At 36.7% G+C, this 72,089-nt stretch overlaps 8 protein-coding genes and 1 long non-coding RNA gene across 12 annotated transcripts; 5 read left to right on the forward strand and 4 right to left on the reverse strand.

The window, feature by feature from the left end:
• Positions 1-10,200: 10,200 nt before the first annotated feature.
• LOC121749406 lies at positions 10,201-10,950 on the reverse strand. The gene has a single exon (XM_042143977.1). It carries the CDS (start codon positions 10,948-10,950, stop codon positions 10,201-10,203), a length of 750 nt encoding a protein of 249 aa, XP_041999911.1.
• A 268-nt stretch (positions 10,951-11,218) lies between these two features.
• On the reverse strand, positions 11,219-12,133 carry LOC121749407. Its single transcript, XM_042143978.1, has one exon. The coding sequence runs from the start codon at positions 12,131-12,133 to the stop codon at positions 11,219-11,221; it is 915 nt and encodes a 304-aa protein (XP_041999912.1).
• A 7,012-nt stretch (positions 12,134-19,145) lies between these two features.
• LOC121747206 lies at positions 19,146-23,470 on the forward strand. 2 transcript variants are annotated; one of them, XR_006039158.1, is made up of 5 exons: positions 19,146-19,254; positions 19,385-19,484; positions 19,553-19,605; positions 21,061-21,088; positions 23,290-23,470. It is a non-coding gene; the product is annotated as an uncharacterized LOC121747206 (long non-coding RNA). The 2 variants fall into 2 exon arrangements; XR_006039157.1 differs by having other exon boundaries at positions 19,385-19,605.
• On the reverse strand, positions 22,433-24,502 carry LOC121747205 (histone-lysine N-methyltransferase TRX1-like). Of its 2 annotated transcripts, XM_042141205.1 has the most exons (5): positions 24,016-24,502; positions 23,716-23,808; positions 23,553-23,597; positions 22,826-22,894; positions 22,433-22,724 (listed from the first exon to the last, which is right to left on the reverse strand). In XM_042141205.1, the coding sequence occupies exons 1-5, from the start codon at positions 24,052-24,054 to the stop codon at positions 22,647-22,649; spliced, it is 324 nt and encodes a 107-aa protein (XP_041997139.1). In that variant the 5' UTR covers positions 24,055-24,502; the 3' UTR covers positions 22,433-22,646. The 2 variants fall into 2 exon arrangements, 1 of the variants encoding a protein (XP_041997139.1); XR_006039156.1 differs by having other exon boundaries at positions 23,712-24,502.
• A 7,734-nt stretch (positions 24,503-32,236) lies between these two features.
• Positions 32,237-33,568, forward strand: LOC121749408 (calcium-transporting ATPase 12, plasma membrane-type-like). The gene has a single exon (XM_042143980.1). The coding sequence runs from the start codon at positions 32,237-32,239 to the stop codon at positions 33,566-33,568; it is 1,332 nt and encodes a 443-aa protein (XP_041999914.1).
• Positions 33,569-33,593: 25 nt separating this feature from the next.
• LOC121749409 (calcium-transporting ATPase 12, plasma membrane-type-like) lies at positions 33,594-34,967 on the forward strand. Its single transcript, XM_042143981.1, has one exon. The coding sequence runs from the start codon at positions 33,594-33,596 to the stop codon at positions 34,965-34,967; it is 1,374 nt and encodes a 457-aa protein (XP_041999915.1).
• A 4,892-nt stretch (positions 34,968-39,859) lies between these two features.
• Positions 39,860-40,647, forward strand: LOC121746863. 2 transcript variants are annotated; one of them, XM_042140812.1, is made up of 3 exons: positions 39,860-40,101; positions 40,177-40,247; positions 40,407-40,647. In XM_042140812.1, exons 1-3 carry the CDS (start codon positions 39,921-39,923, stop codon positions 40,542-40,544), a joined length of 390 nt encoding a protein of 129 aa, XP_041996746.1. In that variant the 5' UTR covers positions 39,860-39,920; the 3' UTR covers positions 40,545-40,647. The 2 variants fall into 2 exon arrangements, with proteins under 2 accessions (XP_041996746.1, XP_041996747.1); XM_042140813.1 differs by having other exon boundaries at positions 39,865-40,101; positions 40,177-40,311.
• Positions 40,648-45,719: 5,072 nt separating this feature from the next.
• LOC121749410 lies at positions 45,720-47,227 on the forward strand. Its single transcript, XM_042143982.1, has 4 exons — positions 45,720-45,753; positions 45,828-45,915; positions 45,997-46,443; positions 46,529-47,227. Exons 3-4 carry the CDS (start codon positions 46,171-46,173, stop codon positions 47,225-47,227), a joined length of 972 nt encoding a protein of 323 aa, XP_041999916.1. The 5' UTR covers positions 45,720-45,753; positions 45,828-45,915; positions 45,997-46,170.
• A 725-nt stretch (positions 47,228-47,952) lies between these two features.
• On the reverse strand, positions 47,953-48,633 carry LOC121749411. The gene has a single exon (XM_042143983.1). It carries the CDS (start codon positions 48,631-48,633, stop codon positions 47,953-47,955), a length of 681 nt encoding a protein of 226 aa, XP_041999917.1.
• Positions 48,634-72,089: the final 23,456 nt, after the last annotated feature.

Below are 72,089 nucleotides of genomic sequence, written 5' to 3' on the forward strand. Positions count from 1 at the left end.
TCTGTGAAATTATCGTGAAATTGACTCAAATATTTGTGCTTCAAGAAACCCTCTTAAGGCTGCCGACGAGATCATTCTCGCGCTCAGCCGCCCTCCGCCGGAGCAATCGCCGACTCAACGCGTTGGGCGCTCGATACCTTCGGCACTCGTTTCTTGATTGTAACTGGAATTCGACGTTGAGGAATTAAAACCTTAACAACTGGTGCTTTCATCCAGAGCTCATCCTCCGTCTTCGTTCATCCATATCCCCCCAAATAAATCACAAATATAAAAAAAAATCAGCATACATCTCCTATCAGAACTACTTTCTCTCTGACGGAATATATACAAAATTGAAACAACGAGTTTCATCGTTTGGCAGATTTCTTACCGCGCTTGCAGCTAAGAGTGACAGCTGGCCTGGTAATACTGTATATCTCATCGATCAACCGAAACCGCTTTCTCTTCTGCGGCAGAGCGTCGAGATCTCTGCAACTACACCGGAGATATTGTATATCTCATCATGTCATGCAACCACATCGGAGTTGGACGGAGGGTTCAAATCTGCATGCCGCCGAGTACCGATTACATTCGAGATATAGTGATGCCTCCGCTAAGAGGCTCGACGCCACAGGAATTGATCGGCGATCCGTCGCGTCGCTTGTCGGCAATCAACCGCCGCGGCGATGACCAACCACGGCTGCCCCTGCGAGGGCAGCATTCCTCGGTGCAACTTTCCGGGGACGAGCGAGATTTCCTCCACTGGGCTGGAGAAGATCATGGCCTAGTTCAACATGTTGGAATCACATTGGGAAGCAATCGATCGACGTGTGACAAAATTACAAGCGTCAAGAGCAGCATATGGACAACAACATGATGCATTATTTATTAGCACTAAAAATACCTGCAAGTTTACAGGGTATATCTAGTATAGCTAAAGGTCAGTACCGGGATATCGAACACATGGAATAAGATTGCAACTGGCTATCATATACTAAGCGTCATATACTATTTAAAGACACGAATGTTTTTTTTGGGTTGATTTTATTAAACTAGACTGAAAAATAAATAAACAAATAAAAAGAAAGCATATAAACAATGATACAAAGCAGACATAGGAATGTAGAATATTAGGATCCAAAACACAATCGACTTTCTTGAATTACGGTCTCTAGAGTTATTAAGTCGGTCACTTAACTGGATTAAACCCTCTCCCGAGGTGAGAAATCCGTAGATTAGGTGTTGAAATCAAAGTCCCCTTTAAATCTCTAACATCTTACTCCTAAAAGATCGTTAAGACCAATGACCTCACGTGAAACCTCAACTCTCCCGAGTTCTATTGAATTAAAGTGTGAATTATCCATTTTTCAAGTCAACTATTTCATCTCCCGAGTACTCTAATAAACTCTAACATGTATTCAAGAGGTAGCTAATCAATTGAATATAGAAAGGGCAAGGATAAATCAAATAACTGCAAGAGCTAACAAGGAAAATCAATCGAATATCTTCACCAAAAATTCCACAATTGATGTTTAACTCAGAGACAAGTAAAAACTACAAATAAAGTACGAGACATGAAAGAAATTGATAAAACCCAAGGTTGAATCTTCAATCTTCAGTCTTCTCTTGCCTGGATTTGCAGAACTCCGCTCCAATGGAAGATGGATGAATTTAAGGTGGAATATGGAATGGAAGAAGTGTAGAAAGGGAGAAGGATTGGAGCCTCTGAGATAAAGATTATGAATTAGGTTCAGAGGTATTTATAGGCTGGAAAAAAGATTTATTTTTGATAAATTTCGTGCCCTACAAGAAATAGGAGAGATTTGGTTTCACAATATAATAATTTCTTTTCTTCCGTGAATTTCCACATAAATTCCCACCAGTTTTGACTACACTGCGCAATGTTCGTAGAATTGTCATAACTTTCTCCACAGAACTCCGATTGAGACATGCAAGATATCCACGCGAAGCTCTTTCGAAGACGAAGAGAATGGCATGTAGTAAGAACTGACTAGAATTCAAAATCGCTGGCAGAATGGGCTCGAACAGAGGCTGCTGCACTTTGGCCTTTTTTCACATTTTTCTATCTTTTTCTACCATTTATCAACAAACACGTTAAAAATACCAAATGTATAACATATGCAATTTAAGAACATAATTTGCATAATTGACATTTAAAACAAGTCAAATCTAGTCCTAAAAAACATGCAAAATCTGTGGTTGTCAACTCCCCCAAACTTAATTATTTGTTTGTCCTCAAACAAAACAAGAGAAAAACTACCAAAGAAACACGGATGCTAAGAACTATACTTTATAGTTGCCTCAAAAATTGTAACAAGAAATAAAGTGTGTGACAAGAATACAAATCAAATCAAGCAAAGCTTATGTAACATCCCAAAATTTTGTGACTTTTATTTAATAAGTTGATTTGGAATTTCAATTATGAAACTTTCGTTTCTATGTGATTAAGTGTTTTGCGTGAAATAAATTTTCGTGGTTAATGTGGAATGATGAGCTTGATGTTTTATATTTTCCAATGTGGGGAAATAATTAATAGGATCATGCATTTATATTTTTCGAGCCAATTCATTGGAATTTTCGGTCCTTCCTAATTATTGAAATAGTATTTCATTTCTTGGATTTAATTAATTGTTTTGGGATACTTATCCAAATTAAATCCAAACCAAATGACCCCTAAATGGTACTACATGGAATTCGAACTCCATTTTTATTTTCCTTGGGAGTTTTCGAAAATCTCCTATAGGAGAAAGAATTATTTTCATTTGATTTAATTGGTGCTTTATTGACTCTCTTCCTTTGAATTTAATCCAATTAAATCATGTTATAATTTATTTCTTCACCTAAAATAAATAGAGAGTTGGGACATTCCTTGGTTAGCAATTTTCGGCCCCTCCACTAAATTTTGGAGGATATTTTATTTGTTTCCTAATTTGTGGAATCCCTTTTTGTTCAAATAAATTCCTATGTCTAATTAATTGGGGATGTGAATATTTTTCTCCTACTTTTCTTCCATATCACACGCCCCCTATGCAATATTTTCCTTGTGGGAATTTAATTAATTGTTGCCTATTTTATGGGAGCCTTTTTCCTATAAATAAATTGCCTAATTTAAATCCTATTCTTTTAATTGGGGATTTAAATAATTTCCTTGTGCAATTCCTTATGGAAATTTTCGCCCCCCACCATTATTTTCATACTTGGAGATTTAATTTATTTTGTTCCCTTGTTTATGAAATATTCACTTTTATTTCCTAAGTTGTGAATATATTCTCTCCAAGTAAATACCAAATAAATTCCTTGCTATTCCTACATGGAATTTTCAAAAATTTCCTCCCCTTCCCACATGCTTATTTTATTCTTTTAATTGTGGGATTTATTTAATTGTATTTTTCCCCACAATTAATTAATTAATTGATTTTAAACCTAACCCTAATCCTATAAAAACACCTAAACTAAACCCTAGCCCCCACTCTCCCTCAATTTTCGTGCCTCCCTCCCCCCTCTCCACATTCTCTCCAAAAAACTTCTTCCACCATTGTTTCTTGCATCAATTGAAGTTTATTTTCAAGAATCTCCGACGAATCACCTCGTTTCTTGGTTCTACCGATTCGTTTTATCAAAGAAGGTATATTGGCTTCACTTTTCCTCATTCTTTTCATTTGAACCATGTTCTTGAATCCTACATGCATGTAGTGGGTGTAGGAATCGTAGATCGCAAGTTTAATCGGGGGGGGGGGGGAAAGTGAGTTTGCTTGAAAACCTTGATAAATATGCGTTTCAATTGAATTGTGTGAAGTTTGATTGGAATCTTTGGTGAATGATGTGAGTTTATGTGCAACATGTTTAAGAGAGTCTTATCAAGCATGATTGTGTGTTATAAGCATGAGAATTGGTGTTTGGATGATTGAGAAGGAAACCCTAATTTAGAAATTGTGTATCTGTTATCTGTGATGTTCGACCAGTAGCTTCTGATGAGAAATTTACCTATCAAACGGCCGAATTTGGATATGAAAATTTTAATGAGTAAACTTCAAGGTGTTACCTGTGTCCCGTGTGAATTTCAGCCCTTTTTATCAAAAAATGAATTTTTAATAAATTTTTGAAGTTGACTGCGCAAATCTGTCAGAAACTCGTGTTCTCGCCAAGAATGTTTCGTTTTCTGTTTGACTGACCAAATGACCTCCGATTGATGTGATTCTTGAATTAGATGAAAATTTGAAGTGTCTTCTGAGTCGTGTTAAATTTTCAGCCGTTTTGGGCATTGGATGAATTTATGGTAAATTTTTCAAATGAACTGCGCAGTGCTGTCAGAAATTGTATGTTCCGACTAGAGAGTTTAATACGTGATATGACTGACTAAATGACGTGATTTCGGTGTGAAAATTTTCATGGATGAACTTGAATGTGTCCTCTGTATTGTGACCAAAATTTAGCTTCATATAAGGTCGGGTGAATTTATAGTGATTTTTACAAAACGGTCGCGCAGTTCTGCCAGTTTTATGCCTTGATAAAATGACACTTATTTTCAAGTTTAAAAGTATTATATGATGCATGTATGTCCAAGGGTGTTTAATGATGTGATCACGTGAGATACGTTGAAATATATTATGGTGTGTTTTTCCATCTTTGTGACGAACCTTGGGTTGGGTAAATTGAGAAAAACGATGAGAGAGAAACGATAGGACATGCATGGTAATATGATTCTGTGGAAGGCTGACTTGTGTTGTCGTTGACAAGGGTGATTGTATTCGTGAACTCGAGGAACGAGAGTTGCCATAAGTTGGATTGTGAATTGTTAAGCGAACGAGGTAGGCTTTCTTTTCAAACCTCTTTATTTTTCCGAAAATATGATGTGGTGTTATAAGGGTGGTTTAAAGTGTTATGTCATGCCGTGATTGCTTTGATGTTGAGATTGTTACCTGATGCCTAGTTCGTTTGAGCTTGCTCCGTTAGGCTATAGGGCTATGTTGAGATTGTGCTTGATGCCTAGTTTGTGTGTTCGCTCCATTAGGCTATAGGGCTATGATAAACGAATTCGGGTCTGAGTAGGGCCGCAAACCCTATCAGGCTGTTTACACAGAGGGGATCGTGAGCCGTCCTTGCTAGTCGGCCGGTCTCGTGGGCGAATAGTGTCGCCACACTTTCGTCGCACTATGGTAAGAGGATGTGATTGATTGATTGATGTGGAAAATGAGGAGATAAATTGTCTGGCCAGACTATGAAAATGTTTTTGTGTTCTCGTGATATTTCTTACTATATAAAACTCGAGATCACTGGTATGGATGACATAACTTATTAAAATGTTTTCGGCATGAGCCCATTGAGTACAACAAGTACTCAGCCCTGCATATTATTTTCTTATGTGCAGGTTGAGCAGGATGTTGCGGAGGATGTTGAGCTAGCCTTAGGATGCGTCGTGTCTTCATACATATGCGTGATCCTTGACTCTCCCTTTGAACCTTATTTCCGCTGCTAGGTTTTGAATCATGTTTCAATACTTAAATCTTTTCGTACTATGTTGAGCATGTTTTGGTCACGTTAGGTTTTAAACGTCTATTTACATTATTGTCTGGAAATGATGTCTTTCACGTGAGTTAGACTACATGTTTTTCTTAGAAGTTGATTGGGTCTCAAATAACTATTTTTCTCCGTTGTTTCTTTTAAAAATGTTTATCATATGTTGTTTTATTTAATAGCAAAGTTATAATTTTAAGTTTCTTTAAAACAAAAAGAAAATTTTTCTTCATCCTTTAAGTTAATTAAGTTTTCAATAGAAATCTACCCTTTACATGTTGTATCACGATCGCCGCGTTTGTAGCAACCCTAGTATGGGCGGTCGTGACAGCTTATTAGTGCATTTTCATTACTAGCTCGTTGATCACATTAAAGTACATGCGCTCACAAGTGTTTAGAAGTGTGTTTATCACTCACTCTCAAAGTGTATAAGGTAAAGAATATATGCTCTCAGATCATGCAACATGCAAAGTTTACCATAGGCTTGCTCGATGTCTAATCCCTCCTCTACTTTATGTGATTAAAATAAAAAATCCGAAAGGTCTTTATTTTCGGTTATAATGTAGGCTCTTTGGTAAGGTGAGGAAATATGGCTAAAAAGTGACTAATCCCAAACATAGCAAAAGTGATCAATTTCTACTACATCAAACATAGCACCGCACCAACAATTCGAATCTCAGTAAATTCTAGACTTTGTCTAAATTTCTTCTCACTTCCCAAATTCCTTTGATTTTTTTTTCTTTTGTACATTTTTTTTTCTTTCTATGCACAACCAATTATCTCATTCAAACCACAGATGTCTATGCACTTTTCACAACTAAGCACACTACTTTTCTTTCTACCCTATCTCTCCAACTCTTTTCACAAAATATAAACTAAAATTCACCAAGAGTGTATGGATATTCCCTTTTATTTAGCATCAAAAGAAAAAGGCTTTAAAGGCTCAAAGTGGCTAGCTAGGGAAAAATATTTTGAATAAGGTCATAAATTTGGATATATAAAGTAGCTAAGAATGATGGCCTAACGTCCTCTTTTATAATTTAAACACTATGTAAACTTAGGCAGACTAGGAGCAAGTTCTAGAAACAAATACATGAATGCAGATAAATCACACAAGAAATAAATTTATGGCTCAAGTCTTACAAGGTATGAGCATGATTTAAGGCCAACAAGCAATTCATTATTTATGCACCTTTTCACTAAACCTTCAAATCAATGCATCAAGTCAACTCAACCAACACATAAACGAAATTTTTATCATAGGCAACTCGGTCTGATGTTCCTAAACATGAGTATTTCTAAATTTTCTATGTTATGCTCATGACAAGATTCACCTCGGGTTTATTTAAAAAAAACAAATAAAAACAAACAAAAACAACTAAACTCACGGTCCACCACTTCATCCCCCCAAACTTATTCAAAACTACGTTAAGAATAAGTTTGAAAAGTCGGTGGAGATGTGAGTAAACTAAGAAAACAAATCAAACTAAATAAAAAAGATACCAATGTTGGGTTGCCTCCCAACAAGCGCTTGGTTACCGACTTTAGCTTGACGTTCTTTGAGGCTCATAAAATATCCCCCATTCTCGGGATTTTCTTTGGGATGCCTTATGTACCTACAATTTCGCAATGTGAGCATAGAATAAAGAAAATTATAGTAGAGTACAATGCATAACATGTGGCAATCCCCTAAACTTTAATCATATCAAGGCATAAAATATGCAAATCAAATTATCTACCTTAACATGACCATTTTTCATCCTCCGTAATCTTCTCTATCCCCCAATTAACTGCAAAAATTTCAACAATAGACTAAGATCAAGCAAAAAATTTAAGCTCTAGAAATATACACAATTCATGCAAGATAAAATAGCCTCGCAATGCTATGAACATGAACTATGTGGCAATCCCCTAAACTTTAATCATATCAAGGCATAAAATATGCAAATCAAATTATCTACCTTAACATGACCATTTTTCATCCTCCGTAATCTTCTCTATCCCCCAATTAACTGCAAAAATTTCAACAATAGACTAAGATCAAGCAAAAAATTTAAGCTCTAGAAATATACACAATTCATGCAAGATAAAATAGCCTCGCAATGCTATGAACATGAACTATGTGTATCAACAATCAAATCAAAGTGATATTCAATTTTCATCCAACAAGATCAACATACTCATGCACACCCAACAATAATTAATTCCAAAAATCCAAGACTCACAAATTCATCATCCTCCATCGAACTGCAATCCAAACTTCCAATATATAAATTAACAACAAGGCCATTCAAGGAAAAAATTCAAAATCAAAGCTCAGAAATTAAAAGAAGAACATACCTTGGTTGGTTGAAAGTTGAGCATAAGAATGAGTGGAATCCAAAAAATGTGATTAAGTGGTGTGAATTTGGAGTATGTGTGTGTGAATTGTGTGGAGAAAATAAAATATAAAGAGGGGAAGGAGGTTTTTTTTTTAAGTTTTTTAGGAAAAAAAGAAAATCAGAAGTAAAAGAATAAAAAGCAAAAAAAAAAAGAAAAGTTAAAAGAAAGGATTTTTTAGACAAAAGACCCAAAATGGTCCCTAACATTTGGGGTTTTTTTGATTTTGGTCCAAAACATTATCTTTTGGATTATTCGGTCCCTCACATTTGAAATCGGACCACATTTAGTCCTAAATTGACGGAATGGTTAAAATTGATGGAATGTTCGAGTCAACGCGATTTTAATCAATTTTGACCAGATTAACATTTTAAAAAATTCAATTTTTTTTTTCAGACATTGAAATAAATGCAAATTTGGTTAAATTGATTTAATAAAATAAATATTAAGCTCTGTTCTCTCTAAATTCGCTTCTTCGTTTCCATTCTCTCTCTCATTTCCATTCATCTTCGTCGGATGCAGGCAATAAATGCGAGAAGCCCTAGTTCTCGGAAGAACATCAAGTAACCCCAATTCCCCAATCATGGACCGTTCGAACCACATCAGAGAGACCGGTGAGAGTGGCGGTGGACGTGACCTCCGATTCCGGTACGAATTTTGCCATTGCAAGAATCGGGCTTCGCTGAGAATCGTCAACACCCATGGAAAACCAACAAGGGGGAAGCTATACTTTGTTTGTGAGAGAAAAGATTGCCGTTTTTTCAAGTGGTGTGAGCCAATCGACGAAGACGACGCCGTGACATCTGCAATGCCGCTGCCGGAGACCGAAAGTGAGAGTTTCGGTTTTATTTTGTCATCAATCGAGGAGAATAATAGGGCAATAGAGAAATTACGTAGTGTTGTGATGTATGGATTTTGTTTATTTGTTGTTGTGTTTGTTTGTATATTAGGGTTCAAGTAATGAAATTCAGTTTCCAATGGTGAATCAAATCTGGAATCTTAACCAAATTTCATTTCTTGGTGTATGTTGTACTCCATAATGGTATGAATTGCACTCCAAAATTGCGTTTAATTGCGTTTCTTGGTGTTTGAAGGGTAAGAATATATGCAACTCTATGCATATGTTCTTGTTGGCTGTTACTGGAAGTTTAGTGGCATGGACTGATCTACACCTTCTTATCATGATTTTAGAGTTGCCATGAATTACATATACATTGTTTTCAAAATGTGAGTATAGCATAGTTTGGTGCTCTCGGGTAAGGAGTTGTATTTAGGGGCTTATAGGCTGGATTTGGTGCTCTCGGGTGAGGAGTTGTATGCTCTAAGAGTGCAAAAAATGTTAAGTACCAAATCTAAGCATTTTAGATGGACCAAAAAATGTTAAGGACTACATCTCGGGTGAGGAGTTGTATGATTGAAGAGTGAAAAAAAATGTATTCAAAATGTTAAGGACCAAATTGGCAATGTAATCTTATGTAAATATGCTGCATAAGATTGGGATATAATAAGTATATTCACAATGAATTAGCAATTCAGAATGAAATTTTAAGATTGGGTTATAACAAATATCAACATACAATTCATTTCCCTTGCAATCTGTCCATATTCAACATACATTACCCAAAATGAGAACCACCAAAAGCAACCACAAGTTTATAAAGTGAAACCACCATAACCTACAACAAGTAGGCACTAAACCTGTACAATGGGCACTGCCCAAACCAAAATCAACCAAATCAGCCAAAATCTAACTTTTTCAGGTGGTAACACAAGAGTTTTGAGGGGGTAATACAATTCTGGTTGTTACAAAAACACATTAGCATAGTTTCAGTTCTTCTTCACAATTGATGAAGCAGCATGGGTGTCACCCGCGGCCGCGGAGGGCTGATCCACAAACATATCGGCAACAGCAGTTGGCAGCGTAGCCTATTGTGACTGGGTTGATGACACAAAGTGCATTTTTGTACTGCTTCACCTCGCTGCCGCTTCTTCCCTACAAAACAGTGTGTTAACAACCAATATTAGTAAGGTTTATGTATTTTTAGGGTTTATAACATGGAAGACAATTATACCTTTTGCGCGTTTTGGGCTGTTCGGAGCAGCTGGCTCAAGTTGGGGACATTTTCTTTTGTTGTGACTGACAACTCCACAAAGCCGACATTTGTAATCCATCATCAACCCTTTCCGTGACATCTTTTGGCCTCCATTAATGTCATCTCTAACTTGCACTATACGGGCTGCCCGAGCCTTCTCTTTTGTCATTTCTCGAGCCTCTTGTACGCTCTTTTGTCTAGCTCCCTTCGGACGTCAGGGCAGCTTGGTCAGCTCGGGTGGAATAACATTCGGGTGGGCCGTCTTTGTCCATAGTTGCGGTCCTTGGACTGGATAGATGATGGCTCCATACACCATTTCGAAGGTTTCCTTGGAGTAGCACTTTGCGACAAAGTCGTCAACATTCTCCGAAGTCATCTCAATCGCTGCAATGGCATGTTGACACGGTAATCCAGTCAACATCCAGCGCCTGCAGCTACAAGTGCGGTCTCGTAGGTCGACAACAAATTGGTCATTCCACTTTGTATTGACTTGATAAATGCACTCCCCGGCCTCTTTCACCATGCATTCTCCAATCTCCTCCTTCGTCTTCTCAAGCTTCTTTCTGATTTTTGGGCCAAAAGCATCCTCCAACCTTGCCCCCATCTTCCTCCTTGTGGTAAACCTATCCATGAGATACATCCTAATATACTCGAGCATCCCATACAACGGCTTCTCCCGAGCAAATAGTAAGACCTTGTTGTAACATTCAGAAATGTTATTAACAAGGATGTCACATTTTGCTTCAAACCCAAAGAAGGCTCGACTCCAATTCTCCTTCGTTGTGTGATCTTCCAACCACTTGTATGCTTGCTCATTCTCTTCCTTCAATTCATTCATCGCCTTCTCGAAGCCATGAATATTAGTTGCTCGAGCTGCCTCCCAAATCAAGTCCTTCAAAATAATTGAAGGAAACGATTTCTTAAAATTGTTGTGCATAGGCCAAACACATTCTCCAAGTTCCATCCTTCTTGATGAATCATGTGCTTCGTCCTTTCATCGCTAGATGACGTTCCCGTTATTCTTGATGAATCATGTTTTTCTTAAAACATAATTTTAGAAAAACAATTAGAGCCACATAGATCCTCAAGCACGTCATCTAGCCTAGGTAGAGGGTGTCTATACTTGATAGTGATCTTATTGATGGCCCTACAATCCACACACATTCTCCAAGTTCCATCCTTCTTAGGCACCAAAATAACGGGAACGGCACAAGGTGAAAGAGATTCTCGGATCAAACCTTTGGTAACGAGTCCCTCGACTTGCCTTTGAAGCTCTTGAGTTCCTTTGGGTTTGCCTTGTATGTTTCCCGGTTGGGAAGAGAGGACACCGAAACGAAATCAATTTGGTGCTCAATCCCTCTCATGGGTGGGAGCTCGTTAGGAAGCTCATCCGGAAAGACATCCTTAAAACCATGCAAAACACTTTCAATCACCAAAGGACAAGGGTTAGTGTTAGCATTTAAACATAAATCATTCCGGACCATGAGGAGAATGGTTGAACGACTTTTTAGTGCCCACCCAAGGTCGGAAGACCTAGTTAACAAGAAACCTTTTCCCTCCCTTGCTTGTGGTTTTTCTCGTTTCGATACTTTATTTTTGCTCTCACCACCCCCACTCTCGCTTGGGTTTTTTAGCTCATCCTCTCTCACTAGCATTTTCTCTCTATCCCTTTCCCTTTCCCTTTGTAGATATTGGTGTGCCTCAAAAACATCCCTAGGCAAAAGGGGCTTCAACCTAACCTTCAAGCCATTCACCATGTAGAAATATTCATTAGTGAAACCATTCTTGTACACCCTTCTATCAAACTCGCAAGGCCTTCCCAACAACACATGACAAGCCGTCATTGGAATAATATCACACATCACCTCATTCTCAAAGACGTCATTCTTCAAGGGAAATAAGCATTGAGCCTTCACCTTTAGCTCCACGGACTCCCCTAGCCATTGAAGCTTGTAAGGATTGGGATGTTTGTTGACCTTCAACCCCAACTTGGCCACCAATTGTTCACTTACCACATTAGCACAACTACCCCCATCAATGATCACTAAACAAATTTTATTTCGTACCTTGCAATTCATATGGAAGATGTTGCACCTTTGATCATTATGCTCCTCAAGATCGGGTTGTACATTGAGCATCCTTAGCATCACTAGTGCCTTCAACCCCTCATCCTCTTCTTCTCCACTAGAATATCACACACGAGGCACACTCGCCTCCTTGCCTTCTATCACCCTTCCTTCTCATCCTCACTATGCACGCTACCATCTTGCCCAATAACCATCACTCTTTGGTTTGGGCCCTCACGCGCATAGTGACCATAACCCTTACACTTGAAACATTGAACCTTGCTAATTTCCGTTGAAGGAGGATTTTTGGTAGCTTGTGGACTTGGGTTCGGCGATGCCTTGTATGGTGCTTTGCCTTGAGTAATAGGCGAGCTCTCCATCTTCTTGGGAGGGGTACTCCACTTGTTTTCTCCCATCCCGGTTTGACTAGAGGCCACCCTTGCCTTGCTTTATCACACATCATAACCATGCTATAGTCATCTTGTTTCTTTGCTCTCCTTGCCTCTTCATCTTTTAGCATTGCACTCTCGATGTAGTAAGTTGACTTTCCTCCATGGTCACTTATTGTGATTTCTCCTCTACCTACACCAATAAGAGCTTTGCATGTGGCTAGAAAGTTTCTGCCTAAGAGTAGAGGAACTTGTTTATCAACTTTCATGTCTAGAACAAAGAAATCGGCAGGGAATATAAAATTTTCAACCTTTACCAATACGTCCTCGATCACCCATACCGCATTTGTTGCAGTATTGTCGGCTATCCTTAAGCAAACATATGTGGATTTGAGTGGCCCAATGTTGAGCTTCTCGTAGTATTCCAATGGCATTATGTTGACGCTAGCTCCAAGATCACAAAGAGCCTTGTCTACCTTACCATTCCCAATGGAACAACGAATGATGAATTGTCCAAGATCCCTCTACTTGACAGTCCTTTGCTTCTGGATGATTTCACTACAGTGAAGAGGTAGCTTTAGATCAGATTTCTGAAGCTTTTGCTTCTTCATCACCGCCTCTCTCAAGAGCTTGGCTTACCTAGGTATTTCCTGCAGTTCATCAACAAGAGGGAGGTTAGTATGACATTTACAGAACATATTAAAGAACTGTCGAAATTGCTCTTCAAGTGTGAACTTCTTTTTGGGTTGGAAGGGCAGGATGATTCTATTGTGTCGCACAAGTTGATCAGGCGTTGACTCTTTCTCAGCGGTCGACTAACTTTGCTCCAGCTGCCCGCTGGGCTGCGCACAACCATCGGATTTCGTGCCCGAGGTACTGGCTTCTGACAATGACTTCTTTGCATCCCAATTTTGGTTGATGTTGGCAGCCTTGGCAGCAACCTTAGCTTTCTCCTCCTCCGTCTTCTTCTGAACATGATCCATTTGCATCTTAATGGTAGACACAGTGGATGCAACAGTGTTTAACCCAATTTCGAGCTTATTCAATCTTTCCTCTACAAATCCAATCTTGGCCTCGTTGTTTTTCCATCCTCAAGCATTACCTCCAAGATCTTTTGGATGCCGACCTCAAATTTGTCTTCCTTGGTAAGTGGCTCCACTCCTTTCTCTTTGCTTACATTGAACCCGACGGAAGATTGGAAAAAATTATGATTATTAGCATGTGATACATTTGGATGTGGGTGATTTCCATTATTAAAACTACCACCCCCCTGACTAGGACGATCATTATTATTATAAAGCCTGTAGGGATCACCCCGATTTTAGACATATTTGACATCTTTGATGCCATTCCTTTCTTTGCTTGGAGCTTCTAATTTTTCAAGTCTTGCTCTGATGGATGCCAATTCCTGAGATGTTTCATTCCCACATGGTCTCTTCACTGCATCTACCCTCTCGGTTTTATGCTTTTCCTTGGACCAACCCCGACTGTTGGTGGCTAATTCCTCTATCACCTCCATAGCGGCAACTCCTCCTTTCCTCAAGAATCCCCCATTCGCCCCTGAATCCAACAAACTAGAAATTTTTTCGTTAAACCCATTATAAAGGATTCCTACCTGATGGTCGATTCCGAAACCATGGTTTGGGCATTTGCGAAGAAGAGCTTTGAAACGCGCGAGAGCTTCAATAGAGGTTCATCGTATCCTTGCACGAATTGAAAGATCTCACACTTCAGCTTTAGGATGGTGCCAGACGGGTAGTACTTGTCGAGGAAGAGTACCACTAAATCCTTCCAATTGGTGGTTTTATCTGCAGGTAGACAATCATACCATTCTTTAGCAGCATCAGTTAAGGAAAAAGGGAAAAAGTCTTACCCTCACAATATCATCATCAACATCGTTGATCTTGGTTGTATTAGCTATTTCCACGAACTTGGTGAGATGTTGATTTGCGTCCTCAGTGTCTCTTCCTGCGAAGGCATTTTGTTCAACCCTATTGATTAAGGGTATCCCCAACTTGAAGTTATTGGCATCTATCTGCGGACCTGCAGGAATGTCCACAATGTTACCATGACTAAACATATTCATAACTGTAACTACCTCCCTTGCACGTTTTTCTTTTTCAGCCTTTGCCCAAGCTCTCTCTGCTCGCATCTCTTCCACCTCCTTTCGGAGAGCGACAATAAGATCATGGTTGGTAGGTTCCCCCATCTTGTTTCCACCACAATTTGTTTCTCAAAACGTGCAAGTATCTGCAGAAACTACTAAAAATAAAAACGAAAATGAAAAAAAATGAAAGCAGTAAAATCCAAAGTAGCAAAATAATCCTTTGGAAGATATAAATCACAAAGTGAATGTGTTCCCCGACAACGGCGCCAAAAACTTGGTGCACTTTTTATTAGCACTAAATAAACCTGCAAGTATACATAGTATATACAGTATAGCTAAAGGTCAGTATCGGATATCGAACACAGGGAAAACAATCACAAATTAGCTACCTTCTACTAAGCTTTGTTCACTATTTGGAAAACTGAAAGTTTTGGAGATTTTGAAAACTAAAAACAGTTTGAAAGCAATAAACAACTAATTGCAAATAATTAAAGAGGTAAAAATATGAGAGATAAGAGACTTTCAGGGATGTGCGTTCGCAGTTATGGTTATACAAATTCCAAATACAATACTCTAGCATAGTTTATAATTCGATAGAACGAGTAACATAAGTTTTGCCCATGCGGTACAAGCGTAGATTACTAACACTAGGGTTGTCAATCCTAACTCCGTAACTCCTAAAAGCTCCTAAAACCCTTGGAAAGTCCCCACTCTCAATTAACAGTGCCATTTTAAGGGAAGCTAATTGTAGTGTCTACTAAGTGGATCTAACTCGCCAACCTCCTGTCACGATTATGTAGCAAGTTATATTAAATCATCACCGAATGTATCACTCAAACGTGAAGTATTATGGAACAACTTAGGGAAGAAATGAAGTAAAAACAAAACGGATATTAAATAGAAAACGGAATTGTATAACCAAAGTCGTTACTAACACATCTCTAGAATCCTATGAATTTAGTCACACATAATTGGGAAGACAAAATGAACATAAGAACTAAAGCTAATAAAACCCAAAGGTTGAATCCTTATAGCTCTTTGATGATCTCTTGCTTCCTTCTTCAACCCCTTGCACAATGAAGAACTCTCAAGTTTATGCTCTAGAATTATAAGGCAAAAAGAAGATACTAATAAAGAGGTTTGAGGGGATATTTATAGAGGAAAAATCGAGCAGTGTGAAATAAGGTAAAAGGTGGCTAAGCTTGGTAAATTTTGGGGAGAAAGTAGGTCAAATTTGTGCACCGCGTTTTCACAGCGGGCCGCTGCACCTTGGCCAGCGGTCGCTGCACATTGATCTGTAGCCTCCGCCTCTTGTATAGCGGTCGCTACACTATGTTGCAGTGGTCGCTGTGAATAATCACGTAGCTTCAGAAACTCTTCGAGCGGTCGTTGGGCGTGTTCTTCGTTTCAGCACAACTTTCTTCAGAGTGGACAACTACTGGCTCAGCGGTCGTTGGACCGCAGCGGTAGCTGTGCGTGTTGAAGCGGACCGCTGGACATCTTGAAAGCTCCAGATTTCCAACTTCGACTTTTTGCTGTCTTTGTAGGCTCAAATATGCACAAATCTCACAAAACACGTCAAAATACCAAAATAGAGAAAATATGCAAAATATGGACATGAATTGTGATTTTGACATTAAAAACGGACCAAATAAAGGCTTTAAAACAGTGCAAAATCAGAGCGTATCACCCATAAATTCCGCAAATGCGGTCTTCACCTTGTCACCCTCGGAATAGTTGTGTAAGGAGAAGATTTTATCCACTTGAGATTCCCACTCTAAGTAGGCTTCGGGATCAAACTTGCCATGGAATTCGGGGAGGTTGTGTTTCAAGGTCTTAGACCGGTCATCAAACCTCGGTCGGAGTCCCTCCTCATGGTACCTATCCATCCTAAATCTATCCACACAAAGCTCCATCCCTCCATGTTGGTTTCCTACCCCAAAACGACCATACCCCCCATTTCCTCCTCCAAACCGCCTATTGGCTACATTACCTCCCCCCCCCAAACCGTCCATTCTCCAAGTTGTTAACTCTATCCCGAACATTCCCTCCTTACCATCCCTCATATACCTCCTCTTCAAAAAATTCCTCTGGGACCTCATTGTGCATAGCATTGCCATAGGAGTGGGAGGTCTAGTCCTCCGCTCTTCCTTCAAAGTGTTGAACTCTTCAAATATTGTGTTTTGGGTGGCAAGTATATAATATTTACGATAATTTTGAATGTATAAAATATTTATAATTATTTTATATTTTTAAATGAATAATACATATTTGCAAGCTAATGCATGTTTATATTTTATTAATGAAGCTAGTGCTACTTAAATATTAATATAAAATTATTTATTTTATTATTAAAAATCATATTAAATTAAATTAAATATTTAAATATTAAATTCCGCCCTCGCCATTTTCGGAGTCTGGATCCGCCACTGGCGGAATCCGACTAATCCTGCTCGTCTGAGTTTACGGATTAAGGCCGAAAGTCTCCCAGCGGGTGGCGGGATTTGAACCGTGTTTGATAACATGTACATGTACTAGGCTCTCACACTATACCGCGATTATTTGCAAAGCGGACTCGCATGAAGATGGTTTTTGTTGTACAACAAAGATAATATGCTAGTTGTTATTGTAGCGCTAGAGGCATCATCCACTGTGTATGACATAATAGCAAGTGTTATCAGGAGGAACTGGAACTTAACTCATGGAGTCGACACCATAGAAGAATCAGCTAGTGGTCAGCTCTGAAATTCCCGGGGACATGGTAAACTCTAGCTAGAGATGACGGTTCTTAACTTGTTGGTGATTTTTTTCTATTTAACTGTTGCTTTACTGAACTGATGGTTTGCATTCATAATAAAAAAAAATCTAAGAGAATAGGACCACATATTGCCTCCGTAAACAAATGTTTCCTCTCCTATGTACAAGAGGTCCATCACTTATTTGCTATACCACTACGAAAATGATCAGCTTTGAATATAATGTTGTTCAATAATGGGCTATCTAGTTATATAATCAACTTGTCACCCATAAATCAATAATTTAGCCTATTAAATCAAATTTCTACTTTGTCGAATACCTTAATTTTGTATACGACCTCAAAAAGCACCAAGATTTATGTAGCTGAAATTGGGCCTATATTCAAAATATACGAGAAGACGCATCATTGATGGATGCTAATGCGACCACTTTTAATAATGAAAAGTATTATAGTATCACTAAGTTCTTATTAAAAATAAAAATAATTGAGTTAAATATGGTTATTATTTTCATAGCACTAATATATGGAGTAGTAAGTAGTTTCAACCAAATTCCAACAATTCGTTTATTAAAATGTTATTTTTTAAATACTGGAATAACAATACTATAATTTAACTTGACATTGATTTCAATGTAATTCTCATAAATGGTTGTTTTGATTGAAACCTTGAACATTAATCATAAATTAATGAAGAAAAATAGGACTAGTTGTTGTAGTTTATCCCTGGAGGTTTGAAGTCATAAAATATTGGTAAGAACTTTCAGAAAAATTATAAAAATAGCTCAAATTAAAAAAAAGTCCAAAAAATAGTCTGAAGTTTCCCGAAACTCAAAATGTTTATATATGTGGTTTTCTGAGACTATTGGGGTTTTATTGAACACAATTATATTTTCTACTCACGTATCATTTATTAGAATTGTCGAAAGAGATCAAATACTTATATATATATATATATATATATATATATATATATATCACTTTTAATAATGAAAGTCTTATAGTATCACTAAATTCTTATTAAAAATAAAATTATGATTATTATTTTCATAACACTAATATATAAGTAGTTGTTCAACTAAGTTCCAACAATTCGTTTATTAAAACATTATTTTTAAAATATTGGAATAACAGTATAATTTAACTTGACATTAATTTCAATGTAGTTCTAATAAATCTTTCTAATCTGGGTATATATTATTTTCATCGAATTTTTCGCACATTATAAAATTTGATGTCATTAAAATGGTCAAAGTTAAACCATGTTCTAGGATTCTATTAATTTTCCAATAATTAATGAATTAATGACCCACTCATTACATAATTACTCACAAATGGTTGTTTTGGTTGAAACCTTGAATATTAATCATAAATTAATGAAGAAAAAAATAGGACTAGTTGTTGTAGTTTATCGCTGGAGGTTTGAAGTCAAAAGTTCTGTCATAGTAGTATAATTAAATATATTCTATCCAGTCCCATAAAAACATGTGCACTTTTCATTTTCGTCCATCACGTAAAAAAATTTACATTATTTTTATAGAAAGTTGTTCCCACCTTATTATTTATATATATCAATTTATTTACAACTTATATCATTATGACCACCTTTTTATACAGAAGAAGCAATATAGAAATTATTGAGTTAAACTAATGTTGATTTGATGACTGCACCAAATAAAAACTTGGGTAGTCATTGAATAAAGTATAGACATTATTGCACTAGTAGTCTGAGTTTTGAAGATAATAGATTTTTTATGTGTAGTTGTTATTACGAAAAGATTAATTAAGTTGGTTATGATAGTTGACTATGATTTATGTGAAATGAGGGAGGCAATATTCATTCAATTAAGCTCTATATAAATATAGGTATATTAATTGATGTTTGAGTTCCAAGTCAACCATTAATGGCAGCCTCCTCCTTGTGGAATCATCCCGCCGGCCCCCAAAACCAGTAGTTCTCCTATCCTTTCTCTCCATCTAATTAAATTTATAGTTAGGAATTAATGTTTTATTTTGTGTTTCAATAGCTAGTGGAATTTCAATTTAATCTTAACCTAGCTATATTATTACTCATTATGCAGTTCACTTCTGGGCCCCAACCTTCAAATGGGGTTTAAACAATAGCAAACGTTGCAGATTTTAGTAAGCCACATGAAAGCATCTCATATCCTCAACAAATAGGTATGCTACGCGTTTATAATTCTTGTCAATTTAATTAAATACTTAAAAAAGAATGATGTCTTTTATAGCTCTTGCTGCTTCTGGACTCATATGGGCTCGTTACACTACTATAGTTACCCCGGTTAGTAAACCCATTCTCCTCAAAAATAAATAAATGCATATCACTGTTTAGGTACTACCATAGTATTGTTTAAACAAATTGTGGTCTATATATAAAGTTCACAATGTTATACATAAAAATTTAACAACTTCACATTTGTTTGGAATTGTTCAACATAAGAATTAAACTCTCAGCTTGCAATATTAATACTTGCATCGGATTGAAATTTGGAAATAAAACGAGATCTTCCCAAAATGCATGTATATATCTCAATAACAAAATTGATATAATTTAAATTAAGAGATATAGATAGCGAATTAATATAAAATTCAGAGATAGAGATAGAGTTAGGGGTGTGGAAACGGGTACCCGCGGGTACCCGAACTCGAAAAGCTCAATATTTTACTACCCAATCCCGACCGGTATAGTTATACAGGTATCTCAAACCTGCAGGCATCATTTGAGTTGATATGTGTGTGTCACTATGTGTACGTATATAATATATATGTGTACCAATATATGTGTGTATTGCTATTGATTGTTACTAGCACTCAATCCGTCCACCATTAGGAGTTCAAGTTTACCATTTTAGTCCATTACCAATTAGGAGTTTCGGTTTACTTTCACTATAAATGATAGATAGACCCAACAAGCCAATAACTCATTTCACTCACATTTTATTATAAAACTATATATAAAAATATGTCTCACTTTTCACTATCTTTTACCACCCACTTTTCATTATATTTCTTAAAACTTATGTCAAACTCAAATGAGACTCCTATTGGCGGACATTATATATGTGGGTGTACATGTAGTATAATACATGTGTATGCTACTGTGTTTTATATAGAGCGAATAAAAATAAATAAAGTTTATTGGGCATTAAATATTTGAAATTAACTAACTAAAATAAAAAATTTGAAAACCCCAATCCTAAAATTATCGGGTATTATTGGGATTGTCGGATATACCCGTACCCGCAAAACTTTAAAACTTACTACCCAATCCTGCCCCGTTTCCCGCTATCGTCGGGTAGTGGGTGGTACCCGATACCCGACGGGTATCAGGTCGGGATGGGAAGTACCCATTACCCGCTACCCATTTCGCCACCCCTAGATATAGTCATAGTCTCATAGAGATATATAGAGCAAATCAAAAGAAAACAATCAAATTAATTTGTATAAATTGTAGCCATAAGACCGACAAAATTGAGTTGGAGATATGCTCAATTTAATTTATTATCAAATTAACTGAGTATAGAACCAATGATTATTTTTAAGCTAAGTATAACCGAATGTGTGCGAAATAGTTGTACTAGGTCTACCAAGATAAATATTCTATGTATTCATTGAAGTATATTAATTGTAGCTGTGAAGCAATTAAAGAAAATACTACCAGTAATTGAAAATGATCATTTTGTTGTCAAAGAAAAATTGGAACTTATTCGGTGTGAGCTTGGGAATGTCATCACAGGGATTTGTCAACTTGCCCGCAAGTCTTGGTAAGTACTCACTACTCTATATGTTAATTTAGGTTTGCGACTTTTTAATTATATGATTTCATATTACTCATATGTATGTTAATGTTACATTTATCCTGATCAAATTATAATTATGACTATTAAGCCTAGTTAAGGATTGATCATTTTTATGTGAGATTAATAATAAATTATACATGGTGCTCGCTATTTAGGAGATATTAGTCATTTCCCTAACTCTCATATTATTTATAAAGCTTTTAAAGTTTCGAAAGTCAATATAAAAATACTCAAGATTTTATAGTATTTTCAGATAATAATTTTTTGTTAATATTACTTTAGATTATAATTTTATTTGTCCCAGTCCGCGAGCGAGTACACAAGCTGTTGTAGCTCTAATTAAATTTCTTGAACTGTAATTGTCAGCTTATAAAAAGTACAAAGTTAATGTATTCTTCAAGTGTTTCAACTAATTTATTAATTTTTTTATATCTTATCTACGTCTAGGTGATCAATAAAGCAAAGGAGTAATGTCACTTGCCAAATAATATAGTTCACCATTCAAATAACATTAATTAGTGCACCTTTGTTTTACAATTGCATGCATGGTTATATATAAGAGCATCCACAACTGTGCTATTGCCAACGAGCACGGTTGTGGGCCCGGCCCCACTTTTTTGTCTGCTCTTAGGCAAGAGCACAACACCCACATTCGTGCTCTTCCGCAAGGACAAGCACAAGGGTCCCACCATTCTATTATTCAATTTAAATAAAAACATTTCCATAATATTAAAATTCATTAAAAAAAAACCGAAATAATATTACAAATTACAAATAAAATAAAAATTACATAATTAAAATACTAAAAAATAAAATTACATAATTAAAATCCTAAAAATTAAAAATTACATAATTAAACTCCTACAAATTAAAAATTACATAATTAAACTCCTAAAAATTAAAAATTACATATTTAAAGGCTAAAAATACCCCCAATTGTTTTTGGAGTCCCAATATCATGGCCTCATGCGATCGAAGTTATGGGGGGGTCATAGTTGACCTATCAGCCATATTGAGTTGGGCCAAAATCCCCCACAACGAGTTGGTGGGGGTGTAGTGTATTGTGAATTTTTTGGTGTGAAAGTGAGGGTATTTATAGATGAAAATGTGTATTTTTTGGGGAAAAAATTGAAAAATAAATTAAAAATGGGTAGAAAACGGATATAATTTTTTGGGAAGTGGGAATTTTTTTTCTTTTTAATCGGTTTTTTTAATTAAAAATCAAATTTTTTTTAAAAAAATAAATCAAATTGCCAACGGCTATGCCGTTGGCCAATCACCGCCTGCCACGTCGCCTGCTCGCTGGCACGGACGTGCTCGATGCATCGAGCAGCGCCGTGCCAGCGGCACGAGTGCAGCGGCGGACAGCGTCTCCGTGCCGCTGGCACGGACTGACGGACGAGCTGCAGCTCGCCGTTGTGGATGCTCTAATACTCTAGGTTTCTTCAGTAATAATAAAGGCTATATTTCTGTTAAATGAAATCCTAGAGATATTACTCGCTCTACAATGCATTATCTAATTCTATTTGATTAGCTGAATGGACTGATCCTCCTCATCCTCATCAAGAAGAGCTGCATGGACTCTATCCATATCCTCAGGCTACATATACCATAGACGAACCAAGTAAGGAAAGGAGTTTCCACAACTAATGGAGTATGCTTAAGCACATTGTATAAAATATAAATACACAAACATGATACCTCAAGGCAAAAGCCGGCAGCACGTGCACACAGGGGATGGAATGACACACGGCAATTAAAGTCGGAGCACTGATTTTCAGAAGAAGAAAATAAGGATGAACATGACAAAGTTTCTATAGAAGCATAGTCAGAAGAATATGAACTAACATAAATGTCAACTAACCAAACCACCCATCAGTAGAGTTAATAGATTTTTTCCAAACTGGGCCTTTACTTTTCATGATTGATAAGATAGGTGATAAGTATTTTTATCCTCATTACTAGGATTCCTCCAATCCAACCTTTTCCATGGAATATGAATCAAGCAAAACTAAATCATACAGTAGGAATGATCAAGGGCATTGTGATATTCTAAAACTCCAATCCATCTAAGTATACAAGGGACTAACCTATACTATATTTAGCTATCTAAGCTGATCCTCAAAAGTAAACACCCCCTTAAGAGAAGCATAATTTTTTTTCAGGATTACTGATCCCAAAAATACGCTGCAAGATGTGTGACAGCCATCAGTAGAATTTGATGCAGAATCACAGATGGACCCTTTGTGTCAAACGAGAATATGTACATGTATAAAACATTATTAAAGTCAGAACATGAATTCTGTTGAATAGTTCAAAAAGGGTTATTAAACTCATAAACTCAGAACATTATTAAACAAGACAATTTAGCTAAGAATTTTAGTTCAAAAAGGAATTAGCTATGAAGTTGCAGGGAACAAATAGAGACCTGGAATCCATATGGCGCAAGCCAAATGAGCCCAACAGTCATCTCCTGAAGTTAAATTCATTCAGAACATCAAGCTGGTTTTATTTATTGATTATCGAATACAGCAAATGGTCGGATGAAGAAGTGGAAAAATTAAAGGTAGTATTAATCTTAAAGTACCTACTACAGGAAAAAGGCAGCATAGAGGAGATACAGGTGCTCCAGGACGGCATAAGTTGCATAACCAAAGCACTCCACCACAGCATCTGGCATGCACCTGAGCAGGTATACATGACAAAAAAGGAGAGAGAAGAAACTTCAATAAAAATCCAAAACAGTGAAGTTACCATATTCTTGAAACAGAAAATTAAAAGCAAGCAAAATATATGGAGTACACAGAATTAGTAGCATAACATACTGATGGCAGGATATCAGTCTAAAAGTGTTTTCAACAACAAAGTTAGCTGATGCAAAGTCAGGCTACCTTGCTCTGTAAATTCAATTTACAACAGAGGATACTCATGGTAGAGCAGTTTAAGGAACATCAATTTCATAACTTCACTGCAGTATAAGAAAAGATTTTACGAAATTGTGAAGCTGCGAGATATCAGAAATCAGGCGATAAATATTTTTTGCAAGCTTGGGTTATCAGGAAAGGGAAGGGGAATAAGAAAATCAATGCAACCAGCAAAAAGTTCAAGCAATTGACAATAGATTTAGAACTAATTGACATAAGCATGGTCATGGTAAAACCATTGAATCTCAATACAAGAGTCTTGCCAACAAGTCAAGCAACATGATTTTTGCTAAAATCATTCTGGAGTTGCATAAAATAAAATTTTGAAATCAGTGAAAAAGAAATTAATTTAGTAGCAAGGTTCTCTAACATAATTGCATAACACTGAGAACAAAGAAAATAAAATAGGAAAGCTATTTGTAATAATGGTTCCTTGACAGAAAGGAGGACCAACTCGCTGTATTAATGTAAATAACGGATCAATGCAGTTCATTTAATGACAAATCAGATAATAAATGTCGCAAGATACGGACTTACCATCATCCTGCATTTGTCACACTGGAGAAATAAGTTGTTCTCGTACTCCTGAATTAAATATTCGAAATTATTATTCAACTCATGAAATATAGTTTTGCTGATAATGAAATTATGTTTAAATATATTAGAAAAAGATGAAGAGAACTACAATACATTGTTAGGATTGCTATACTGAAAAACATATTCCACGCATGTTGCATGGATAGAATTGCTTGTATACAATGTATTCTACAATCCACTTTTAACCCAAGAGGAGAAGAAGTAATTTTTATCGCATTGGTTTTTGCTTGTGCATTTATAAGATGTTTCTCTAACATTTAAATGTATAAGAAGCAAACAAGTCTAATTCTTCTGCATAGTAGACTGGTCATGAACGACGTTCACAGAAGGTGACGCAGTCGGTTCTTTGTAGATGAGAAACAGAATTTCACAACCTAGATAGGCTTTGGCTACCTATCGTGAAAGATTGCAGTGTCAGTCCGCACGTTTCCTTACCTTAGGAAATAAACGACACTGGAGTGGTATAGCACTGAAGGATCTAACAGTTGAGATAAGTCTTTCTTGCTATTTACTGAAAGACGAGGTCTCAGTGATTGTTATTTCTTAATCATTGTTGACATAGCATTGAGCATACGATATTGATTGTCCACTACTTTGCTTTATCAAATGGCGCAGATTTTTCGCAATCTAAGAATCTTGATATCTTGGGTAATGGTGATCAATGTCTAGAGGTGCTAGTATTGTTATTACAATGAATCGTGTGCTAGATGAGTCCAGTTTGATAATATCCTCAAGAGGTGTTTGAAAAAGGTTTTATCATTCAGAGACCCGACCGGTTGAAATTTATTCCAGAATAATAAATAAAGATTTTGAACTAGACAACTTTTGGAAAAATATATTAATTAATTAATTAAAGTCAAATAGCAGACTTAAATTTTAATTATTGGATATTTATATCTTAAACAGGGGAAATAATAAATTAAAGAGGTAAAGCTCAGATTACTCATAATTTGGAATTTGACGGGTAGTCAATATTATTACACTATAGTGGATGATAATAATATTCCTTTTGGATTTGAATTGAATTGGTGCTCAATTTAATTAGTAAAAGTCCAATAGATTTGGCCCAAATCCAACCTCCATGGATCCCTAATCTGGCTCATTACAACTCTATATAAATGAGACTAAATAGAAGACAAAAGAATTAATTTTATCATTAATTGAGCTTAAAATTTCGTGCTCCCTCTCTCTAGAGGAGAAGAAAATTTTCACCCCTACTGGTGGGAATTCTGTCTTCTGTCTAGTCAAGTCATTTTCGATTCTAACAAGCTTTTCCCACCCAAAGGCCATTATCTGAGTCTGGAATACAAACTAGAAGGTTCGTGGTTGAGTATGAAGAACATCACTTGGAGAAGGCGCAAGCAATCGACGATTCTTTGGAGAATCAGATCGGTAAATCTAAACCGAAGGAATTTATGAATTAGGGTTTAAATTCCTTAAGAATGAATTATTGTGCGTTCTTGTATTCAATTGAATGTTTAACATGTGATTAATTAATCCCATAATCTATCAAGTAGATATGTAGATCTTGCTTATTTGGTTCTGCATGTCTTACGTTGTGCAAGGGGTACCAAACCCCAACAAATTCATCAAAACTACTTTTTGGTCATATACATTAAGTATGTTAACTTTTGGTCCTAAATATTTAGTCCATATTTAACGATTATGTAAAAAATTAACAGTGAACCGCGTTTTAAAGTTCAAAATTGGTCTCTCACAATTGCAAAAAAAACTTATTTGGTCCTACACATTTTAAGTGTGTTAGTTTTTTTTCCTAGATAATATGTTATGAATGAAGTCAAAATGTGATTGACCTTTAATCTTTACAAAACAGATAAATATGAAGTATAATATAATGTCTGGGACGAAAAACTAATACATTATATGACCAAAAATATTTGTTTGAGGCAATGTACGTTACTAATTTTGAACTTTTATTTTTTCTTTTTTTAATTTTGCAGCAATTACCATCCAACGTGTTTTTCTTTGAAAACATATATGCGAATTTCCTCCTTCGAACATTGGTCGCTTAAGTTGGTATAGTTACGTGACATGACTTGTTTTAGTAAAGAATCAATTGTTTTCGTATCAAACACTTTAATGATTATATAGATTATTTAACATCTATTTCAATCACTTTTGAAAATAGAAATGTCAATTTAGTCATAAATGGGGACCGGTCGGCTCAAATAGATAGAAAGGGAAAGGTTAGAAATAAACCTCTAGCTAGAGAAATAAGTTCTGTTTTAGCTCAATTTGTTCAAACCTAAAGACCCAAAACCAAGTAAGTTGATCATATTGACATTTCCATTATTCAATACACGCTATATATTTTAGTAACAAGTACTCCTCCGTCCCTTCGTAGTAGAGACATTTCTTTTCGACACGAGATTTAAGAAAAAATTATTTTAAATGAGTTAAGTAAAAGGAGAATAAAATAGAAAGAAAAATATAGAGAGATGAAGAGAGAGTAAAACAAGAGAAATTAAAGTACTTTTTGCCAAAAAAGGAAATAACTCATTTACAGACAACCCAAAAAGGAATACGACTTAGCTACAGAAGTACGGATGGAATAATTAACTAAGAGTCCTTGTTTTAAAATTTTAGAGGCGTTAAATTTTGGAAAATTATAAAAAGTAAATAATCTTCACACAATTGCAAAATTGAACGTGTTCAAAAGTCATACGGGATTCAGACATATATGGAGTACTTTTACCCCAGCCCCCCACACCAAAAAAAATAAATCAGTATGGAATTTACATCAAAATCTAAAAGAAGGGCAATAAAATAAAAGAAAATAGCAGATCGGATTTTAAACTAACTTGGGTGAGGTGCTTTCGGTACAAAATACTAGTATAAAAAATGTTGCATTGGTACCAATAAAAAATGCTCCATTGGTACCTATCTGTCTCGATTAAGATGACATATTTCTTTATCGTAACAGGATTTTAGGAGTTATTAGTTATTGTATTTAATTTGAGATGAAAAAAATACAGTTGCACGTATTAAATGGAGAGAGAAAGACTATTTAATTTGAGATAAAAAAATACGGTTAATTGAAAAAACAATAGTTGAGCATATACAATTGCACATATTAAATAGAGAGAGAAAGACTATTTAATTTGAGATAAAAAAAAAATACAGTTGCACGTATTAAATGGAGAGAGAACGACAATTAAATATTTTCATTAAAAAATAATAGTTGAGCATATTAATTAGAAGAGAAACTTACTGTATTATTTAAAAAATAGAAATGTATGTTATCTTAGTTAAGACGAGATATCTAAAAAAATTACAGTTGCACATATTAAATGGAGAGAGAAAGACAGTTAAATATTTTAATTGAAAAAACAATAGTTGAGCATATTAATTAGAAGAGAAATTTACTGTATTATTTAAAAAACAGAAATGTATGTTATCTTAGTTAAGACGAGATATCTCAAAAAAATACAGTTGCACATATTTAATGGAGAGAGAAAGACAGTCAAATATTTTAATTGAAAAATTAATAGTTGAGCATATTAATTAGAAGAGAAATTTACTGTATTATTTTAAAATAGAAATGTATGTTATCTTAGTTAAGACGAGATATTTATAATATATTACAAAACTGACACACATAAGTATATTATTGGAAAAGAAGGAGATCAATAATTAATACTTCCTCCGTCCTCATAAAATATACAAACTTGTAAATGACACGTGTTTTAATGTGCAATTGGTGAAATAAGAGAGAGATGAGAAAAAATAAGAAAGAAAGAGTAAAAAGGTAGTGGAAGTAGTATTAGTAGATTTTTGGCCCACATTATCAATAGTGTGTGATTAATTAAAAGTTTTCTATATTTAGACTTGCTCAAGTTTTGTGGAATAACCCCAAAATGATAAATTAATTTATTTTTTTAGGGCGAAACGAGTAGAAATTAATAAGTATGTGATTCGTGAGATAGTTTGGAGTGGCGGCGGGACTTATTCCATGAAAAACAAGTGGAAACGAAACTACACTTAAAGAAAATTGTTTTCCAAACTGACTTTTCCTTCTCGTCAAATCTCTTTGTATTTGCTATGGTCTTTAAATAATTATACATACTAATTTACAAAGCTAATAAATAGAACAGTTACCCCTACACAAATATAATATTCCGGATTTTGTTGTAGCATGATCCAGACCTGTTCGAAGAGACAAACAATATGGAAAATTAATTCTGACAATGATTTGTTGAAGTAGCACTAATTAAATAATGATGCTTGTGTGGAGTACTTAATTAAGCATGCGGCGAGACCTCTTAACCTGAGTCATTCTAAAAGTAGATTTATAAGAAAATTTGGAGTTTTTTAAAGAATTGTTTAATTTAAACTAACACGCTGGACTCTTCATGGTTATTAAATTAACAAAGAGTCCATAAACTTGTCATACTTAATAGAGAAAACTATTACATTTATGTTTGGAAAAGATATACTCCCTCCGTCTCATTCAAGATAGCACACTTTTTCTTTTTAGTTTGTTCCACATAAGATGTTCACTTTTTATATTTGAAAATAAGTGACTCTCTTCTCTCTCTTTATTAGAGCATCCACAATGGCGCCTAGCGCACCGCCTAGCCGAGCGCCGGCGCTAGGCGGTCGCTAGGCGAACCATTGCAGAAGCCGAAAACCGCCGAGCGGTTTTTCGGAAATGAATTTCGCCTAGCGCTAGGCGGTCAAAAACCGCCCGGATCGCCCTGCGCATAGCCCAGTGGTTTTTTTTTTTCAATTTTCGAAACACTATATATACGCGATTTGCACTTCATTTTTATTCGCACCACTTGTATTAACGAGTACTCTCTCTATCTTAATTTATGTACAAGATCAACACCGAAAAATGAGTAACGCGGGTGGTAGTAGTGGAGGTAGTGGGGGGGACACTGAGGAGTACGAACGTCGAATGGCCGAAGCGCTTGAGGCATATACCAACAGCGGGATAGACCAATGGATGCAAAGCGCCTTGCAGCCGGCGGTACCTCGACCTCGGCCAGTTGTCCATCACCGACAAGCGATTGATCGTGATCACGTAGCTGCACATCAGCGCCTATACGAAGACTACTTCGCAGAGGAGCCGCGGTTCAACGCCAACCTTTTCAGGCGACGTTTTAGGATGAGCAGAGCCCTGTTTATGCTTATTGTTAACGCCTTGGAGCAGCGATATATGTATTTCCGCTTCAGGCACGATGCGGCTGGCAGACCCGGCCACACACCTATTCAAAAGTGCACTGCGGCAATCCGGCAGTTGGCCTACGGAGGCGCGACAGACATGTGGGACGAGTACCTCCACATCGGTGAGACGACTTCCCTGGAATGTATGAAGTATTTCTGTGAGGGCGTGATTGAGATATTTAGTGATCAGTACCTTCGAAGCCCTACCCCCCAAGACTGTCAGGATCTGATGCAGATGCACAGGGAGAAGCATGGGTTCCCGGGAATGTTAGGCAGCATAGATTGTATGCATTGGGAGTGGAAGAACTGTCCCACTTCCTGGAAGGGGTTCTACACGACCGGCTATAAGGGAAAGAATCCCACGATGATCCTCGAGGCCGTAGCTGATTACCGACTGTGGATTTGGCATGCGTATTTTGGGATAGCCGGGTCGAACAACGACCTCAACTAGTCGCCCCTTTTCAACGAGCAGTGCCAGGGCATCGGGCCGGCCATCAGTTTTGTCGCCAACGGCAACCGGCATGATATGGGCTACTACTTGGCCGATGGGATATACCCTAGGTGGCCCGTGTTTGTGAAGACGATCCGATGCGCATCAGATGAGAGGAAGGCCTACTTTGAGGCACGACAGGAGTCGGCGCGCAAGGACGTGGAGCGCGCATTTGGTGAGCTCCAGTCTCGATGGGCGGCGGTTAGGGGTCCAACGCGTTTATGGCATGTCGACTGCATTGCTGATATAATGTACGCTTGTATTATCATGCACAACATGATTGTCGAAGATGAAGGTGTACAACTGACTGATTGGGTCAACGACGATAATGAAGCCGGTCCAAGCCACGGCGTCGCCGCCGCCAACGTACGAGGTGGAGTACCTCACGATGAAGAAGCCCTCCTCCAAGCACATGCCGACATGCGTCAGACGGATGCTCATATTCGACTCCAAAAGGATTTAATTGAAGAGTTGTGGGCGCGGAGGATTGCAAGACGTTAGTTTTTATTTAAATTTATGTAATTTTTTAAAATGTAATTTATTTAAAATTTAAATAAAATTGTTGCATTTTCCCGTATCTGTGACGTAAATTTAATTCCGTATTTTGTGTGATTGTTCATTATTTGTTTTATATAATTTTGAGTGATGTGGTTGGGCTATGGCTGGGCTATTTGCTTGTTTTGATGATATGGCAGGAGAAATTTTAGTGCTGATGATGTGGCAGAAGGAGTTTGTGGCTAGGCTATGGCTGGGCTATGGCTGGGCGAAAACCATTGTGGATGCTCTTAAAATATTCAACTATCTTTTTTTCTCTCTATTTATTTCACCTAACAATTCTTCCTAATTTTTGTGTCACTCAGGAATATGGATATCGGAGACGCATGGTGTACTAATTTGATGACATAGAGTAAAATACGTGGATTGAAAAATTCATATTAAATCACAATTCACAACTGATGTCAGGATTCACATAAGAGACCCCCATTGTGAGAAAGTAATGTTTAATTAGGTACGTAACTGAGAGGGAAACGATCATGTAATTTCTTGGGTAATTGAAGAAGCATTCGGCGGTTGATGGAGACGGGTTAGTTTGATATACTACCTCCGTCCGTCGGTAAATATCCCAATTTTAATTTGTGCGAGTTTTAAGAAATTGTTTGATTTTATAAAAGAAAATGGTGAAAAAAGTTAGTCGAAGGTGAATCCACTTTTACAGTATAATACTCCCTTTGTCCCATAAAAATAAGTGCACTTTCCATTTCCGTCCGTCCCATACAAATATAGGTATTTTTATTTATGAAAAGTTGTCCCCACCTCATTATCCATATACATTAATTTATTTACCAATTATATCTCTATGACCCACCATTACAACTCTTTAAACACTGATAATAATGTGAGTCTCACTATCAACTAATAATACTTTAACTACCCCTCTCATTCTCTCTCTTACTTAACCAATTGTGCATTAATTCCAGTGTCATTTTAATCGCACATATTTTAATGGGACGGAACGAGTAGCTTTTATTATAAAACGTGAGTGGAATGGGTTAGTGGAACGTGAGATCCACTAATGTACAAGTGAAATGAGATATTTATTGGCAGCCGGAAGGAAAAAAAATGCGACATATAATGGCGAACGAATGGAGTATAAACAATAGGTAGAAAGTAGAAAGCATGCGTTGCATGGCCTGGCTATATGTAACAGATTCGCTCCACAGTCAACATTACTAACTACGGAAACTTATTATAGTAGTAATATACATTCATGTCATGCCCATCTACTTGTAAATTTCTCACAATAATTTATCATCCGAATTCTTCTCTGTTTCTACCTTACATTCGTTTAGAATATATACAGTTTTCCTTTCATCTAACTTCCAAGTGAGTACTAATTTTTGAGAGACAGAAATGCTGCAGAGTGAAGAATACTTGGTCACTCGAGAAATTCTAGCAGAAGCAGTTGAAAGAAACTGCAGAGACGCCCTTGACCGCTACGGCGGCATCCAATACATTGCTTCTGCGTTGAGAACAAATCTCGAAGCAGGAATAGTAGGCGATCTAACCGACCTTAAATCCCGGTGTGAAGCCTTTGGTTCAAACATGCCTACTTCACAATCACAACCTCATAGCATAAAAGGCATCTTGTGGGATGCTTTACGAGACACCACTATCATTCTCTTGTTGTGTTGCACGATGCTTTCCCTGGCCATTGGCATCAAGATCAATGGAGCAGCAGAGGGTATTGTCTATGCCCTTTTCTTTATGCTGGCCTTGTCTTCTGTTGTCTGCTTCGCTGCCGCCGCTCGCTTTCTTAGGGAGACATGGATGCTCAGGAAATTCTCCAAACGGAACGGTGACGTTTGGGTTGTGAGGAATGGCTTGGTTGATGTGATCCTCGAATCCGACCTCGTTGTTGGTGACATTGTGTGGTTGAATACCGGTGATCGAATCCCCGCTGATGGCATTTTCATAAACGGTGATGATTCGTTTAAGCTCAACGCTGATTTGGAGGTGGATTATTCCCAGAGTCCTTCTCTGTTTACCGGCGGGGAAGTGTCTCAAGGCCGGTGTTGTATGCTCGTGACGTCGGTGGGCGACAACACAGAGAGAAACAGGCTAATGAGAAATATTGGGGATGATCATCGCCTTCAACTGTTGGATGCTATTGAGAAAACCAGCTCTAAATTCGATAAGATTTGGCTGAGCCTTTGGCTGGTCCTTCTGTTGGTGCAATTCGTCCGTTGTTTCGTTGCGAAGAAGGTTCAGGCGGATAAGGATCCCAAGGGATTGAAGAACAGAATGGAGGATTTGATGAAGGAAGTGGTGAAGAAGGAGAGGTTGAAGGCCAAGGGCTTGTTTATGATGCTATTGGTGCTTGTGTTCGCGAGCAGAGAAGGCTTACCTTTAGCCCTCTTCGTCTCCTTGTCGTATGCCTCTCACAGAATCAAGTCTTGCAAGGCCACTGTAGGGCAGCTTCAAGCTAGCGCTACGGTCGGCTTGATCACCACTATCTGCGCCACGGGTTTAGTTTTGAAGCATTCAGAAATGGCAGAATTGTGGATCGGTTTTGACCTCGTTCACCATCATCTGCAAGTGGACGTACAACTTGTCGAAGCTTTGCGCCAAGGAATATTACTCCACTCATCAACAAATGGGTGTTTTGAGGAAATCTGTCTTCTTAGTTGGGCCACGGCTGTGCTAGGACTTACTAACACGGAGACGGAGTGCTACTATAAGTAACTATACATCCATGGTTCGATACCAAATGGCTACGAATTTATGCTGTTCAATTCTGGAAAGCGAATGCAGAGTCGAAGATAAAGTAGTGGTGCATGTCCACTGGAGAGGATCACCAGACTCCATCTTGCCAATCTGCTCCCATTACTACACCTTACAAGGGAACATCGAAACCCTAGACGCCCTCAAGGCCACAGCCTTTAAACAACTACTCGCTCCATACGGCCAGTGTTGCTTTGCTTTCGCTTACAAACGCGAGATTCGCGACGAGGAAAACAACATCAAAACCCTACAAACTGGCCTAATTTTGTTAGGCCTTGTGTGTTTGAAGAATCCCTATTCGGCCGAGTTTATACAAGCCATCCAACATTGCCAGGAATCCGGAGTTGGCGTCAGATTCGCGGTCGACGACGACATAAACACGGCCAGGATCATCGCCGTGTACTCGGGACTACTGAGGCGCGAAGACGACGGGAAAATAGTCGACGCTGGCGATTTCCGGAACCAGTCCGAAGCCGACCGCCTGAAGACCGTGGAGGACATTCTGGTAATGGCCAACGCCTCTCCCGGAGACAAGATGCTGATGGTGAAGTACCTAAGACAGAACCACCACGTTGTAGCCGCGGCATCAGCCGCTATCAGAGACTCGCCTCTGCTCAAACAAGCCGACGTCGGCATCTTCCTCGGAACGTCTAACGAAGACGCCGACATCTTCGTCCCAACCAGCGAATTCACGCTAATCCCCGCAATCCTGAATTTGGGGAGGCGAGTTTGCAGAAGCATCGAAAAAATCGTGCAACTGAAGCTCATAATGGAGGTCTCCGCTTTCACCATCAACATCGTTTCTTTGTTAGCTGGAAATGGCAAGGAAGCGCTGGGCTCGTTGCAGCTGCTGTGGATCAATCTCGTTATGGAAATTTTGGGAGCTGCGGCGGTTGCCATAACTACTATTTACGGAAGCTCGGCTCGGGCAAATACGGATCCGGTTTACGGGTCGGGTCAGATCATTACCCGGCCCATGTGGATGAGCATAGCCGTACAATCCTCGTTTCAGGTGGCGGTTATTCTCATCTTGATTTTGAAGGGGGGAACCGTTTTTCAGGTGAGTGAATCGGCGGTGGGGACCATGGTCTTCAACTGCTACGCCTTCTGTCAGGTTTACTTGCTGATTCCGGCTATTGAGATTAGAAGAGGCGATGTTGCGGCGGGGCAGAGTTGCTTTTTTCTTTGCGTTGTGGTGGTCATCGGAATTCTTCAGGTGGCGGTGGTCGAGATTGTCGGAGTTGTTGCTCATCGCCCCAGATTGGGCATCAAGTTATGGTGCATTTGCGTTGGGATTTCGTCATTGTCTCTGCCCTTGAACTGTGCTGCTAATTTGATAATTCGAATATCACGACTGTGATACACGATTTGAATTACTATATTTATTTATTAGCATGTAATTGTTCTTGTAATTACAATTGATCTACGGTCATTAAATAGTTTCAGTTTCTTTCATTCAATATTTTTATAATCGGTTAACCGACTCTAAAATTTGGTCAAAAAACTAATCAGAACCGACCCGATCTCATGTTCGATTACTTAATTAACCGACTCGGTTAGAGCCGAACGGTTATCAATTATAACCGAACTAACCGAATTGAAATTAAAATTATTTATGGTTTCAACTTTTCATCTACTTTTTTTATTATTATTATTATTATTATTATTATTATTTTATTATTATTATATTTCTATTTACAAGTAATACATAAATTGTTTAAGAACTTTAAAAAACTTAAACTAAAAATGATAAAATTTTAAAACATTTCTCCAATAATAAGTGAAGGGTTATCCTATTTTTAAAATAGTAGTAATGCTTTAGCACCTTATTGACTTTGAGAGATCTTATTTATAAAATAATATTTAGAAACTTTATACACTTTGAGCTACTATAAGTATAACTGATAGTGATACAAATTAAAATAGACTTTTTTGACATTGCAAGACTTCGACAAAATTTGGAAGCAAATTACAATTTCTTCTATTGTGACAAAGTTTGAAAGTAAATTACTGATGCACTTTTTATTAGCACTATAAATACCTGCAAGTATACAGAATAAGAATAGTATAGTTAAAGGTTATTACCGGATATCGATCACGGGGAAACTAGACACAGACTGTCTATCCTCTACTAAAACTCAATTACTATTTGGAAAACCGAAAGATTTGAGAATTTTTAAAAACAAAGAACAGTTTGAAAGCAATAAACAACTAATTGCAAATAAATCACGGAGATAAAAGTATAGAGATAAGGGAATTCCAGGGATGTGTGTTCACAATTATGGTTATACAAATTCCAACTACAACACTCTAGCACAGTTCTTACTTTGATAGAACGAGTCACCTGTCTTATGCTCATGCGATGCAAACATTGATTACAAACATTAGGGTTGTCAATCATAAATACGCAACTCCTAAAAGTTTCCAAGACCCTTGAAAAGTCACCACTCTCAATTAACAATGCCGTTTTAAAAGAAGCTAATTGTAGTGTCTATTAAGTGGATCTAACTCGTCAACCTCCTCTCACGATTATGTAGCAAGTTATATTAAATCATCACAGAATGTGTCACTCAAACGTGAAGCATTATCCATTAACTTAAGGAAGAAACAAAGTAAGAACAAAACGGATATTAAATAGAAAAAGGAATTGTATAATCAATATCGTTATTAACACATCCCTAGAATCATATGAATTTAGTTACACATGATAGAATAATCTAAACACATAGATTGTAGGGAAGACAATGAAAACATAAGAACTAAAGCAAATAGAACCCAAAAGTTGAATCCTTGTAGCCTTGATGCAAACTTGAATCCTTCTTCAACCCCTTGCACAATGAAGTTCTCTAGCTTTTTAATCTCTTGAAATATATGGCAAAGAGAAGATCTTTTTTATGAAGCATTGGGAGGTATTTATAGGGAGAAAATCCTCCATCTCAAATAAGGAAAAGAGTTGCAAAATATGGTAAATCTTAGAGAGAAAGAGGGGCAAAAACTGCTCGCCGCTTTTTCCCAACGGGCCGCTGCACCTTGGCCCGCGGTCGCTGTGGGTTGGTCCGAGGCTTCTGACTCTTGGACAGCGGTCGCTGCACTTGTTTCAGCGGTCGATGGCTATCATCCCGTAACTCTCTGGACTCTTTGTAGAGGTCGCCACACACTTCCTAGCGGTCGCTGGGCGTGTCTTGTTCTTCATGCACAACTTCCCGGAGCGGGCCGCTGCTGACTTAGCGGTCGTTGGGAGCCAGCGGTTGCCTACAGTGTTGCAGCGGACCGCTGGACATGCAGAACAACTGCAAATTTCCAACTTCGCGTTTTGACTCCCTTTTTAGGCTCAAATATGCACATTTCTCACAAAAAATGTCAAAATACCAAAATAGATAAAATATGCAAATAATGAACATGTAATGCAACTTTCACATTCAAAACGGACCAAATAATGGCCTTAAAACCGTGCAAAATCCGAGCGTATCAACTACAATTACTTTTATCATTAATTAAAAATATAATTAAAATTAAAATTATTTATGGTATTAACTTTTAACTTTTCATCTACTTATTATTATTATTATTATTATTATTATTATTATTATTATTATTATTATTATTATTATTATTATTATTATTATTATACTCATATTTACAAGTAGTACATAAATTGTTAAGACACTTTAAAAGACTTAAACTTTAAATGATCTAAAGTTTAAAAACTTTTCTCCAATAATAAGTGAAGAGTTATCCTATTTTTAAAATAGTAGTAATGCTTAAGCAATAAAACTTTATTGAGTTTGAGAGATCTTATTTTTAAAATAATGTTTAGACTCTAGACACTTTATGGAATTTGAAATATTATAAGTATAACTGATCGTAACACAAATTAAAATAAACTTTTTTGACATTGTAATATGAGACTTTGACAAAATTTGGAAGTAAATTACAATTTCTTCTATTGTGATAAAGTTTGAAAGTAAATTACAAATTTTCTAGTATTAATTAAAAATATAATTCAAATTAAAATTGAATTTAATTTCGGTTATAAGTCGATTATCGGTAATTACCGATAATCGGTCGGTTATAACCGATAACCGACTTCGAGCAAAATGTCAAACCAGAACCGACCCGAACACCGTAAATTTCGGTTATCTGTTAACCAATAACCGACCGGTTCCGATTCGGTTCTCGGTTAACCGAACAACCGAAAACTGTTTACCCACCCCTAGGAAATACTAAGGGGTTTCTTGGTATGATGAAATGGAATGGAGATGAGAATGGAATAAAGGTAGGAATGGAATGGCAATTCCATTCCATTCTTGTGCTTGGTAAGCACAAGGAATGCAAAAGGAATGAAATTGTTGTTCTTTGATTGATTCCATTCCTATATTTGATAACTACAAATAATATAAAAATGGAATGGAATGAAATATGAATAATTAATATGTTGATTCTACCAAAAAAAAATATATATTCAAAAATATTTTTGCCAAATACTCCATTTTTCTTGTGTGTGAATATTTGGTGTTGTTTATGTACGTGTGGCGGTGTGTATGTATACGTGGTGTTGTGTGTGTGCATATGTGGTTGTAGTGTGTGCGCGCTTATGTGTTACTGTGTGTGTGTATGGTGGGGGTATCTGTGTGTGTATGCATGTGTGTGTGTGTTTTCAATTATTAAAAATTTTAAAATTTCAATTTTATTATAAAATTGTGATGATATAAATTTAAATATAATACAAAATAATATTTATATAACTTTGTTAACAATTAAAATAAGAAGAAAGGAAAATGAAATGGAATGGAATGGTCATTCCTTAGCTAAATAGATGGAATGACTATTCCCATGTGGAATGGAATGGAATGGTGATTCCTAAGAAAAATATTTATCAAGCAAAGGAATAGAATGAAGGTAGGAATGTCATTCCATTCCATCATACCAAGTAGGGCCAAAGGACTAAACTCACACCCCTTTTTTAAGTAAAACATGCAAAACAATCCATCTGATGACCCAGTAAATACTTCTTCCATCTCTTAAATTTTATCACATTTTGATCAGGCACGAGTTATAGGTGGAAAATGGATTTAAAAAGTTAGTGGAATGTGAATCGTTTTAAGTATAGTTTTATAATAAAATATGAGTGAGAATAAGTTAATGTAATGTGAGTCCCACTTTTAAATATAGTTTTATAATAACATATGAGTGAGAATAAGTTAGTGGGATGTGAGTCCCACTATCAAAAATGATAAAAAATGAAATGAGACAAATTTTGTGGGAGAGACGAAAATGAAAATATGTAACAAATTTTCAGGGACAGATCTAGAGAGAGTATATGTTATTACATTTTTATATAAATATAGATACAAATGAATTATAAGGATGTCACTACTAGAAAAATTGCTTCTCACTACACTTTTTTTATCACACTTTATAAAAAATGTCAGCATAGATGTACTATCTACACACTAGCTTTTCACTGCACTTTATAATATATTGTTACTGCACTTCAACATAAAAAGTGCCATCATAGATGTATTATCTATGCACTACCTCTTACTACAGGTACCTGGTGCTGCACTTCCAAAAGTGCCATTACAGGCAAAGTGCCACAACAATAGTTTTCTAGTGGCAATTTTAGGTGTCATTAAAGGCCAATTTTCTAGTAGTGTGTTGTAAAATAAACTACTCCCTCCGCCCAAGGAAGATGACCATTTCCTTGGGCGGCACGAGAATTTATGTAGTTTCATTTTGTTTGTGAAGTGGAGATAATAAAGTAAGAGAGATGGAGTAAAATAAGAGAGATGGAATAAAGTAGAGATAAGTGTTTTCATTTGAAGTAATGTGTCATATTGATTGGGACAAACCAAAAAGGAAAGTGAGTAATCTTCAATTGGACGGAGGGAGTATTAAAATACTACTCCCTCCATCCTACTAAGATGTCACATTTTCCTAAAATCCTGTAATGGCTAAGAAATGTGTCATCTTAATTTGGACGGATGTAGTAATTTATATATAAACATAATACTAATAAATTATAATTATAAAATTAATACACATAATATTACATACTCCTTCACTGAAAATTTATACACATTATTACATACCAACGTCATAATTTTTATTGGCTGTAAATTAAAATAAATCAATACTATGATTGCAAAATTCGAATAAGACAAAAGTTTGACCCTCTAAAATAAGTAGTCAAATATTCTGGACTATAGATTTTTAGAATGACGTGGAGTAATCTGAACGTCGGGCATTTGTATGGCTCTGAATGTTAACATGAAAATGGCGTAGGCGTGAGAAGGCAATACATTATTGAGAGATGCTGGGTGCTCAAAACATTTTCCCAAGTTCGTCCATCGTGATAGTGAATCCCAGGATCGACCATCGTTGCACAAACAAACCGGGCAACATTATCCGATTCCAATCAAGGGCAGTGACCGTGAACGATGCCATCACTTCCGACCCCGAGCTAACTTGGCAAATTGTGGTTGGAGCTATAGGTAACTTTTATTTTTTTTATTTCTGTTAGTATTTAAACAAATAAAATAAAATAATTATGCGGGCGGGGCGTGCAGCGGGTGTTGCTCCATTTGTGGTGGCCGGGGTTGAGTTCAGCAAGAGAATTGTGGAACAGAGAAATTGCAAGGTGTGTAGAGGCTCTGGCCTTGTATTAAGGGACAATAAGTATTATTTTCGATGCCCTGCTTGCGGTATGAATTCATTATTCGTGGATATTGATTGGTTTTAGAAGATATAGTTTCCAAATATTATTAAATAGAGAATGTTATTACAATTGCTGGTGCAGGTGGATTTCTGCCATGGCAATCCTGGAAGAGATTCTTTACTGGTTAAATGTTACGGATTCCTGAGACAATACCTTTGTATCCTCATAAGTGTTTTGACATTGAGTATTCTTGTACTAGTTCCCATTGTTGGCGTTTAACAAGATTCCAATTCAAAATCAAACAAGAGACTACTATTGCATTATGTAACAATCCATTGAGGACTACTATTTTCTTTGTTAATATAACGCCCCACTTTTTGAACCCTATTTTTTTTTTACATTTAATGCTTTTAATATTGTGAAGTCCGTGAATTAAATGACGAGTGAAATGATTATTTGATATTCCTTTGACCTAATTCGATTTGGAGTTTTGAATGTGCGTTGACTGAATTATTTTCGTTTATTCCATGACGTTTACCACCACTAGATAACTTGTTTTACGAGTTTGAAATTGTGATTGAGAAATAACACGTTGAATTTAATAATCCATTTCCTTAATATAAGTCTAATGTTGTGAAATACAAATTATGGTCTACACAATTTAAATACAATACATGAGGCCAAACCGACTTGTCGTTGTTGTTATTGAAACGTCTCATGATTACACGGATGAAAGCATCAGATGTTAAGGGTTTCTCCCTTAACGGAGATCGGCGGCTGTTGCTCGGCGACCAAAGCAGTTCCGACGCCCTCGCGTAGGGTCTGTGGAAATTTTAGTTTCAGGCTGTGCACGGGTATTCCGTCAGGCAACGTGAGAACTAGGGTTTGTGGAATAATCACAATATGTGTAGGCAAATAATATTTTCATTCATAGTTGAGAGTATGAACAAAAGCCCTATTTATAGACTAAGGACCTTAGGGTTGATTCGACCTTCTAGTTATCTAGGGAAATAATCAACAAAGAAAACCCGAGACGGAATTTATAATTACGCTCGACACTTACCGAAAATAAATAATAATAAAAGTTCTAATATCCAAAAATAATAAAACATAAAATAACTATCTAAATAATACTCCCTCCGTCCCCTAATAGGAGTCGCTCTTTGACCGGGCACGAGTTTTAAGAAATGTAGAGAAAAGTTGGTTGAAAAAGTTAGTGGAATGTGGGACCCACATTTGATTATTGGTTTTATAATAAAACGTGAGTGGAGTGAGTTAGTGGAATGTGAGGCCTACTACTATTTATGATAAAAATGAAGAGTGACTTTTAATGGGGGACGGCCCAAAATGGAAATTAGCGACTCTTATTCGGGGACAGAGGGAGTAAATTTTTTGGGAACAAAGTCGCCCAACTTCTCAGGCGGACGCACTTTCCTCTTTGACTTTGTCGTCGCATTGGATGGCTGCTGTAGCTGCTGCTCACGACGCTTCTCCCTCGTTTCCGGCAACGCCTCGGTTATCTGGGCAGCCGGCACCGGCTGGCTGGGGACCGTATCACCTCTCTATTCTACAAGTTTTGAAATCAACTCATCGTAACCTCTGTCAGAAAGCGAGAACCAAATTCAAGAGGGGAAGGATCGCCTATTCATTCACAATCTGTCATTGAAGGTATACACTACTCCCACCCAATTCCAATGTCTTACTGCTGCACTCAAACATCATACACTATCGCCTATCAATCTGTAATCAATCTATTAAATCGGGTAATCGATCAAACAATCAAAACAACCAACGTTTTAAGTTTTCGAAATCGAACAAGCTCAAATTTCGGGTGGGTTTGGGGCTGTCCGATAATGGTGGGAACTGGAATCTGACGGAAATTGTGAGAGAAACCGAGGGACAGAGAGTGATGGGAGTTGGGTGTGTAAAACTTTGAGAATTTGGGAGTATAAAACTATGAGAATTTGAATGCTTTGGGGAAGAAAGGTGAGAAAGAGAGAAGCTACGCGTTTTGGGATTTGGGAGTGTATTGGTGTGTTTTACTTTTTAAATCTTTATTTCCTTTCTTTAATTTTTCAAATGGGTTTATTTTCTTTTATTTGAATTTAGTGTTGGGCCAATTGGCTAATATAGAATTTGAGTCTCTCATAATTATATTGATGAAGAAAGGAGTATTGATTGTAGAACCACCTTGTCTGACTTGCAAAAAAAAGACGGACAATTCATTATGTACCAAACCATAGGTATTTCGCTGCTTCATAAAAGTAAGCATCAAATTAATCAAAAATATCAAGAGCAAAGATATGTTTCTATGAAAATTTTGGATGAAATTATTTTACCACATCAAAGAATAACCAAAAATAGAGACAAAAAGCATTTTAATTTACTTGTTCCGGAAAATGTTTTATCGTTTAAACGTCGTAGAAAAGTGAGAATTCTAATTTGTTTCAATTCATTTATAAAAATATTATTTTAAATAAAAAATTATAATTTAATTAAAATTGCTTTTAATATAATCCACGTCAGCTTCAGAAATATTCATACTATTGTTAATACATGTATGATTGTATATTAATTACTATTATTAATGTGATTTAAATGTCGGATAATCATCACAGAACATACGTTGATCACAGTTATGTAATTTAAAAAATTTATTTTTATTTTTATTTTAAATGAGACAAGTAAAAGGATAAAATTAAAATTGTAACTAAAAAAATACAATATTTAAGTAGTAACCTTTCATTAAATTCTCATTTGAGAGCTTGCAAGGATAATTGATTGTTTAATACGTTACGGAGTAAATGTCAATTTTGGTCCTAAACATACGATCAATATATGAATTTGGTCCAAAGCATTTTCTTTTTGAAAAACAGGTCCATAATAAATGAAATTCTTGTCGGAGTGTTCCTTTTTTTACGGTTCCATAAAAAAACTAACAGGCCAATGTGCAATTAGCTTTGACCGTTAGTTTTTTGACGGAACCATAAACAAAAGAACTATTTCGTCGACATTTTCATTTGTTATGGACTTGTTTTTCAAAAAGTAAATGTTTTGAACCAAATTTATATTTTGGTCATTTATTTAGGACCAACAACCTTTATTCTACATCACGTCTTCAAAAGTTAATTTTTTGTCCAATGTATATATGTTGTAGTTTTTTTCCTTTAAACATAGGAAAGTGATAAGGTGTCTTTTAACATTATCCTTAAGTGAGACAAAGTCAAAGGTTGTGGAATATATATTTGATTATAAATATATAATTTTTATATTCTAATTTTAATTTTAATTCTTTTTAATCGAAGTGATATTTGAGTTGTCTGTATTTTCAATTTCAATATTCATGAGTCTCGAATTAAAAAAATATTTTAAAACTAGTTTATATGTAGGAGCACTATAATAGTAAATGTGATTTGTATTTGAATCAAGATAATAATCGAATTATCAGTTATTGATTAGAATATTTACGAATAACGAGTATATATGTACACTATAATTATTGAATATTGAATCAGTATCATAATTCTGTATTTTTATTTAAATACAAATATATGTGTTAGAGCTTCGCAAGGTTTGGCAGGGGATAATATGTAACAATGCACAATGTGATGGTTGCACAGTGGGTGTATGATAGTTACATAGACGAGATCTACCTAAGGAGGGTGATTATGTTGTTGGATATTATTTTTACCAGCTATAAATGCAATTTTTCACGGGGTAAAGCTCACAATTCAGGGTTATTGCAATTTGAAAGTGCTATCAGAGTTGGAGCGAATGCGATGTTCAACTTGATAATATAGTTTTATTTGATTTTAGGTAATGAATTCAATATATATTTAGTGATAAAATTCAATTGAGTTGTACATCGCACGGATATGAGTGGCGAAGCGGCAAAATTCTATTTTTGTGAATGCATGTTAACTTAATTCCAATTTAATGAAGAGCAATAGATGAATTCCCGCACAGTGAGTGACGCATAACATTTGTGCGTCGTTATTAATGAAACGCACAAATGTTATGCGTCTTTACTGAAAGACGCACAAATAATATGCGTCTATAAAAAACGACGCATATAGATTATGCGTCGATAAACGACGCATAACTGTTATGCGTCGTTGCTAAAAGACGCACAATATATATGCGTCTTTCAGTAAAGACGTATATTATTTGTGCGTCGTTAAATCGGGATTAAGAGGGCAGAATGCTCGTAATTGACAGACGACGCAGCGAGCAGCGAAGGATGGGCGATTTCAGCGACGATTTCCGGCGATTTGAGGCGTTTTCCGACAGATTTCAACCAAATACCAAACATATTTCGGTAATTATTCATCCATTTGGCTACATAAATCAATAATTGCTGAAGTTATGGAGGTTTTCCCTAATTTAGTAAAGTTAGGGTTTATATGAAATTGCTCAATTTACGGACGATTTCTGTTAGTGTGTTGTTTATTTGTGTTGTTTTGTTGCGTATTTGTGTGTTTCACATGAATTTAGGGTCAATTGTAGAAGTAAGTGGTTCAATTGAAATTATATACACAAAGTGCAGAAAATAGATATATTCTTGTGCAAAAATGTGAAAATTTTAGTTATCTTATGCTATTATATGTTGGGTGAATGTTTTGAAGTAGATGGCATCTGCAAGTTCTGAACAACAGTTATGTTATGGACCTGAGGATCCATCCGTACTGTTTCATCAAAACGAACATATTTCAGCATCATTGTTGGCGAATGGCACAACAAATGTGTTGAGAGTTCGTAGGACGGAGAGTAAGGTTTGGGCACTGCCAATACATGAAGATGTGATGCATTGGCTTGATGTTTGGGGGTTCAGAGGTGTGATTGAATGTGGAAGGCCAAGAAGGATGGACAATGACCTAATAACTGCATTGATCGAGCGATGGAGGCCTGAGACCCACTGTTTCCACCTTCCAGTTGGTGAGGTAACCGTAACCTTACAGGATGTGCAAAACCTGTGGGGTTTGAGAGCAGCCGGTCGTGTTTTCACTGGCTGTGACTACCCTATTGGATATGAAGATTGGCCCAGCAAGTGTAGAGATGTGTTGGGATGGATACCTGACGCAGAAACAGAAACGAAGCACGGTGGGTTGTTGATGACGTCTCTGATCAACCAAGCGACTATGCCGTTGGGTGATGGGCTGCATGAGTATGCATACGTCCAAAGAGCACGTATACATGCTCTAATCTTGTTAGGGGGGCTTATTTTACCGGACACTACCGGGTGCAAGGTCCCCTTTATGTGGATAAATGCCTTTGACGATCCGGAAGACGTGGCTAATATCAGTTGGGGTAGTGCTGCTTTAGCATACCTGTATCATTATTTGTGCGAAGCTTCTGTAGGCAGACAGAGAAGAGATGTGGGTGGCCCTATGGTTCTCTTGCAGCTGTGGGCGTGGGAAAGAATGCCTACATTGAGGCCAGCCTTCTTGATATCGCCTACGCACACGCCGTATACCCCGTGTGGAGCCAAGTAATATTTTTTTTAAGTAACGTACTTAATTATGTATTTTTTTGGGTAACTTTTGATATTAATATTCCGTGTAGGTGGCACGGAGTTACTGAAATTGGAAATGCGCCCCAACATTCAGTAGCTCATTATCGTGATCAGTTATCATTGATTCGTCCGGGCCAGGTGAAATTTATTTTTGTTAGCTTAGCTAATGAATTAATCTAGTATGAAATTAATTGTGTGAATGATATTATGTTTTTGTAGTTTCTGTGGACACCATATACAGATTGTATCCTGCCCGATTACTGCATTGATTCGACCACATCCTACTTGTGCGACACATATTTGGTGTGCTGGTCATTTGTCGAGGCACACGAGGCTGGACGCGTTTGCCGACAAATCAACCGCTACCAGCGTATTCCTCAGTATTGTGATAGGATGCTACATAATGCCGGACATCTGTCTAAAAGTCACCGCCGTGGGAGGAAGGGCGCCGATTGGGCTAAGGTACATAAATTCTACATTGAAGAATGGGATTTGAGACACCACAGGTTCCAAGCAAATTTTGATCATGCCACGATGACCATGGATGGTAGCATTAATCCGGGCTATATGGCGTGGTTCAATAGGATCACAGTGTCGTACCTAGTTCAACCTGCGACACAGTCAACGGTTGGGATGAACGAGTCAGCATCTTCTATGATGAAATTGGTATGTTATGTTTTTTTATATTATAATGTATTTGTTTGAAGTTTGTATAGATTGATTGTAATGATTTTGTATTTGTGCTATCTAGGTCGAGACCATTCAGGGGATATGGCATTTGACCTCTGAACACGACACAGACCCTCGATTACGGCAGATTCGTGCAATGGCTGCTGAGGCGCTTCGTACGACGGACCATACTGATGTGATGGAGTATCCAACATCGCAACGGCGAAATGTGGTCATGCCGCCACGCCCACCAACTTCTCTTCGTCATGGACTGCCGGGTGTCCGGACGGGAGGACACGGGATTACACGACAGCATAGGTTGTCGCAGCAGCAACCGCCGCAACCTGATTATGCGGTACCAGAGCCCTTGAGTCCGGAGCACGATCCCCCAGGATGGTCTCAGTTGAGTGGTGCAAGCCACGAGCCCTCGCAATGGGGAGCACGGGCATCATGTGATTCGTTCTTTGGCGGTGGGTCTGATTGGGGTGCAACTCAACCAGGGCGTGATTCATACTTTCAAAATTATCAATTTGTTGATCCTGTGGGGGAAGAAGAGGGCGGGGAAGAAGAAGAAGAAGAAGAGGGCGGGGAAGAAGAAGAAGTCGGCGGGGAAGAAGAAGACGAAGTAATATTCCGACGAACGTCCGAGGGATCCTCACGACCAGCTATGAAGAGTTCATCAAGTGCGATTGGGAGGGCTATGCACAATGTATTAAGGGGATTGTCAACAAGGAAGAACAAAGGGAAAGCTCCGACAAAGTTCACGCCTTCATCTAGATAGATTTCGAATGTGATTCGTTCTTTCGGAATGTATGAAAGTAATTTGTTTTGAACAATTTTTGATGTGATGAAACAGGTTGTCATCTCACATATTTTCTATCCTGCAATTTTTGAACAATTTCGGTAATTCGTTCTTTGTGTCTATTGAAACCGGTTGTTATGAACATTTTAGATATGGTGGAATGAACAAGTATTATGATTTTTGACGCATAACAGGTATGAACAATTTTCTGGAATCTACAGTGTGTTTCTTCATTCACTCGGTGACGCATAACAGTTATGCGTCGTTTCTGGACGACGCATAATTGTTATGCGTCGTTCGTTAGTGACGCATAATAATTATGCGTCGTTTGTTAGTGACGCATAACAGTTATGCGTCACCGAGTGAATGAAGAAACACACTGTAGATTCCAGAAACTTCGCCCGAGCGGGCGATTTTGCGTTTATAAAACGCCCGGGCGGGCGATTTTGAGCAATCCAATGACGATTTTGAAGTCGGATTGTGATTTTTGAGTCCAGAAACTTAGTGACGCATAACGATTATGCGTCACCGGGCGATTTTCGTAGCACACTGAGTCCACAAACTTGTGATTTTTTAACATTTTTGAAAAATTGTCGACTAACATCTCACATATGTTGACACATACACATAGTACCTATTACATCAGCCTCAAACACAGATACATAAACATAGTAGTTTATACATAAACATAACATACCACGACTTTACTGAACGGCACCGGCCGAGCAATTTCTTCGGTCATGCCCCTCTATCCCGCAATTTCTGCAGCGGCGGGGAGCCCTCGGTTCATCTTCCTCCTGGACATCCATTTGATTAAGTATCCTCCTTCTTCTAACGCGGCCACGCGTTCTAGGAATCAACTGCTGAGGGGTGATGCACAATTTCCATGAAGGTGCAACCCAATACTCTTCGTGTCTTGGTGCATCAAATGAAACTTGAGTATAGTACTGTGATCTCCATGTACCTAGGTAGTACTTCTCATCTATGAGGTCCATCATAACATGACCTCTGTCTCTAGCAACCGCACAAGCATGCGAACAAGGGATTCTCCACATCTGCCACTTACCACAACTGCAACTCGATTCCAAATACCTGACTATTTGAACATTGTTGCCCTTTGGCACTCCTTTTACGATTCTTCCTCGAGTTCGGACATGGTACTTCCCAACATCTCGGTCAATGACAGTGACGTAATGTTTTCGCCCCTTTGAGTCATTCTTAGCAAGTTTGTCCCTCGCCCATGGGGTTAATTCACCTTCGGTGTGTTCGATTGTTGTCTTCTTCTCCACCCACCATTTCACCGTCCTCCAAAATGTCAAATCAACCAACGCTCTAATCGGCAACTCTCTCACACCCCTCAAGACGTTATTGTAGCACTCCGACATGTTTGTTGTGGCCACCCCCCACCTAAGTCCACCATCGTAGCACAGTGACCAACATTCTTTTGTAATCCTATTTAACATTCGAACCGCACCACTGTTGACATCATATAGTGCTCGACGTCTTCTGGCAAATTTACGTTCCTGAGAACTTACCCCCAACTTCCATATAATGGCCTTCACATTGGGACCCTTGTGCTTCTTCAACACATTTGCCCTAACATGAAGCAAACAAAATTTGTGGTGTATCTGCGGGGCCCTTGTCATGATTTCAGACTCCATTGCATTCAAGAGTCCTTTATGCCTATCTGATATAATGCACACCTCCCGCTCGTATTTCACCACATGAGTTCTGACATGATCCATAAACCACGACCAACTGTCATTGGTTTCTTCATCCACCACCGCATATGCAATAGGCAAGCATGTCTTGTTAGCATCAAAACCACAAGCAACAAGCAACTTACCTTTAAATCTTCCTCGGAGGTGAGTCCCGTCAACTGTTAAAACCGGTGCGGCCTTCTGGAACGCATGTATTGCAGGCCCAAATGCCCAGAAAACATAGTTGAACACCATTGTACGCCTCTGACTCAACAGATCGTTATGCTTCCACTCAACAATTGTGCCCATATTCTGTGACTGGAGTTCAAACATGTAGCTTGGCAACTGCCTAAACGATTCCTCCCATCCACCGTATACAAACTCTATAGCCTTTCTCTTTGCATACCACGCCTTCTTATAACTGATTAACACACCAAATCTGTCTTGAACATCAGCTATTATGGAGAAGACCTTGAAATCGGCACATTGTCGCACATGATGTCGAATCAACAGAGCTATCATTGGGGATGAAAAGTTAGCATGATCTCTATTAGCACGATGGCCTATACAAGTATGTCGATTCTTCCACTTCCTAACTTCCCACATATCGTCATGCGACCTTTGTGTAACCGAAACCTCCCACTTACATTCCCTCGCATTTTCAGCGTCGGTGGTGCTGATGATGCCTGCCCCTGTTACTGTCGTTCCTGCTGGAAATTTGCATACAGCATGCCACCTTCTTAGTTTGCTCTCGACAACCTTAAACTGTTTTTCATTCCACAAACTCCACATAGTAATAGCAGTCTTCACGTGTAGCTTGGAATCGAATTTTGTTCCCAACACAATCCGATGCGGCTCATTCTCATTCCAATACAAAAGGCTGTGTTCATTACCACCCACATCATCCGATACTCCAGAAGGACGACTTGGTAATTCACGAAAGAATCTAAACCCACTAGGATTGTATTCCGGAAGTGGTTGTTCACCTTGCATAACAGGTTTACATGGTACTATCTCATCATCAGAACTAGCACCGACATCATCAGCACCATCACCATCACTGAGATCGGGGTCTGCCTCTGTCTCAGATAGTGGCCTTGGCTCAGCAAGATCATCTGCAGCATCGACCTCATCATTCAATCCAACCCCAACATCAGCAACATCTACAACATCTACAACATCTCGCTGCTCATTCATACTACGATCAAAGCTCATTTGGTCCACCCTCGCAGATGAACCAATACCACAGTCAAAACTCATTTGTTCAAACCTCGCAGATGCTCCAATACCATAATCAACAACTGGTGGGATTTCTTCACTCCTCACAGGTGAATACTCAACAAATAATTCAATACACCCACTTGAATTTTGAGCATTGTTGAACATAAACATTACACTATCATCATTGCGAATCACAGAACATGTATAACTCATACCGGAACCATAGACTATACATTGTCTCCATAATAATTTAATTGTGTGTTGGTTCATATCTATTCCCATTGCATCACAAATCATTGCTACCAACTCATAATAGGAAACACCTGAATTTAATATAATGGAGCTCCTCGCACGAGGTGGGTCATAACCAATACCCATATGTGGTAGTTGAACTTAGGGCTGGCAATTTTCGACACGACACGATAATCCGACACGAATCCGCACGAAATTATTGGGTTTGGGTCAAGTCTTATTGGATCCGTGTCCTTATCGGGTTGACCCATTAAGAACCCGATAATTTGGGTTGGGTTCGGGTCGGATGCGGGTCGGATACGGGTAACCCATTAAGAAATAATATTATTATATTTATTATTATTTAAAAAAATATATATTACTTTAATTTTTTAATTTCTTATAAATTAGGTTTAAATAGTATAAAATGAATTTTAATTGTGTAAATTAGGTTAAAAATTAAGGTTTAATCGTGTAATATTAGGTTTTAATCGTGTAATATCAGGTTCGGGTTGTTATCGTGTCGTGTCAACCCATATTATATCGTGTCGATAACGGGTTCGTGTCGGGTGCGGGTCGTGTTCGGATTTGATGGTAACAGGTCGGGTTCGTGTTCGGATTTACAGTTTCCTTAACAGGTCGGGTTCAGGTTAGGCCTTATTGGGTTGGGTCATTATCAGGTTGACCCGATAATGACCCAATCCGCACGATTTGCCAGCCCTAGTTGAACTACTCTACCACCCCAATACAAACTCACAAATACTTGCATGATTTCTGCATCAAAAACATATAAACCAACGACAATTAAGGACATTTTTCCTACAAGCCCTAATTTGTATAAATTGGGTCAAACTAACAAAGGAAAGCGCAATAAACATGAATAATGTCGAATGTAGCTAAATTGATTAACAAATTACCGGATCTTATGGAGAAATCGCCGGAAATCGCCTGAAAACGCCGGAAATCGCCGAGAGAGGAAATGAAAGTGTGTGAATGTTCGTTCTGTGATCTGTGTCTGCCTGGAGGGGGTTAAAACCCGACTTAACGACGCATAATGTTTGTGCGTCGTTCAATAGCGACGCACAACCCTTATGCGTTGTTAAGCGACGCATAATCTTTGTGCGTCATTATTAAACGACGCATAAGGATTGTGCGTCATTAATAAACGACGCACAAACATTATGCGTCACCCCCTCTAGTAGAATGAATCTATTCTCCTTCATTATTTTGGAATTCCATTAACTTCTTAGCACAAAAGAAGAAAGAGCTCGTGGCGAAGCCATATATGGGCGGGGGCGGGGGGCATAAATTTCACCGTTTAGTACCATATACATAAGCTTTACATTAGTTCTATCAATATCCCAGATGGAGGCTTGATGCGTCCCCTACCTCCCAGCCCAGAGTTCGAATTCCCTCAGTATTTACTATTTTGCATGTTTGTCTTAATTCCATTTGTTTATATTTAATGTTCATTTTTGTTTCATGAAGTTACGTCTTTAAAAATTAATTCTTTAGATATATAAATGTATAAATAGTAAAATTGATATAATAGTATATTAGATTGAATTTTAAAGCTCTATTTTTTTATTATATAATTGTTTATCATTCATATAGTGAATTTTATCTATGATGAGAAACAACCAGAGAAATTATGTACTATTAATTAATATCATACAGTAGTACTCCCTCCGTCTCGCACTACTCGCACTTATTTCCTTTTTGGGCGTCCCAAGTTACTTGCACTCTTTCCATTTTTAGTAAAAAAATTCACCTACAGCCGTCATTTTTGACTTTCCTATACACTCATTCCTTAATCTCCGTGCCGAAAAGGAAAGGAGCGAGTAGCCCGGGACGGAGGGAGTATGATTTAGTAGGTGGTAAAAAGATTTAAATAGTTTCTTTCTTATTATCCATCTTTCCCTCGCTGCATCTGAAAATACTCACGACCGTTATTAATATTTGGGCCCTCAGTATAAAAATTCTGGCTTCGCCACTAAATGTGATACTAGTCTATCAATATATAAAGTGGCAGTTTTAGAGAAACAAATTTGGGCGGGAAAATGAGATACATATTTGCATATTATCGAGAAAAGCATTAGAGAAAGGAGAGAATGAATCCTCATTTGGCATATTACCGAGAAATTGAGCGGCGACGAGTTGGGTGGTGTTGAGCTAAATTTGAAGTATTGTTAATTTTTTATTTGAACTTCGAGTGTCGTCGTGTCATCATACACGATGTCACTCTTTCTTTTGAACGCTTCCGCTGAGATATTGTTACCTTTCACAATTACGTTTTTGAACCCCATTTACTGTTAGATTATTTATTTTGATAACCCTTGTCTTTGGATTTAAATGTTAAGGCATTAATCTTTTCTGTTATTTGAATATTAAATATTTGGTCAAATTCTTTATTGAAACCCACCTAAGAAAATTTCTATTTCTTAAAGTTCCATTAGTTGCGACCACCCATATTTATTAACCATAGAAAGGGCGGTCGCGACAGTTTAGTATCAAAGCCAAGTTTCATTCCGCTTTGGACCCAAGAATCTTTTGTGAGTCATAGTCTAGACTTGTATTGATAGACTAAAGTATTAAACGTCGAGGGCTCAAAACCACAACTCGTCACGCCCAACTACGAAAGAAGAGGTAAAAATATTTCCTTTGACTTTTGAGATGAATGAGTGGATTTTTGGAATTGAGATGAAAAAAATTGTCTTTTTGAAAATGGCAGTTTTGCTTATTGGGAATTTAAAGTTAATGCTATGGTTTTTGAAAAAAATGTTGGAATAATATGAAATGTGAGATGCTATGTGAATATGTAATTGCTTTTACTTTGACTATAAAACATGATGATATCGCATGTGATGGATATTGTAGTATGCATGTGAATTTTTATTACTTGATGGGGAGATTTATTAATAAATGTTTGAATTGTCAATTTAAGTTGAAGAACTTATTACTTCCATGAGTGACGAAATTTCTTTATATATAGATATATGATTGGAGTTACATGATTATGAAGTTGTCAAAAGTAAAGCACAACGCTTGTGTAGTTGGAATTATTTGATTATGATATAGTTGGATACGAACTGTATGATTTATAAAATACAACTCCTATCGATGATGGACTATTGGCCTGTTACTATACATATCTATAAAAATATGCTATGAATGTAAAATTTTGCGACAATAATAAATGTGGAGGCATGAAACACCTTAGACCAGGCAAGGAGGCTAAGGGAACCAAGATGTATCTACACCGCGACAAGTATGGACGAGACGTCGACGTACTGCGATTCGACGAAATGTGAAAACAAACATAATACGCGAACCATTTAACCATAGGAAGAATATTTTATTCTTGACGTGACACTACTTCAGTACCTCTATCTTATATTTATCCATCCTTGCATGCATTGCACTAACAGCATCCTTTTTTAACAATGTATCCTCATTGTTTCTTTACTATCCTTAAGTTGACGTAGAGCTTCCCTTTTATGTAGATGGTCAGCCAATATTTGTGCCAGATGCGAGGTCGTTATGCGAAGAACAAGAAACGACCCGTAGAGAGGTACCGAGAGTTCGAGTGGGATGGGGAGTCCACCCTGATGAGTTATTTCTTTGATTTCGATAACATTTGGAGGACGCATATGCATTTGGGGGAGCCACACACTTCGCGGGGATCATGAAGCTCATACATACCTTGCCGACCCTATGGAGCCAGTGGGTCACGAAGGCGGTTGAGCCCTACATATGGTATAGCCCACCAGAGTACACTCCGCGAAGAGATTGGGCGGCCTATTGGGGTTCTTATTCCGAAACTTTTGGCTTCACGCGACGGACCACCACCCTATCCGCCACTACTGACCCTACCGTCTGGGCAAGCTCGTCTTCAGAAGTTTCGGCATGATATGGAGCCACATCTCTCCCGCGCTCACAAAAGAGTAAGACTCTGGATCCATACCTCGAGTCCACCAAAAGTGGACAAGGAATTCGAGAAGGAGCTCATGGCCATCACATTGCCTGTAGGGGAGGATGAGGAGGAGGGGAGAGTGTTGGGGAGAGTGAAGAAGAGGAGAAAGAAGGGGAGAGATCTAGAGTCGATAGTTTTGTTTCCTATGATTTGCTACTATGTTTTTCACTTGACATTATTACCATTGCCATTCCATGTTTTGTATTTCCTCTTTTTTTCCTTAGTTGTGTTGATACTAAGACCTTTTTGGTGTAGAAAAATTCTTCAAATCATACTGTAAATTCAAACTCATTTTTGAGTTTTGCTATGGAAGTGGAACAACACCAAATATAGGTGTATTGTATCTACTGCAAAAAAATATTTGTGAGACATGTACTTAAAAATAGAGTTAAATTTTAATTTGGTGTAAATAGTGTTAAAAATAGTTTGAGTGAAATTATTGTTTTGAGTGAAATTATTGTTTGATATGACATATACTAAAATATTAGTTTTAGTTTGGTCTAAACAATTGCCATGCCCTAATTTCCTAGGAGATCACGGGGTACGAATTTTTATTAACTTGCATAAAAAGAATGATATATGATGTAGCCATCGTTCAGTGTTTTGAAGACTGATCACAACCGCTAGAGTTAAGAAGTTTAAGGATATACTATTAAATGGATTTATTCAAAAAAATTGGGTTTAAAAATTAATCTAAGAGGTCTATTAGATATGATGATTTAAATAGCCCAAAGTTACACTAATTAAATGTGATATTGACTCATAATATCATGGACTTTTCAAAAAGTTGGGTTTTTCCTACGAATTTTTAATTTGGTAAATAATATCACGAACTTTAATCAAGTTTGTTATTTACCACCGATGAAAAAATTCTAGCTATATTAATGGATTGAAGAACTATTTTGGAGGATGTACTTCAAGAAAAACTATCCTAAGAGATTGAAGAACTTGAAACTCTCGAAGTTGTTGTCGAGAAATTACAAAAAAAAATCCGTATCATAATATTATTTGTCGTAATTTTTTCGCCGGTGGAAAATAACAAACTTGAGTAAAGTTCATGATATTATTTGTCAAGTTTAAAGTTCGTGGGAAAAATCCAAATTTTTGAAAGTTCCATGATATTAGGGGCCAATATCCCTAATTAAAATATATGTCGTTGTACCGAATTTTGATCAAGAACGAGTTATTTCTTAAAAACTTGAAGCCCACGAAAATTAGGACTTCATAGAAAGTAAAAATTGTTTTGGAAGATGAAATGTGCATATAGAAGTGATAATGCTCATTTCATGCATCGGTTTTTGGGTGTATTCACTTGATTTTGGGAAGATAATGCATAAATTTTGAGTTTAAATGTGTAGGATTGCTGCTGGATCTGTTTGATTGGCAAACTAGTCAAGCAAATGAAAATGAGGCAAATAGTCCTCCATTTTTGTGGGATTCGATCCTTATTTCCTTGTGCTAAGTTAGTTAGTATCTCGTGGGTTAAGATTTTGAAAGAGTTTTTGCTTCATGTCCGACAACAAGAGGATAGGTCTAGTGATTCTATTTGATCAGTCTGCAACCCTTATTTATATTCAAGCACACCTTTCACGTCATAAAGAAAGATACTCTTGAATAAGTGTTTACTTAAGTTGTTTTGGCAATTATTTCCTGTTCTAGTTTAATAAAATAAGTAGAAGGAAAGGATTGACCAACATTAAATGAGTATGATTTGCTTTCCTGGTACAAATTGGGATATCATTAAATTTTAAGACATTTTTGTTGAAAATATATCAATGATCCCCGTTTCCGAGGATATCATAGGATGATTTCTAAATTAGTTCCACGAAATTAATATCTAAATTATAATGTAATTTGATAATCATTTGATCAGCAAAAGAGACATGCGCATGTTCCTACATATATATATACATGATACCTTTTAATCTTTTCATAGACGAGGGCTTGCTGCACTCAACCAATTGGATTCAACCTTGAATCTTTTAGCCAACTAGTTTGAAAATTGTGCAGGCAATATCCCCACTTGGGAAGCTTAGAATCCTTGATTAAGGAACTTGTAATTTTTGTTCCCCACTCCCTAATTTATAGGATGTTGATAAAATATTCCATCTCCCGTATGGAGATAGATTTATCACATTCTTTATATGCGTATGTGATGCAAACTAAATATAGTTTTGAGTGATTTTATATATTCTTGGACTTCCAAAAGTGTGCTATCTTCATTATAGGATGCGAAACAAGATGTAAAATGGAGCTCATATTGTGTCGAGTACTAAGGTAAAAATGGAGCTCAAATAGAAAAATCATCTCATGTCTAGAAGCATCTAAGCGAGTCACTGGGTTGGGAAACCTATCGAACTTTTCGACATGCTGAGATTGACCAGTTTGTCCAGAAGCATATTTTTGAGCACTTTATATATGAAATATATTGTCCCTAAAACTACAACTACTACAAGATTACAACATAGTTTGTACTATTAAGGGTTAATCCTACATTGAGGCGATCGGTTATATAATTGACTTTAAAGCAATAAATTGAGAATTTGGTTTGACAAAATAGTTATAAACTACATTCAAAGAATAAATCACGAAACAGAGAAATTCAAAAGGTGAAGAGCATTGCTCCTAATATCATTTGGATGAATAACGATTGTTCAATTCTATATTCAACTCATAATACGCTTCTACTTCTTCAGTGGGGTGTTTTTCTTGTTCCTTATATGACTATTCTATGTTATTCTAATAACGAACATAGAATAGCAAAGTTAATCACTAAAATAAAATTCTAAAAAAAACAAAAATACACAACATATGCTTACCTGATTGATAACCGTAATACTTAGAGCATGCGCAACCACTTGCAGATTCAATTAAGAACAAGGGGTACCATTGTATCCCAAAAATGTACTATTTGTTTTCTCCTTTACTTCATACATAATAAAGCTATATGGTTGAATATAATCTTTATTAGCATTTATGGTCACTACTATTGTGCTCATATTCTAGATTATATAGAAAATATGATACATTTTATTTTTAGTTTAAATATTTCGGATTTTCTATAAACTAATATAAATTCTTTCTTGTATAAATATCTAAGAATCCATAATTTAATAGTGAAAATTTTTCAAATAATAACACTAAAAATAATTTTTTTTATTTAATAAATGACTTAATAGAAAAATTGACATAACAGAGGAAAAAAGATCGATTGAATTTTACATTTTCAAGTCAATATAATTATTTATCGTACCCCCAATATGAAATTTTTGGATCCGCCACTGTGCGCAACTGTGCCCTTGGCAAGAGCACCGTTCGTGCCGTAGGCAAGAGCACGCCCATGCTCGCCGTTGTGCTCTTGCTGACGGCACGACCGTGCTCTTAGAGAAGAGCACCGCCGACGTGGCACCTCCTGATCGGGCGGTGATGCCCAATTGCCCCATGCGCGATTGGGCTCGTTTTTATTAAATTTATATTTTTTAATAAAATTCATAAAAAATAAAAAATAATCCAAAATAAAAAATAAAAAATATTTTCGGATTCCCAAAAATATAGCCATTTTTTGACCGTTTATTTATTTATTTTTTAAAAATTTTATCCCAAAATTATCTATATTTCTCACATTCATCATCCATTTTTTACATCAAATTATCTCTCATTCATACTTCTCTCATATTTTTCATACAACTCACCTTCATCTTCCTCTTTTTAATTTTATGAATATAATTTTAAATTTTTAGGATTTTAATTTTATAATTTTAAATTTTTAGTAATTTGTAATAGTATTTCGGGTATTTTTAATGCATTTTAATATTGTGGAAATGTTTTAGTAGTTGAAGTATTTAAGTTGAAAAATAGAATGGTGGGACCCTTGAGCATATTCTTGCGGAAGTGCAGGGAATAAAAAATGAATAAAAGTGGGTCTGGACCCAAATCCATACTCTTGACAAGAGTATGGACGTGGATGCTCTTATGGGCAGGGAAGCCTTCCTTGGCTTCTTATAGTCGGAAATTTGAATGGGACTAGATGACATGTTGCACCAAAAACTTTGTGGGGTGTTTTACTAAAGATAATTAATCTCAGATGTAGTCTGATCCTGTCGGAGACGACGACAACCCTAAAGGAAAACAATAGCATTGTAATAGTATGATAGTGTTTCACAATACGCTTCCTCAGTGTAGTAGTTTTCTTTCATCCTTATGACCATTCTACTTCTGTTCTAATAACATAATCCCTCCCTCCCAATATAAGTAAAACATTTTTTTAGACACAAGATTTTAGGAATTGATATTTAAAGAGTTAAAATAGAGAGAGTAAAGTATGAAAGAGAGAAAAGTAGAGAAGTAAAGAGAGAATAAAGTAGGTTGAGAATAATATAAGAGAGAGGTTATTTTGCTAAATAAGGAAATGACTCACTTATAATGGGACATCCAAAAAGGAATATGACTTGCTTAGCTTGGGACGTGGAGAGAGTACATAACACTGTAAAGTTAATCATTAAAATAAAGATTTTTTTAAAAAAAAATCCACAAAGTTGGCTAATCTTACTGGCAAGTGAAATACTTATGAGTGCAGAAGCCTTCCTTGGCTTCTTATCATTGAAAATTTGAATGGGACTAGATGAAGACATGTTTGACCATCAACTTTCTCAAGAATTTGAATGGGGCTTGATGAAGACATGTTGCGCATCAACTTCATTGAAAATTTGAAAAGAAATTTCAGAATATGGGTCTCTCAATTTGCTGAACTTTTGAAATTTGAGATTAATTCGTTGAGGGGGGAAATCTTAGATAGAGTTCTCACCTGAAAATCCACTCCAACTCAGTTTCAAGCTCTTTGCCTCCTAGCTCGGAGGGGGGAAATCTTAGTTTCGTCCGTTCCAATCGTGTTATCGTAGTTCCACCTCTCCGAGGAGCGAAGAAACAATCTCTATTTTCTATTTTAACTTTTAACTTTCATGCTTTGAGAAGTTTGTGGTTTTTGAACATCTTAGCTTAAAGATATGTTGGTGTTTCGCTGTTTGCTTGGCATATTGTCGTTTTGAATGTTGGATCTGACCTTATTTATGAAGTTATGAAGTTTACGTTGAGTTTTTGTTGGGTTTCATGGTGTTGAGCTTGTTTATGCTTTTGTTGGATGCTTTTCACAAATGGTAGTTGTGTAAGACCTCTAGATCTAGTTCATGTAGAGTTTGAGATGTAGAGTTCATTTATGTACATGTTGGATGCTTTTCGCAAGTGGTAGTTGTAGGATGTTTAGATCTAGTTTGTTAACGTTCAATTTCGTAGATACATGCTTGTTGATGTGTGATTTCAGTAGATCCATGTTAGATTAGCGTTTAATTTCCCCGATCTGGTGTTCTCTATTTTGGATCTGCATGAATATGGCTTATTTCTGTTCGTACGTCACTCTGATTGACTAGTTAGAGTAGATCCAGTAGTCCTTAGTTTAAATTTCTCGTTCGTAACTTGTTTTTAAGCATGCACTGTTTCTTTTCGTCAATGTTGATCCCATGCTCTGCCTTTTCTCTGTTTTTAGCGTAGTTACATGAAGAAGATGAAGTAGAGGTAGTTAGAAATTCAAATCTGAATCTGCTTTATGATTTTTGCTTTTCCAGCTTTTTTCTATCAGCCTAGTCAGTTTAGGAAAAATGGTTTCCACTTTACTTTTGCACTTTGTCTGTCCATTTTAGGAAATTTTTCAGCATGATCGTAGTTACAGGTGCTCTTTGCGGTTTAGTTTCAAATTTGAATGTTTGCTTCATGTTTAGTCTTTATGTATATTTCTGTACGTTTTCTGTCTAGTTGACCAGTTAGGTAGAGTACCCTGTTTAGTCCTCTGAGTCTAGTAGATACTTAACCCATTTAGTTGCTTGGCAACAGCCAAAAACCTTCCCAAAACGTCCTTCGCACATGTTTAGCGCCTTCTTCCTTGTGGGTTAAGGTTTTGAATGTAGTCTCGGATTGCGCGTCCGACGACACACAAATAGGTCTAGCGAATCTACCTGGTCAGTTCACGTGTTTCCCATGCACATGCACATGCACGGACGTGAGTCGGTCTAGTCAGTGTCTGCGATTTATACTTTATATATAATAACGCGTTTCCAGCACAGCTCTTCAATGTCTCTTAAGACTTATTGCAGAAAATAGTTTATTCTTGAGAAATAGGAAAAATCAGTTGCTCATAATCTTGAGATGAGATAGTGAATTATAAAAAATCCTCAACTGGATTAATACCTCTTGATGGATTAGACAGTGCACTTCTCCAATTCTCTAGTAGTGATACTTGCTTTTTCACACACCAATGAATATCACACAATATAGTTCTTAAGTATTGGAAAAACAACCAACATTAAATCGATTGTGAATCATTTATTAGACTCTAAATGCAAACGAATACAATATCCATTAACTGAGATAATGAAAATTGGAGTTAACGGGAAGGAGATGAAGTTAACGAGAAGACGAAGAAAGGGAAAAAGAGAGGAAGAAGGAGAAAATGGTCCATTTATATATTTTGGGAGAGAAATAATAAGAAAAAGAAGAGAATAAAGAGAAAAATCCAAAAACCCATATTCTGAAAAATTCGCAATCCTCGATCTCATATACTGAAAGGTCGATTGAGACCCATATTCCAAAATTTCTCAAATTTGAATGGGACTAGATGAAGACATAGCATTCCAATCATGTGATTGTGCTTCACAATAGGCTTCCATCAACTTCCTCGGTTGGGGTGGTTTTATTAATACTTATGACCATGCTACTTCCTTCTAATAACAAACATAGCATAGCAAAGTTAACCATTAAAATATAATTAAAAAACAAACAAAAAACCACAACATTGGCTAACCTACTCAGTAACTGTAATACTTATAGGCGCGGAAGGTGATATGCTCAGATTTTTTACTGTGTTAAGACCATTATTTGGTCCATTTTGAATATCAAAGTTGCATTATATGTGTGTTTATTGCATATTTTATCCATTTTGGTATTTTGATGTGTTTTGTGATAAATGTGCAAAATAAAGCCTTAAAAGATAGAAAAAAAGTCGAAGTTAGAAGTCTAGAGGAAAAGTGCCTACCAGCGTCCGCCTGAGTCCATTGTGTTAGAGTTTGTATAGTGCAAAAGCATCTTTTAAATACGCGTATATGTAATAAACTCTTTGCCAATTTTTAACCATATATATTTATGAATTATGTTTAATATTCTAATACAAAGGATATGCAAAACGAGTCTAATTATTCCGTCACTAATAAGCAAATTTCCGCCTCTGAACAAGGTTAGTTATAGATTAGTGTCGGATTGAGCCGTAACTAAAAAGCTTGTCACTAAATATTTTTTTGTGACGGATTTGTCCGTCACTAAAATCAACTAGTGGAAAACATAGGGTGGTTGCGTTGTAAAGTTTGTATTAGTGATGGACTAATATGTCACTAATTAGTGTATGACGCTTTTCCGTCACTGGTTACTGAGGGGATCGTATGCCGTCACTAATTCCCTTAATAATTAACGTTTTTTTGTAGTGTAACAACTCCTCCTAAAATCTTGTGCTACTCAAGAATGTAGATATCTTGAGTGGGACGGAGGTACGATAGTATGAATGCGAGATATTATGTGTTTATGGTGTATGAATGGCGTTAAATATGTTGCAAAGATAGAATGGCTATGATGAAGACTAGACTAAACGTGCTCAAACACTAGTTGTAAGTTGATAATTTATCTATCGCTTTCCCGGGCAATGAAAACGAACGAGAATCTGAACGTTTGGGGCGAACCCCTAAATTGTCAAGGCACGAGGCAAGGAGATCGAGAGTGGGAATGGAGCCCGATGGACTACGGCATCTTCTTTCCCTTATGTGTGAAGAAACCTCAACCTATTGTCATTCTTGGAATGACGCGAAATGTTGGAGCAAGCATAATGTGCAATCCATTCTATCCCTAGTTGGATAATTACAATTTCCTATCTTTTTTCTTAAGCGATAAAAACAAGGAGAATACGAAAAGACGTTACATATGATAAAGAGATAAAGAAGAGAAGAAATTCAAAAATGAAAAGAAGTTCTAAATGAGAAAGAGTTTGAGACAAGAAGAAATGCTAAGTGATGTACCCTTAGAACGACAATAGATGGTGCATGCGATTTAATAAGTTGAACAAAATTTTACGTATCATGTCAAAAAAAGTGGCGACGCTACACAGAAACGACCCTTATATGATGCTGAGAAGTGTCACCTTCATAGCTAGAATGGACGATTTTAATCAACATTACTTACTTGGATTCTAAGGAGTTATTTTTCTTTACCATTCAAATAACGGCGAGCACTTGTCTATTTAAGACCTTATTTGACTCACTTTGCAAGTAATGCCCCATTATTTCTTTTTCCTATCAAGTCATGCATCACTTTCAGTTCTTGGAAATTCGGGTTCGCCCTTTTAGCTTCCGACTCCTTGATTGATTGTAGTCTTCTTTGATTTATCATTCATAAGAACAATATGTTGACTTTGTGAGCTTCTGTCATGGAACTCCATTTCTAAATTGCTTACACTTATGACATTTAATATGATCACGTCTCACATACATGTTTCTTCAAATGATGAAATATTCTTCTTGGAACTTCAATTTACCTTTTTATTTCGCAACCATGTATATGGCAAGTTTTTTTTGTACAAAAGTGAAATCTTTTTTTTATATCGCAACCATGTATATGGCAAGTTATTTTTGTACAAAAGTGAAATCTTTTTAGTTCAGTTCCACTGCATATATTGTTTCTGCAATACCAAGTTAAGGCTACCATGTTCTCTTTTTCCTTAACGGGTTTGATCTAGTCAATTTTCCCAAAAAGTTCGCTTCACGTTGGTTGCATTTAACAAACTTGTGAATCCGTTGATGTTATTACATTATTCAATAACAGGATGTCGTTGAACCATGATCAGTGCTACTTCATGACATTTGTATATGTTTCTAAATCCTCCCATGATTGATCTCATGCCATGTCATGTTTGAGTCATCATTCATTAATGTCCAGAATTTTCGCAAATTAGATTGGACAATTAAACTATCTTATTGGTAGCCTACTAAGGAAATTTAGATTTAATACAATTTCATCATATTTTCATGACCTATCTCATGTTTCTCATCAAAAGTAAATTCTCAAGCTCTATGGGTTTATCTAAAACTTTTTAAACCATGTAATTCTCAGAAGAATAATGCTATGCAGCCATAATGTGGTCAGTCACACAATGACATTTTTGTAAATAATTACAAAAGTCAATGCAATAAATTAATAGTAATAGTTAGTGCTAAGATAATTTTACTTAATTACCCTTTTCTCAATTTTTTACTTCAAATTTCAATATCAACTGAGACTCGTACATAACACAACTTATGCTATGAATATAAATTATTATACTAAATGATCATTATATTTTTGTGTACAATTGAACTATAAAATATGATTTTTCACATTATGTCATATTGTAATTTTGCCTTCTTATTTCACCGACCCTTTAACAGAATTTGAATCCGAAAAATATATTGGAGATTCAATTTTAAAAATAGAAATTTGATTGATATAATATTGTAGTTTTAAATTACTTTTGTTTACAGTACAATAAAGATTCATTGCTTTGAAGGAGTCTATAGTATCATACTTTATACTACTAATATTTATAAATGTAATACCTCGTACATAGTAACAACTAATTTGGTATAGTTTATTTATTTTTAATAATAATTTTTTAAACAAAAATTTATATATTTGTTTTGGTTTTTGTGTTTAAGAATTTGATTTCCGAATGTCTTAAAAGTTGTCCAACATAGAGTGAGAGTGCGCACTAGCAAAAAGGTACTTATATAAGGTCCAATTTCTTATGTTTTGGCCTATTTATCTCCACCATAAATTTTATATTTTAAATAAGAATAATACTATGTTTTTCTATATATACTTTTAATATTGGAAATATCTACCTAAGAATAATTGTACATTTTAATGTTTTCATCTATTTTATTTATAAGTTATTTAAATGTTAATGTTAAGTATAGTAGTATACTTTAAATATTTATAGAATTTTAATATCATGAAGATATTTATATTCAGATTTCAAAAGTAATTTATACATATTAAACAATTAAAATAATAATATATAATAGAACGATCATTGTGGACGTAAAGCTTCTTGGCATGTATGCTCCTGCGAAAAACGCTTCCACCGCTGCAACAACATCTCACCCCTAACGATTTCCCAGCATGTTTGGAAAAAGAGTGAGGAGAAACCATACGGGCCGGATGCACTATCCGCTGCGATTCCGAAAGCTGCTTGTTTCACTTCTTTCGAGCTCGGGGTGGTACACATGCTTTCCTTGTCTAGGCTATCCGGTAATGTTTGAATGCCCTCAAGCAACGGTTCTTCAAGGTGTGCGATGTCAGAAGTAAATAATACTCTCTCCGTCCCATTTGAAATGAAACACTGACTTTTCGACACGAAATTTTATATAGTTTTGTTCCGTGAGTTAATGAAGAATAAAGTAAGAGAGATGAAAAAAAATACTCCTTCCATCCCTTAAAAATATGTGCACTTTTCATTTTCGTCTGTCCCACAAAAATATGTGTATTCCATTTTTTGAAAGTTATCAATTTAATAATGTAGGTCTCACTATCCACTAACACGACTTTAACTACAATTCTCATCCTCTCTGTTACTTTATCATACCATCATCCTCTCCTCTCTTTCTTTACCAATTTTGTCTTAATTTTCGTATCATGGAAAGAGGGAATACTAAAAAATCAACTTAAATCAATGTTTAAGATAATATACTGATTTCTTATTTTATTAATATTAGGAGAATAAATAAACTTAAATGTTTAATTGATTTATTTTAAATTTGTATATAATTTAGTAGTATAATTTTATATACACATATAATTTTAAATAGATAAAAATAGAATATTATTTCATACGAAGCTGGAGTTTAATTTCAAAAAAATTGAAATATATATTTCTAACATACTCCTTTCGTCCCTAAAGAATATGCACTTTAGGTTTAGCACGGGTTTTAATGTAAAATTGGTAAAGAGAGATGTAGAGAGAACTAGTAAATAAAGTATTGTTAGTGGATAATTGGTCTCACCTCATTAGAGAGAAAAGACTTTCAAAAATTAGAAAGTGCATATTCTTGTGGGACGGACTAAAAAGGAAATAGTGCATATTCTTGTGGAACGGAGGGAGTATAACATTATATAGTATAAAATTTGTATAAAAAAATTATTTTTGAGATTGTGAAAAATTATCCGTAATGGAAGTCTTAACATTTTATAGTATGTGAACTTTGTCAAACTATCATTTTTTGTCTGTAGCATTTAAAAATATCTTTTTTAGATCCATCAACTTGACTTAATATCATTTGAGCTATTTTTTTAATTTTTTTTGGTTAGGAATACCCTTATGGCCATGAAGGGTAATTTAGTATATTTATTATATCTTCTTCACTAAAATATTTAACTTCCTCTCTTTCTTCTTCCCTTCATCCGTCTCCCTTGTTCCTCTTCTCAATCATCTCAGTCCATGTCGATTCATACACCAACTTGAAGAATTCAAAGCATCAAACACAAGAACTCAAATTCACTTTTTCTCTCTAACTCCTCGTCACACCCAATTCACTTTATCTTCCCCTCACTTTCCCTCTCTAACTCCTCATCACCAGATCGTTGGAGCAATATATAGAGTTTGCATTTGATTACATCTCTGTGTTTTGATCAATTACTAGATAATTAGCAATCTCAAACAAAGAATAATTTTTATCCATTAAATTAGGAGATCTAGTGGCTGAAATAATGTCAAGTGGTTTATATTTTAAATTTTAAAAAGTATTAAATAAACTTAAAGGATATTAATGTCAATTCTTATACTCCATCCGTCCTAAAAAAATACACTAGTTTCACCATTTTTGGTCATCCCCCAAAATTAAACCAAGTTTATATATGGAAAGTTTTTAACCAATTACACACTACTAATAATGTTGACCCTACAAGTCACTAACAATACTTTCACCAACTTTTCCCCATCCCTCTTACTTTTTCGTATCTCTCACTTTACCAATTGCACATTAAAACCAGTGTCAAGTTTGTCTATTTCTTTTGAACGAATGAAGTATATGGTAGTTAAAACTAACTACTTTCTCTATCCTCAAAAGTGAAAATGATATTAAAACTTTAAATATACGTAACTCTTTCGATTTAAATTATTTTTTGTCAAAAAATATATCAAATTAAAGGCAATTTTATAAGGATTCTAACGAGATCTCAATTTCATATGTTCCGACGATGATCGGATAATGAAATTTTATAATTTTTATTTCAACTTTCTTATATGTTGATAAACAGATTTTATATCAATAAATGCATAAAAAAGTTTCAATATAATGTATGTACAATATCAATAAAATTGCATTGAAGTTTTCGCGTGTGTGTGTTCAATATTTATATAATTATGTTGATATTTTTAATACACTATATTGATATCAGAAAAAAAGATGAAAAATTATCATATTATGATACATTGACGATTTTACCCTCTTATTGATATTTTATTTACTATTTATTGAAATCCGTGAAATTTAATTCCATCCACTCATTTTAACATCTATTGATTGGAGCAGTATATGCATTTTAACATGATTCTGTATATATGGATGTACGAGAACAATACCCATGAAAGATGTTTGATGAAAGATAATGACGCTGTATTATTGTACTACATAGAGCCTTATGTGTGTATATAGAAAACGCCAAAAATGATCTTATATTCAAATTGTGTCTTCTTTCCTAATAAAAATATGTCACGTAAGATTAGTAGTTCGGGTGTAGACCTACTTTCACATGTCCAATAACAATAAATAATTACACCATGTTATTCTGTCATGCCTTCGGCAATACGTGTTTGGGGATATTACTGGAATTACAAGAGATAAACAATATCGGGCGTAATGCAACCCAAGAAGGAAGAACTAAAAACTGAAAATTACAATGAAATCGAAACTGTAAACGGGAAATAAAGTTAGCCGAGTCGAGGAGGTCTCTTTCCGCAAGACGAGATACGTCCCGGTAGTGCTCTCGGTTTGGCGTGTCGTCCCCAAAGATAAAACGGCTACGTCTCTGGTGAAGCAGCACCGCAATCAACAGAGCTCCGGCAAACTGGAAGAGGAGAGGGCAGAGCTTTCGGGAAGAAAGACAATGCAGAGAGAGTATGATGCTTGTGATTATGTGAATGTTATTTTGTTCGTTCTAATGCAAGGAACGACTAGCCTATTTATAGGCTTGGTCCACCGCAGGGGTCAACTCAGCCTTGATGGCTGTCATCATGGCTCATCATGGCAGGCCTGTAACCGCCGGCCGTTACGAGTTTGAAAGCTGGAGTGGTCGACGTTGAATCTAGACGCTGTACACGCCCTAGTTCAACCGTCACATGTGGATTTCGTGACTTGATCAAGACACTGATCAAGCCAACGCTCAAGGCGCAGCAGGCCGAGTTGACCAGGCTGCTGATCAAGGCGCAGCATGTTGAGTTGATCAGGCTGTTGCCCAAAACTGAGGTGGTCCAAAACATTAAGTCTGGATCTAGGAACAAGCCCAAGAACCAAGCCCAAAGACCAATTGCCAAGTCCAAGACCAAGGGCAAGGGCAAGGGCAACGGCACAGGCGCGGGCACGGCTCGACTCGGCGCGCGTGTCGATTCTTTCACCCATCTTAGTCCACGCTAATTACTAAGTGTAATTAGTCACTTAATAAATACACATTTAAAGATGTGTCTCATCTCCTATGTGGGATAATTAACACTAGTTAATTACTCCCTACACTTTCAACTCATAGCTTTATCAAAAGCTACAATGTGACCAACTCATATCCACTATTCTCACTCACCGGGAATCAGATTTGAGAAAGTGAATATACTACGGTCATCTACGTGGAACGTAGATCGACGCTATGTCATTTAATTTTCCAAAATTAAATGTCTCGTCATATTTATTATTGGTCAAACTTCATTGACCGGACATCTTAAATTCAAGATTCCAACAATCCCCCACATTAGTGGAAATAGCCAAATGCATATGCATGCAGACACAAGCTCAGCACTCGAGAGGTATATAAGCATAAGGATAGGTAGTTGTTGGCTTTGAACCCTCCATAGTCGACACCATCGGATACACAGGCGGTTTAGTAGCGCGATGCTTTGAACTAATCTCCCACGGCGTGCACCGAGACAATGGTGTTAATGCTTAAACACCTCAACCTCATCTGTTCTCACGTTTTGTGTCCTTTGCGGCCTTGGACACCACATTGGATTCATAAGTATGTTATTTGAAGCGGCCTCACTTCACACTTATATAGGTGATTCCTAATCGACTGTCTTGCCCTACTCAGTCTCCTTGAGAACTCAATCTCCTCGAGATCCTTAGGAGTCATTAAAAGTCATAGACTTAGCCTCACCACTAGACAAGTTTTCCAACACTCTATTGCTCTATAGGGAATAGATATAGTTGAGTGTTTCTCATGAACTCTCATAGCTTAGTTTTCCCATTGAACCAAGTTCTTGGGATCTCCACTCATCATGGTTGGGTTACCACTATGACAATTCTCTAATTTGTGGGTTTCAAACCCATCCCCTCTAGCAACTTATTCATTTGATCACGGTTTAACCCTTTGGTTAGCGGATCCGCTAGAATATCTATTGACTTCACATAGTCAATTGTAATCACTCCTGTTGTGATTAAACGTCTCACGGTGTTATGTCGTCGACGTATATGTCGAGACTTACCATTATAGAAATCATTGTTTGCCCTTCTAATAGCTGTTTGGCTATCGCAGTGGATCAGCACTGGTGGCACTGCCTTAGACCAACATGGAATATCTTCAAGGAAGTTCTTAAGCCACTCGGCTTCCTCACCAGCCTTATCTAAGGCAATGAACTCCGATTCCATTGTTGATCGGGCTATACATGTCTGTTTTGTGGATTTCTACGATACAGCACCACCCCCAATGGTAAAGACGTATCCACTTGTTGAAAGTGAGTCTCTATTATTGGATATCCAATATGCATCACAGAACCCTTCAAGTACCGGGGGGTATCTCGAGAAGTGTAGCCCATGATTTTGAGTATGTTTTAAATATCTCAAAACTCTCTCAAGAGCTCTCCAATGCTCCTTGCTTGGATTGCTCGTGTAACGACTCAACTTGTTCACGGCACAAGCAATGTCAGGTCAAGTGCAATTAGTCAAGTACATAATGCACCTGATGACCCGTGCATACTCTTCTTGTGCAACGGGCTCGCCTTTGCTCTTGCTCAAGTGAACGTCGAGTTCAATTGGAGTCTTAACCGGCGCGCCATCATAGGCTTTGAATTTATTCAATATCTTCTTAACATAATGTGATTGTGTTAAGATGATTCCATCAGACGTTCTTAGAATCTTCATTCCAAGAATTACATAGGCTAGACCTATGTCTTTCATGTCAAAGTTTCTCTTTAACATGGCCTTTGTATCATTAATTACTTGAGTGTTGCTACCCAAGATTAACATATCATCAACTTATAGACACACTATAACATGGCCGTTATTGGTGCTCTTGATGTAGACACATTTGTCGCACTCGTTGATTTTAAATCCATTTGATAACATCACATTATCAAATTCAAGTGTCATTGCAATGGCGCTTGTTTCAATCCATATAGACACTTTACGAGCTTGCATACCTTTTTCTCTTGTCCAGGTACTGCAAACCCTTCGGGTTGTTCCATATAGATTTCATCTTTTAGTTCACCATTTAGAAACGCGGTCTTTACATCCATTTGATGAATCTCAAGATTGTGCAATGCAGCAATAGCGAGAAGCACTCGGATAGATGTAATCCTTTTTACAGGTGAATAGGTATCAAAGAAGTCATGTCCTTCCTTTTGTTTAAAACCCTTTACTACTAGTCGGGCTTTATACTTATCCACTGTTCATCGGCCTTAAATTTCCTTTTAAGTACCCATTTGCAACCTAGAGGTTTTGCACCTTCAGGTAGATCTACCAACACCCAAGTGTGGTTTAGCAAAATTGAATCAATTTCGCTTTGAACAGCTTCTCTCCAATGTAGCCCGTCTGGGCCATCGAAGGCTACTTTTATAGATGTCGGTTCTTCATCTAACATAAAAGCAATGTAGTCAGGACCAAATATTTTTAGTGTTCTGACCCTACTACCACGTCTTAGTACTGTATCCTTTGGATCGGGCCTTGCACGCTTGCGCGATTCAGGTTCCTCATCCGCTGATTTAGAACTAGTGGTTTCATCCTCAATTCTTGTCTCAGAATTGGATGCTACGTTTTCCTCCCTTTTGCAAGGAAACGTATTTTCAAGAAATACCGCGTTTCTTGACTCAATTGTTGTTCCCACGGTTACAGTCGGTATTTCAGACTTGTGGACAACAAATCGATATGCACTACTGTTAAGTGCATATCCAATGAAGATACAATCAACTGTTTTAGGTCCAATTGTAACTTCCTTGGGCGGAGGAACCATCACCTTTGCCAAACACCCCCACACTTTGAGGTATTTGTAGGATGACTTCCATCCCTTCCACAACTCATAAGGAGTAACATCTTTTCCTTTGAGATGGATTTTATTCAAGATATAGATATAGTTGGCTGTCAAAACAGCTTCCCCCCACATGTTAGGTGGTAATCCTGAAGTCAGAAGCAGTGCATTCATCATCTCTTTTAGAGTTCGATTTTTGCGTTCTGCAATACCATTAGATTGTGGTGAATATGGTGCAGTCGTTTGATGGATTATACCACTTGCGTTGCATATTTCCTCAAACGGGGCTACATATTCACCTCGTCTATCGCTTCAAATCGTTTTGATTTTACAACCAAGTTGATTCTCAACTTCGTTCTTATAATTTTCGAACGCTTCTATTGCTTCATCTTTACTTCTTAAAAGATAAATGTAGCAATACCTTGTGCAATCATCTATGAAAGTGATAAAGTACTTTTTACCACCTCTAGTTTGCACCATCTTTAAATCACATACGTCCATGTGAATTAATTCAAGGGGTTTAGTGTTTCTTTCAACTGAATGAAATGGTAACTTCGCCATTTTGGCTTCAAGACAAATCTCACATTTATCTTTACTATAAACTTCATTTGCCTTTAGTAAATCAAGATTTACTAATCTTTTAATAGCGTTTATATTTACATGTCCCAATCTACAATGCCACAAGTTTGAATACTCAATCAAGTAAGAGGAAGTAGACGCACTGTTATTGATAGCCAAAGGCTTGGGACCATGGCGCGTAGCCACACTAAGCTTGAAGAGCCCATCGGTTACATAACCTTTTCCAAGGGATTTTCCAAACTTATACAAAACGAACCTATCGGATTCAAATACAAGTTTAAAACCCTTATTAACTAGTATAGATCCAGATACTAGGTTCTTGCGGATGTCCGGCACATGCAGCACATCCTTCAAGGTGATCGAGATGTCAGACGTCATCTTGAGGATCACATCTCCGGTTCCTTTCACTTCGGATGATGCTTGATTCCTCATGTTGATCTTCCTCCCATCAACAGGATTGTAAGTTGAAAACTTACTCCTATCGGCACAAACATGAGCAGTTGCTCCAATGTCGATGTACCAGCCTCCCTTGTTTTCAATCAAGTTGGCTTCTTCGGTGACCATAGCAATG

This window comes from Salvia splendens, chromosome 9, assembly GCF_004379255.2.
Source record: "Salvia splendens isolate huo1 chromosome 9, SspV2, whole genome shotgun sequence".
Taxonomy (NCBI): domain Eukaryota; kingdom Viridiplantae; phylum Streptophyta; class Magnoliopsida; order Lamiales; family Lamiaceae; genus Salvia; species Salvia splendens.

Excerpts from the sequence above, each read along its gene's own strand:
- LOC121749406 (XM_042143977.1), bottom strand. The coding sequence starts at position 10,950 with ATGGAACTTGGAGAATGTGTTTGGCCTATGCACAACAATTTTAAGAAA.
- LOC121749407 (XM_042143978.1), bottom strand. The coding sequence starts at position 12,133 with ATGCTAAGGATGCTCAATGTACAACCCGATCTTGAGGAGCATAATGAT.
- LOC121747205 (XM_042141205.1), bottom strand. The coding sequence starts at position 24,054 with ATGAGTATCCTCTGTTGTAAATTGAATTTACAGAGCAAG. Across the intron at positions 23,809-24,015 it reads AATTGAATTTACAGAGCAAG|GTGCATGCCAGATGCTGTGG; the intron begins GTAGCCTGACTT and ends ATACCTGCTCAG. Across the intron at positions 22,725-22,825 it reads CTGCCGGCTTTTGCCTTGAG|CCTGAGGATATGGATAGAGT; the intron begins GTATCATGTTTG and ends TGGTATATGTAG.
- LOC121749408 (XM_042143980.1), top strand. The coding sequence starts at position 32,237 with ATGCTGCAGAGTGAAGAATACTTGGTCACTCGAGAAATTCTAGCAGAA.
- LOC121749409 (XM_042143981.1), top strand. The coding sequence starts at position 33,594 with ATGGCTACGAATTTATGCTGTTCAATTCTGGAAAGCGAATGCAGAGTC.
- LOC121746863 (XM_042140812.1), top strand. The coding sequence starts at position 39,921 with ATGCTGGGTGCTCAAAACATTTTCCCAAGTTCGTCCATCGTGATAGTG. Across the intron at positions 40,102-40,176 it reads AATTGTGGTTGGAGCTATAG|CGGGTGTTGCTCCATTTGTG; the intron begins GTAACTTTTATT and ends CGGGGCGTGCAG. Across the intron at positions 40,248-40,406 it reads TGGAACAGAGAAATTGCAAG|GTGGATTTCTGCCATGGCAA; the intron begins GTGTGTAGAGGC and ends TTGCTGGTGCAG.
- LOC121749410 (XM_042143982.1), top strand. The coding sequence starts at position 46,171 with ATGCTACATAATGCCGGACATCTGTCTAAAAGTCACCGCCGTGGGAGG. Across the intron at positions 46,444-46,528 it reads CATCTTCTATGATGAAATTG|GTCGAGACCATTCAGGGGAT; the intron begins GTATGTTATGTT and ends TGTGCTATCTAG.
- LOC121749411 (XM_042143983.1), bottom strand. The coding sequence starts at position 48,633 with ATGTCGGAGTGCTACAATAACGTCTTGAGGGGTGTGAGAGAGTTGCCG.